General features: G+C 41.1%; 2 protein-coding genes across 7 annotated transcripts; both read right to left on the bottom strand.

Annotated features, from left to right (window-relative positions):
* Window positions 1–279: 279 nt before the first annotated feature.
* FAM151B (family with sequence similarity 151 member B) lies at window positions 280–9,181 on the bottom strand. Its single transcript, XM_039382113.1, has 6 exons — window positions 9,101–9,181; window positions 8,752–8,877; window positions 7,468–7,633; window positions 5,045–5,262; window positions 3,376–3,511; window positions 280–2,405 (listed from the first exon to the last, which is right to left on the bottom strand). The coding sequence occupies exons 1-6, from the start codon at window positions 9,117–9,119 to the stop codon at window positions 2,252–2,254; spliced, it is 819 nt and encodes a 272-aa protein (XP_039238047.1). The 5' UTR covers window positions 9,120–9,181; the 3' UTR covers window positions 280–2,251.
* Window positions 9,182–10,198: 1,017 nt separating this feature from the next.
* Window positions 10,199–35,086, bottom strand: ZFYVE16 (zinc finger FYVE-type containing 16). 6 transcript variants are annotated; one of them, XM_027742715.2, is made up of 18 exons: window positions 35,016–35,086; window positions 29,534–29,642; window positions 27,203–29,361; window positions 23,963–24,059; window positions 22,969–23,142; window positions 22,005–22,156; window positions 19,695–20,073; window positions 18,845–18,967; window positions 18,607–18,762; window positions 17,762–17,986; window positions 16,803–16,885; window positions 14,841–14,945; window positions 14,278–14,428; window positions 14,011–14,091; window positions 13,330–13,492; window positions 12,888–12,993; window positions 12,309–12,473; window positions 10,199–12,062 (listed from the first exon to the last, which is right to left on the bottom strand). In XM_027742715.2, the coding sequence occupies exons 2-18, from the start codon at window positions 29,601–29,603 to the stop codon at window positions 11,901–11,903; spliced, it is 4,551 nt and encodes a 1,516-aa protein (XP_027598516.1). In that variant the 5' UTR covers window positions 29,604–29,642; window positions 35,016–35,086; the 3' UTR covers window positions 10,199–11,900. The 6 variants fall into 6 exon arrangements, with proteins under 6 accessions (XP_027598516.1, XP_027598513.1, XP_039238044.1 ...); XM_027742712.2 differs by having other exon boundaries at window positions 34,897–35,079; XM_039382110.1 differs by having other exon boundaries at window positions 34,975–35,057.
* Between the last annotated feature and the right edge of the window lie 19,899 nt (window positions 35,087–54,985).

Here is a 54,985-nt window from a genome sequence, read left to right on the forward strand (position 1 = left end):
TACAGTGTTATTTTATCTGTTTACTAAGGTCCTTCAAATTCACAGAGAAACAGAAAGCTAAAAGTGCACTTGCAGTAAATTACCAGTGTTTGTATAATACAAGGAACACATCCCTGACAGAAAGTAAAAGAAAAAAAATAAAAAGACAGCTACAGCTAAAACAACACAGACCGGCTCTCCCACCAGAATAAAACCTGGCTTCATCTCACCATCACTGTCTCACTGCAGCCGCACACGTAAATTGTTTTATTTTAGGAGAGCATTTGAATAAACACAGAGTAAGAAATTCAAATGAATTTATTTATGTGCAACTCAGACCAGACTGACATAAACGAGTTCACATGGAACTAGCAGAGACCTATGGGTAAAAAATACATACAGAAATTTAGATATGTAGGAAAATCTATACAATTCACCACATAGCCAAACTCTTCTGTCTTCACAAGAATGCTTCATAGAACTAATTCCTAGCATTTGTTTAATCTAGTTTTACATGTCTTAAATTAATTGCCTACATCAATTTTCCTGGTAATCCAGATCATGTCTTCTTTTAATTTTATCTGAATATCCCTGTTTATTCACATTCACAGATATTACTGAGAGATATATCTTCTTTAAAAATACTTCTAGCAATTGCTGATGGTTTTTATTCAATAGTTTACAAATAGTTTACAAAGTTTAACAAATCCCAGTACTTCAGGTGAGAACTGGTCAATGGGAAAAAGGTTTCTAAATAACAGAACAGTCTGTGTGTGTAGACCCAAAAAGGCCTAAACACTGAGAGATGAAATCCCTTAAGTCAATGAATGCAACTGCCTGCAACAAACTGTGGCTGAAAAATAAGTACTTTCCCCAACCTCATTAAAGGAATCACAGTTGCAAACCTGACCCTTTGGTGGTTATGGCCACTCACTTGGCCTGGTGGAATAAATTAAATTAAGTACTTTGTTTAACTATCCCAAGTACAACCAGATAGTTTCTTCCTTATATGGAAAAATTTTTGCTAATTTTACCCACATATACCTTAGTAGGTAACAAAAATGAGGAAGGCTCTACCCCTCAATAACACAGAACAATTATTAGATGGAGCTGTCAAAGGAGCCATAGGTAACAGCAGGGAGTCTTGGATTTTAGTGACTGTGTGAAATCACCATGTTTCAAAATTTAGGATTAGGAAATGTAACTAATTTTTCTACCACAGCTGTACCAGGGCTATGTAAGAACCAAAAACTGCTGTAATTAACTTCAGCACTAACAGCCTAAAAGGAGTTGTGTTCAACATCCATATCAATCCAATTCCCACAGGAACCATGTGAGAGGAATGGGAACAGGAGGACAAGAAGAAATGGCAATCCCTGCTCAGGGCATCAGCTTTTACCCAGAAATCAAAACCTCCTCTGACACTGTGGTTTTGTTTGTATTGTTTGTAATGTCAGGCAGAGGCAATAACGCACAGCTGGTAGCTCAGTCTGAGTGAATTCTGAAGGCTGTAGAAGCAAAACGGGCAAAACAAATGGTTTAAATGAAGCAGGTCAGGCTCTTCCTGCAGTAGTCAGCAGGGTTTTAGCTTTTCTCAGAGGGAACTTCCACTTGTGAAAATTTGTGAAGTCCTGTCAGTTAAAGGGATGCACAAAAATCAGGACAACGCAGAAAATACCTGTGATCACAGAAATTAGCTGTTTTTGCTGCAATCACTGATCTCCCTGCAGCTCCTTTGCTCTCTGGCTGCCAGAGACATGGCAGGGGAACATCTCACACGCAAGTTCTGAGATTCCAAGCCCTTGAGAGAGGCACCAGCACTGCTCTGTCACAGCTCAGCTCTCTGACTGTGCCCAATGTGCTCCTTGCCAGGACCCCTCCCTGTGCTCCGGGCCAGGTCAGGATCACCCCCGGGGCTGTCCCAGCCCCTTCTGCAGCCCCCTCCCCACTCCCACTCAGCTTTGATGGGGCACAGTGACCACAGGACACAGAACTCCACCAGGGCTAACTCAGTACAAACAGCCCTTCTCCCCTTCTGGGATGTGGAGCCCCCAGGATCCCACATGGGGAGGAGGGAACACTGAAGAAGGCACTGGATTTCTGTTTGAGAAGCCTTTCCCCAGTGTTGTATAAAATCTCCTCCAGTAACCAGAAGTGTGCTCAATATGGCTTCTCTTGCAAGGAAAATGCATTTCTCTGAACAAGAAATCCTCACATTTGAAAGAAATTACAATATAGAGCATTGTAACGTCAGGCATTGCCTGCTTTGCATTTACTGTTCTATTCCAATGGCTTTTTTGAATTCAGAATTTTGCGGCTCGAAAATGTCATAATAAACCCTACTTTTATCAAAATTTTCTCGGATGGAAAGCAAATCCTCTACAGAATATATGTCGTCCTTTCCTGTCCAAACAGTGAGGCTGTACCTACATGCAAAAAAAAGGGAAAACAGTAAAAGAGAAAAAAGCACATAAATCAGAAAGACATTGCACTAATAAGCTCCTAAAAAATATTCACGACGATATCTCAATTTTAGTAATGTAATTAAATACCAAAAATTGCAACCCCTAGAACAATTTATCTGCAATTTATCTGTGTGAGTGTTCTGCCAAAACAAGCAAGTAGTTAAATAAAAAATCTTGGGCAGATATACAGCAAAGAAATTACCAGGCTGAGCATTTAAGCTTTGACAAAGTAATCGATAGTCACAGGCTGAGCTGCAGAACAGGAAATAGGATGCAATCCCAGACGTGGGTGATTGTCATGCTCTGTTCTGTCGCCTCAGTGATGTGCAGTGATGCCACCTGATTAACTGAATTGTCATTAATTGCATGTAACTTTTCAAAAAACCTGAAAATCTCCACAGTATCAACCACAGTTAAAAGCATTACTCTCCACAATCTCCTCATGACATATACTTAATGTTCCCCTTTGTATAATAAAACCGTATTAATTTAAAATATGGGTAAATCAGAATTTAATCGTATGTCAGTAAAACTGGCTCAGGAATTTCTGTCTTCTAATCATGCCACTAAAAAATCATGACTTTTATTCTGAGTTGAAAGAGAAAATCCTAATATTTCAGTGGGAATACTGCTTGTATCCAATGTGGATATATTTGAGACTGGCACAATTCATAAGACATATTCTTAATGCAGTAATATTGTGAAATTAATTCTTACTGTAGGTAATGAAAAAGAAGCTTTTGGAAACTTATTATTTTACAGAAATTAATAGTGACCAATTCTGTCAAATGAAACAAACAATGTGAGAGCTGAAGGAATTAAAGAACTGAAAGGGAAAATATTTCCAATGTCACTGGAGTAAGTGTGTTGTATTTAATTTAACAGCTGTGTTTATAACAGGATAGGTGGGAATGGAGGCTCCCAGACCAACCTGTCTGACTGCTGGATCAGCCATCGGAGAGCAGGGAGGGAGCACGGCACTAGCATGGCCCTGACAGGGAATGTCACGGGCTGGGACAGGGCTTGGCACAGCTGGGACATCTCCTCCACCATCCCCCAGTCGTACCCTGCAGGGAACAACAATGGATTGAAAAAACCCTTCACAAACAACCCCCACCCAACCCAGAGCTTGACAGAGTGATTCAGCTGTGACACAAAATGAGCAAAGTCAGGGACTGGCAAAAATCATGGAATTCTGAAAGGAAATTTCCAGATGGTTCTAAGAAAAAATAATCCCAGAGGAGAAAGGTAATATTAACATGGGAAAATAAACCGCTTATTAAAACCTTCCTCTGCAGTAGCTGCACTGTTATTTCACATACAGCTACAGAATGTGATGGTTTTGAATTCGCTGCCACTGACTCCAGTATGGACTCGTCTGACATTGACAGGGACCCTCTAGAAACAAAAATAGGAAGGAAAAATTAGGGAAAAAATTTGAATGAATCCCATAGGACTGACTTATACACAAACAAAGCACACAAAACATTCTGCGCTTAAAAAATGCAAACATCAAGCAATCTAAAACACTCCAAGTGCCTCTGCTGAGATTTTTACAAGCACTGCAGCTACCTAAAATACGATTTAACTGTTCTTTTGTTTCCACAGGTTATGAAAATCTTACAAACAATAGTTAAAATTTTTTCTCAATTACTCATATGCAATGTGTGACTGGAAAGAATAAAAAAGCACCAAATATTAAAAAAATAGTCTTGCTGGACAAACAGCAACTTTTAGTTGAAATCAGTCAAATGAGCTGTTTTTCCCAAGTCTTCCAGCATACCCTTAATTAGTATTACCATAAACTGAAACCTAGAATGGAGAGAACATTAAATTAATTTTAAAATGTTACTCAGTATTTCCAATGCATATTTCCACCAACTTTTTCCTGCGCTGAAAATATTTGAGAGAAAGCACTGAACAGTTTAATAAAATCACTGTGCATCATACAGCAAAATACTAAATCTTGCTAAAGAGTAATCAGCAATTGGAACAGTGTATAATTTTGCCCTGGTGGCCACAGACAATGCTGGTGGGGACCCTGCTGATCATAATGAGAATTACAAGAAAGAGGAATACTGTGAAAAGGACCCAAAAATAATGAAAACTGGAAAATTCACTGCAAAAATTCAATTATTCAATAGAAATGAAGACAAGGTTAACTAACAATTTGATTTCAATGATCAAAAGAAGCACAGACAGGGTTTTAAATTTCTGGATAGTCTGTTTTTCCTCAGGAAACATGCCAGAATTCCAATTACCAAACCAATCCTTCAAGGATTCAGGGAGAGACCTACCTGAAACAGGGGCTGAGGAGTTTGTCTCCCAAAGCTCCTCAGTGCATGAGAATGAATTGAAGAACAAAAGAGTTTATTTTAACAACAAAAAGATCAGATTTTTACGCAGTCCAGTTGCCAGTCCAACACTGAGGTAATTGCAGGATCACACTGCATCTCACACACCAGCAAAGAAAATCATTCTCATGTCATTCACTACGAGTTTCAAATAGAGGCTGTTGCAGAGCTTGTGTTGAGTCAATTAAGAGACAAATGTGAAGAAAAGCAGCTGTGCAGGGTGAAGGCCTGGCTAGAGCTATGTACCTTGCCCGTGGTGGTGGCCGTGCCAGCCTGTGGTCCAGCCCAGGGACAGGGTGATGTCGGGGAAGGTCGAGGTGACGGTGCTGAGGATGCTCTGAGCATTCAGCGCCGGGCGGCTCCCACCGGGCCCCGCCAGGATGTCCCCGTTGATCCACACAGGTCTCCTCAGCTGCTGCTCCACCTGCCCCAGCAGCTCCAGGGATGGTCCCACGGCGTCCAGGCTGTGGAGGACCACCAGGGGAACCAGGGAAGGCACAGAACGAGTGCGTTACTTAACTGTCCTGCTCAGACACTAAGCGAATGCTGACGACCCTGTGTCAGCAGGGGACCTGTCCTACACCTCTCAGGACGCCATTCTGCCACACCCCTGCTCCCAGAACCTCCTGGTGTCACCTCACAGCCCCCCAGGCTTGTCACCTCTTCGTCTTGAAGGGTGCTTGAGAAGGGTTTTAAAAAAGGAATCTACTGCAGGCTCCAACACTTCTGTTTAATGAGACCTGAAATCCATAGATACTGTAAATATATTTATTTATATATATTCCTGTGGTTTATATCCAAGGGGTGAAAGTAATCTCTTCCAACCTTAACCACACTCAGCATTGCAAAGATTTTATCACTATTTCAGATCCAGACTGAAAGTTACCTTCACACCTTTGCAAGCCAATCCACCCATACTAGGAGAATAAAAAACCCCAAACTGAACATTTTCAGGCAACTAAAAGAGTAAAAGGACACCCATTTCAGCACTTTATGCCTGGTCATGATTTTCCCTACAGTTCCAAAGTGTGGCAGCAGAGAAAATCTGCCTGTCAGACGTCCACCCCACATTTAATGATTAAATTATTAAATATGAGTTGTCATTATTTGAGCAACCAGTGCAGCACACCTTGTAAGCATTTAACAAAATCTAGAGTCATGTATTCTGACTGTTCTTTCAAATCAAAAGAAAAAGCACAGGTAGCTTTTTCTACCTCTATCCCATCAAAACTTTCAAAGCACCAGTACTCTGGAAGAGAAGGAGATGTGGAACAATGGGGAAAAGGAACGAATGCCAAGAAAACCTTTTTTCTCTTACAGCACATGAATTAACACTTTATAAAACGTTCAGGAATTTAAAATCATTATAGTCAGAGCTCTCATATTAGGTCAGCTCTAAAGCCAAAAACTGTCCCCTGAGCTGCTTGCATTGTTTTCTCTGAAAAGTCATTTTGTATATTTTAACTTTTGTATAGTGGCAGGAATTCGACCCAGCGCTTCCAGCTGAGATAAGCTCAAGTCTTACAGGAGAAAAATTAGCGATGGCCTGAGTTAACGTGTGAGCTTCAGCATTTCTTGCACTGTCTGAGGCCAGGACAGTTCACATCTGTCAAGGACAGCGAAGAGCCTTCCTTTGTACTACAAAGTATAAGGTATTGTAGAGAGAAAAAAGCCCAAAGCAGCATCTCTTGAAATAAACAACAACACAGAAAAAAAACCCCAAAGCAAACATCAAATTCTGTTATCACTCATTTGACTCCATCTGCACTGTGTAATGTATTTTTAAATGCTTTTATACAACTAGACTTTTATAATGCAACATACTTTTAAAAGCTTTTTTCAAATCACTGCAAATGGCTATAAATTCCTGGTGGAAAAACAAAAAGTAGGTGGTTTTAAAATTAATTTACACAATAATTAAAATAGAAAGAAAAAATCCCCAAACCCACAAGAAATAAACCCAATGCCTACTTTGCTTTATTCTCTTCTCTGCCCAGATGGACATACACAGATTCTGTAACAATAAACAGATTTAGCCTGCCCACATATTTTGCATTTTCAAGAACTTTTACACAAAACCAGTAACTGTGTTACACAGAACAACAGGCATAAATCACATTTTACAACTATCTACTGGGGTTTTTTGCACTTTTATAGCGTAGTGAGGCATTGATGAAGCTCTTTGTAATTTGCTGCCAAAACAGACTTTGCATATGGAAATTCAGACAAAGCTGAAGTCAGGAGCTGCAGAAGTGAATGTCTGGAAATCACAGCTTACTTCCAAGGCTATCTCATGGGGTTTTCAGGTGTATTTTCCATTCAAGACAATGAAACAGCTAATGGTTAAATTCTGAATGAACCTCTGAAAATCTAGTTAATAAATCAGGCCAAAGATAGGAGCCTTCCAGAGGGATACCATTTCCCTTTTCCCAACAGAAAAAGTCTGCCCGAAGTAACTAAAAAAATATTATTTGCAGTTCAAAACTTACTTTCAAAGCTTTTATTCTTGTGATGCATTTATTAATAAGGATGACGTTTCCTCATTTCTTGCTTAGGAAGGAATGCATCACACAAAATGGCACAATAGGAAAAAGTCTGGTCAAACATCACCTGTAAAATCGTTAACCAGTAAGACTGCAAACAACACAAAAATCTTTTTGTGGAGATACCTCTTAAAATCCAGCTTGATGCCTTTATTGGTGTTGACCATCTGTGTCAGCCACTCCTGCAGTGTGATGTCACTGTCTGTGTCAGGGGGGTGAGCCAGGATCGGGTCTCCCTTCCCTCCCTCCCCACCACGGAGGAGAACATCAGCTTCTACCATGTGCACATTGCCTGGGGGGGATAAAAACTGAAGCTCTATGGTGCAAAACCAACAGTTTCAGTGTCTGCTTCACAGCAACAATTACTCAGCAAGTCTTCCCACACCAGCCTGTGTTCACTTACTCCACACAGGCCATCCCCAGTGGGAACTGCTGTCTGTGACATGAAAGATACATTTCTCTGGTTACTTAACTCACGAACTCTTTAAAGATTTACAGGCATGTGAAAACTGATTTTTGTAGATACATTTGGCTGAGTAATCACATGTTTTTTTTTTTCATCAGAGAAACAGAAAAATGGACATCCAGCATGTGAATCCACTCTTGTTAAATTTCAAATCTTTTCCTCTCAAAACAGGGTTCCAGACAGATACTTTCAGAGTAAAGATGAGCACAGGATTTAACACTGGCAGAGACTGAGCACTCCCCTTGTCTCATTCTCAAACCTGACCCGCCCATCTCTGTCAAAACTTTAAAAACAAGTCAGCCAGCCAGGAAAACGAGAGCTGAAACACAAGACAGGCGAATGGGAGTCTTAGGAATGCTGCAAGCTCTAGAAAACAGCTTTATATAACGAGTCTGGGCAGTGCTACCAGCTTTGCAGAGAATCCAATACATACAGTTCCTTAGACTAGAATACTAATAAAAAAGCTAGTAATGATATTCAAGAGAAGGCACGTTGCATATGGAATTACATAAATATTTCCCAAATATTCATATAAATTCACATAAAATTCCCTGCTGCCCAGACTGGGGCATCACGGATTTTCTCATTCTACAACTCCCTGACAGGAGGGTGGAGCCAGTGGGGATTGGGTTCTGCTCCCAGGGAACAAGGGACAGGACGAGGGGAAATGGCCTCAAAGCTGTACCAGGGAAGGTTTAGTTTAGGCCTTGGAAGGGGCTGTCCAGGGAGGTGGTGGAGTCCCCATCCCTGGAGGTGTACGGAAGGTGTGAAGATGTGGCATTCGGGGACACGGTTTATTGGGTCCGGTGGTGCACGGACGAAGGCTGGACGCGATGGTCCTGGGAGGGCTTTTCCAACAGTAATGACTGAGCAGGGCAGGAAAGGGAACGGAGAAAGGAGAAAGGGGAAAGGGGAAGGGCTGGCAGGGCCAGTCCCGCACTCACTTCGCGCAGCCGCGGCCGCCCGGGCCCTGCTGTTGGCGGCGTGGAACCAGCGCACGGCGGCCCCGTCCCGCGCCGTGATGCACCCGGAGCGGAGGAAATGGTCCACGGGCCACTCGCTCCAAGAGCCTGCGGGGACATGGGGGTCCCTCAGCACCGCCCGCACGGGAGGACACGGCAGGACCCTCAGCACCGCCTGGAACCGCCCCAGCCCCGCCTGGGCTCCTCCACCGCGGGGCCCAGGGCGGTGGAGCTCCCCTGTCTCCGCTCCTCACCGGCGGCTGATGGAGCCCCTCTCCCCTGTCCCCGCTTCCCGAGGGCCGAGCCCGCCCACGCCGCCACCATCGCTCACCCGCGGTCCCGCTCGCCATGGCCCGGCCTATCCCGTCCCGCCCGCGGGGGTTGGGCCGTGCCGGCACCGCCGCCGCCACAGCGGGGCGGGACCGGGGGGGGCGGGGCAGGACAGGTTTAGGAAGGGAAGGTTCGGGAACGGAATGTTTGGGAAGGGAAGGGACAGCACGGCCGGGGCAGTAGCCCTGGGGTCGACAGTGTGCCTGCAAAACGGGGAATATTTCAACGTTACTCTAAATCAGGATGTTCTTTGCTGTTTGGTCTCCACGTACTTTCCTGATCAGCAAGGAAAGAGACCTGGTTAGTGGGACAGGCAGCAGTTGCATCCCTTACAGGAGGACATCCTGGAACTCACCAGCCGTAAGGGCGCAGTAAAGGATGTCCTCAGGGCGAGAGGACACAGTCGTAAGGTGTGCCAGGGAAGGCTGTACATCAGCAGGAACTTCGCTCTGGAAAGGGTGGTCAGGCATTGGAAGGGGCTGCCCAGGGAGGTGGTGGAGTTCCCATCCCTGGAGGTGTCCAAGGAACTACTGGACGTGGCACTCAGTGCTCTGGGCTGGGTGACAAGGTGAGGATCAGCCACAGGCTAGACTCCATGGGCTGGGAGGCCTTTTCCAACTTAATTTGATTCTGTGTGAAATGAAGATGTTGATGTGTGCCTATGTACACGTTGCTAATTGGCAAAATACTCAAGATCTGTGTATCCTGTGGCTGAATTGTGTTCATTATAATACTAAAACCCACACTTACAGGCCAAAAAAGACCCAGCCCAAGTGCAGACCCTTCCCCTGAGCACATGTAGAAGTTGGCTGGCATTGTGTAACCTGTATGGAAAGGACCGATTAATCCTGATAGAGGGGCTGTGCTTGGGAAGTTACTAATTCTGGATTTCTGTGTATGCATGATGGCACAGAAAGTCCAGTTGTTGTGCTGGATTTGTGGAACACACTGCGAACCCGTGGCCTGTGAAATTCTGAAATAAATATTCAGTGTCTCTCAGGTGTGTATTGGCTTGTTGCACACCAGATGACAAATCAGATTTTGTGGACAATATCAGAAGTTCCCAGAAAGCTGCAAAGACAGGACACATCCACCCAAATCATGTCTTTTTTCCTGCTTTATTATAAATAAGAGACAGAGAGTGCAAGCACTGTAGTTAACTTTATTGATCATTACTGAAAAGGGGTTAGTAGAGGGTAAGTGCCAAGAGACAGCTGTCGGTTTGGGTACCTCTGCAGACACCCTGGGGTGCAGGGTGCTGGTCACAGCCACCCCAGCCCCACCACAGCCTGGAAATGCTGCTTGGCCTCGAGGGCCCAGGGGCAGCTTGTTTTCAACAAAGGCATGTTTTGTTCCTGCTGTGCATGGTGTGAGTCCAGCCCTTCTCCAGAAGGGCAGTATCTATCTCGAAGTCAGCACAAAGAAGCTGAAATGCAGCTCAATTTCCTCCAGGGTAAGATCTTGAAGCCTGAACCCTTCTAGCACCAGTGTGTTAAAGCACAGGTAACAGAAGAGCAGATTAGGTTAAAGGTTAATTTACAGATCGTTTTTGATACAAAAACATAAAATATCCCCTATTAGCATCAAGATGGCATCAAAATTTTAATACTTTCATTATAAAATTGTACCAGCATTTCTACTGAAAACAATATAGATGTTGTATATATTTAGTTTTGGTTCTGCTCCTGATAAACAGTCCTGTGGCAGTTACCAAACCTGCATTGTGGTTCCATGAACCTCAGTACAAATCACATGCATCACAAATACATAAATAGATTTAAGTGACCCAGTATCAAAAATACGTACTATGCAAGAACCTCAAGTATACTAAAAATCCCCAAATGGTTGGGGTTGGAAGGAACCTTAAGGACTTCCAACACCCCTGCCATGGGCAGGGACACCTTCCACTAGAATTGATCTGTTCATGAAAATTCACACTTAATACATCTATTCTCCCTGAAAGTAAAGGTGGCTACTAGAAGGTGGCAAAAGCAGCAGACAGGAGCAGAAAAAATACTGCAGAATTCTTGTCTGACTTATTGCTACGTGTAGATTATATCAAGGCTAATCTTTTTTTTATAATCCTTGAAAGGTCAAATTTTATCAGGACTTCTAAACCACAATAAAGGAAAAAAAAGAAAGCACTTTTTATAAAAATAGCATAAATTTAAGTTAGCTAAAACGTTAAAAATACAAGAAAGATATCAGTTATTCTATAAAACATTAATGCAGAGCATATGTTTCTGAAGCACCAGCATCAATCCCCATGTTAAGGAGCTCACCCACAAAGTCTTCAACACACCTGCAGAGTTCGCCCTGCCCTGACACACGGGGCTCACCGTCAGCTACAGAGGGTCTCGTGTCTGCACCTCAGAGGGCAGGGGAACAGTTCTGGGCCAGCTTTGCTTCAGTGTTCAGCTCCTTTGCAGGTGGGAAGCACTTGCTGCAGAGATTACATTTAAACACAGCAACTCGTAGTAACACACTTATCTGAGGTTGAGGCAAGGCAGTATGGCTTGGAGTTACACTAGGTATAGTAAATGCTACAGCTGTGTAAAGATTAACAAAACCTGCCCTCTTCTGCACCTGTATTAAGTGTAAACTTTCAGGACTTTAGGAACATTACAAACTACAATTCCTTTGTGGTAGAGTAACCAGGGAGGATCTGAGGGGGTTAAAAAACAGTTTGAAAAGCTATTAAATGCAACAGGTTTAGAAACTTTAACATTGTTAGTTTTTGTGGCATTATAACTTTGGTGTTCAGATCTAGCAAATCAGTATATTGCCTGTCATCAGCCTTATCAAAACAAGTGTTCTGTAATGAAAAATATTAATTCCATTTTCACTGGTAGTGTGGTAGGATCTGACATTCCACCATGAATCACAGGAATCAGAGCACTGTCCAAGTCATTCAGATAGTTCTGTGGAAGAAGATGACCTCCAGATCCAGCTAAGTATTCAACCTAGGAGAGAAACACATTAATATTGATATTAATTAACACTTTTTATATTAACAAGACAACACTACAAGTGTAGTATCTCACTAAAAGAATATCTCAACTGGTATGAAGTGAGAAACTAGTCACTAAAGCAGCTTCTTCACCTGGAGTATGGCAAAACATTTAAAACATTCAGGGAGAGATCCACGGTCTGTGCAAGGGGATACTTCAGTGGAAATGGGGAGTCTGCAATGAAAGTTGAAAGATTACCATATCTGAGTCAATGGAAACTCTCAGGCCTATCTTATTCATTCCATTACTTTTCAAGGTTTTGAGGTGAGGGCAGAGAGCAGTGCTGCAGGCAGTGGCAATCTCTTTAGCAAACTGGTGAGGAACAGCACTGGAGAGTTCATTGTCCTTCACAAAATAGCAAACCTGAAACCAGAGAAAGGGTAAGAACAGTGAGCCGCCTGGTTACATCCCAAAGTAAGGAAAAAGAGTAATTCAGTGTGCACATAACACAGCACAGAGCAAGCTCTAGTGCCTTATTGACTGGCAAACTACCCAAGTGTTTCAGCTATTCAATCACAACACCTCAGTGCCCATGGGAATGCCTGGGCTATGGATTTACAGAGCTGTCAATGCTAACAGACTTCTAGTCTTTTTCAGGGGAGAAAAATGAAAAGTATGTAAACTCACCGAAGAGCCACAGAGAACATTCTGCCTATCAGCGTGGCTACACATCAAAGCAGCCACATTTTTTAGTAGTATCACTTCGTACGATCCACCTTACCCCTTAACTATTCAAAAAGTACCAAAAAAGGCTCAAGAACAATGTAATTCACTAACTTCAGTGCACTTCATAACTTTTCCCTCTCTTTCGAAGTCTCTGCCTTGTGGTGCTTTTTCACTCTGAGTTCCTCCAATTGATTTTCCATCTACTGGGCTTAAAATTCTATGGAAGACAATAGTATAATTAATAATTAAAACAACATTTTATGGTTTAGATTGAGTCATTTTTATGAAATAATGTTTATCCATCCTTATAACAAAATACAATACAGGGCTTGCATGATGAAAATACAGATGCTACAAAAAGAAATAAATAGGGAACTAAAAGCACTTAATATAAAGCCAATCTTGCAGGTTTAAGAAGCTATAAACCATTTAAGGTATGGACCACTGTTTTTCAATAAAAATACTTTACATTAATTTCAGGAAACCGAAGGCAAAAATCTGAACATTGGAAAGATGAATTCTCTTAGATGTTCTGCTTTGGCAGTACATTTACCCTTTGTTTGTTTTCTCTTCATTTTCTACCCAGCAAATATCCACGTATTCTTTTACATCCCCTGTATCCATTTTTCCACAGGTAATTCTGAAGTCTTTCTTGTCTCTCAATGCCTGACGTAGGCTTTCCATTGTTTCTCGTGTTATTTGTACCATTAGTCCATCTAGAACAAATCCAGTTAAAATCCCAAATTATCTACAGGAAGAGCAGCACAGCTTTTTAGTAGAATCATGGCTTAAATTCTAGTGGGATCAACCCTCCCCTACAGCTGATTAATAAAAGCACAAAAGGACTCCATCCCCCAACTACAGTGTTAAATGTTACATGAAAGAGGAAGAAAACCTTTTTGTCAACAGAACTAAAGTTAAAACATCATTCTTGGACTAATCTTAGAATTTTTTTTTCATTTATGTGCCAATATATCTATTTGAGCAATATGGCAATGAAAATAGGAAAGACTTGAACTGACTAAAGAGAGTTAAAACTTTGTATGTTTTTTAACAAGTATCTGAACTAACATGTATTTTTTTACACAGCATTTTGTTTGCAACAGGTTTTCTATAAAGTAAAAAAACCTTGAAGAGTTTAGCTTACTGAGGCATAAAACCTTACGCAAGACTGCTGCTTTTATTTTTTGTGTAAGTTCTCTTAAGAGGAAAATACACAGGACAAAATTCTTACCTTCAACTATACTGGATTTAGCTAAAAATCCTGAAGATGTTTTTAAGGCTCCATTAAACACCACAAAACTTGCACCTGTAACTAGAAAAAGTAGGAACAAAGTGAGCACCACTTCGTGTCACTCAAGTCAGTCACTACTAACATTCCACTAACACCCCTTTTTAAACACATTTCAGTGTGCCACCAGAGTTGCATTTTCCTTGCAGCCTAACAGTGAACTTACATTTCTGCTCTAGAAATGTGATTTTTCTCTACTAGAGCACTTACCTTTCCTGGGATGTCCCGTGGCACTGACTGCCTGTGTGTGATAGAGGCCATGCTTGTTCTGCACACACACCAGGTGAGAATCTGCTTCGGTATTAAAACTTGCTCCAATGCTAATTACATGTTCATTAGAAGAATTTATGACCTTCATTATCTGTCAATACAAAATTTGTCATTACACTGACAAATTGCACTCACTATTCAAGTAGGTTTTTTTTTTTGGTTTGGGGTTTTTTTTTAGTCTTAAGCAACACACCATCACCAGGAAATCTGTATGAGAGAATCCCTGAAAATACTAAAAGATTTGGAAGAAACTGCTGATTTTTAAGCACTTACCAGTTATCCTAAATCTCAATTCATCATTATTCACCTTCCAGCATATCCAGGAAGGAAGGATGTGTGCTCAGGTAATTTTATGCTCTCCCCCTTACATATTTAGGTCAGTTATAAAGTTCAGCGAGGTTTTTTTAGAGAAGAACTGATGGTAAAGGTGTGACTGGTATTATATGAAAAATAACGATTAAAGCAGCTTGGATTAGAAAGCTAATCGAGATGGGTTTACTCACCTCATTATACTTCTTTAGGGGTATTTTAATACAGCTTCTACCCATTTCCACATGAACAAAAAGGTTGTCTATGGTATGCAAAGTATACTGATAATTTCTAAGGTCCTATAACAGACAAAGTATTTACATTAGGAGACAATTAATTATTGTTTTCTTATCTTTTACAAAAAAATCATCTAGATAAAAGTTCTTTACATACATCTCTAGGACTTCTAAAAAGTAATGACATTAAGAGTGGCTAAAAACTTAGTAATCCCTTTTTTCCTACTGGGATGTATGTGTACCTTAGTGAATGTATTAACAAACTCGTAGGATGACAAGGTCAGTCTATCTATCAGTGGGTTATTTAGATTATGGCTACTTCATACACATTACGATTTTACTCTTTTAGGGAAGGAAAACCTTCAACACCCTCCCTCTCTGACAGAAAAGTGAAGCATGGAAGCCATCATCTAGAGGAGTTTGTTTCCAGGCTCACACCCTGTCCCCTACAGCTCTAACTGGCTGACCTATAAATTGAATACACTGCACCATTTCTAACACCTTTCTCTGACATCGCCCATCATCTCATCCACTTCTGCAAAATTCTGTTTTTTTCCCAGAACAACAACATTAGGTATGAAGTGGTCTCATTTGCCTTCACTAGCTCAGCTGAAAAAAAGGTATAAAAAGGCTCTTTTCACCAGCTGAGCCAGGCAATCAGTACCTTCCTCATTCAGCACAAGTAGGGCATTTACAAACACATCTCAGTGCACTCCAGGTTGCCATGGAACAGGCATAGTTTGAGCAACAGTAAGGATGTAAATCACAGGTGCCCTTTGCCTCCATTAGTTACCATGGCCTCAGTCACTTGTATGGTGAGAGGTTTTGTACGATCTTCAACTGAGGATCTGCATCACAGGTGCCAAGGCACCACCAAGAGATTATTTTGCAGTCATCTAGTGATAAAAACTTGTGCCAAGGAGAACATATTCCCATTGCCTGCTTCAAGCTGACACAGCTGTGAAGGGGAAGGCCAGTAGAATTCCATAGAACCCCCCATCATCATCAGCACAACATTAAGATTCCTCAGAGTCTGAGAATGCAGTTAGACATTGGTACTGTCATGTCACCAATCATGCTGGGAGCTGGCTCATGGAATTACAGTGTAAGATTCCTACACTAACAAGGAACATGCTGGTTTTTAGATGGTGCATATCCTCTGACTGGTTCCTTAAGCAGTGACCTGGACACCAATGTCAGAGAAAAGGCCTCAGTTCCATCTCAGCTCTGATGGCCAGGGGACTCTCGGGAGAGGATGCAGGGATTGCCTAAATAAGGTGTGCAGCTCTTTCCATGGCCTTACCCTTAATGCTGGGATGAAAAGTGCTATGAGCTCTATTGTAAGTATTAGAAGAGGAACACAGACCAGAACATTCCCAGCCAGGAACACAGGCTTACTAGAAGTTTAAATCAAACAGAGGAAAAACTTACACAGGGAATGCCATGAATTCCAGGCTTGACTTAGTCTTATGATTTTACCAAAAACTCCTTCACAAAAGACAGTCAGGCTGGTTAATTGTGGTAAGTAAGTCCTCCTACAGTTAGTCCACAGCATCTGCCTGTCAAGTCTTTCTTTACATTTAATATTGTCAGACTTAAGACCAGAATTCCTGCACCACACTGATGCTTGGAAGAGAAAAATGTACCTGAACAATGATTACTACCAGCTTCAGTGCAAATGTCAACATTTCTCTCAATCATTTAAAGCCATTCCTCACTACCAGAACTGATGTATAACAATGCCAGGTGAAACAAACAGCTTTCCTAACTCACTCACTAAGAAAGTTTCAAGTCAAGTATGAAGAACAAAAACGTTTGCTTTTTAAATTTACCAAAATCCACTGCTTTCAAGGTTCAGAATTTTGAAAATATTTTACATAATTTAAATTATAAGAGGAAAATAATAAAACATTTACTCACAACAAGCAGATTCATAATTGTGTGCCCGATCTCTCCAAAAAGTGGCTTCCGGTGCCTGTAACTCACCACAGGAGTTGGATAGGCTGGGAACAAGGAAGGAAAAAGGGCATGTTTACCTATCAACAACTATAAAACTTCCTAATCCAAGTATTTATACAGTATATTTTCAGCTATAACCTGTGTTTCTTAATCTCATTATCTGACCAGCCAAAGCCAGCAGAGCCCCTCTCTCATTCTCTGTCATGGGCTGTCCTTCAGCCACCTGGTGATTTCCCCATCCATGGTTAAATCCTACAAAACTGATCAAAAAACCAAACCACAACGAGTAGTTTGGTAGGAGAAAGAAGAACAAAGCAGCTACCATCCTCATCACCACACAGACATGGGCCTGGCCAGAAGTGATCCATTGTGGACTCCAGAAATCCTTGAACAAGCCAGTGGTACATACTGATGGACTTGCGGCTAGTAGAATGGTGGGGTCCTGCCTTTTCACAGGCCTAGATGTTTCCGATGTATTAATAAGTTACCCTTGTAGGTAATCAAGGCTGTACTCAGTTTATGAAGCAGTAATATTTTGCCAATATATTTAATTTCAGTAATTTAATTTAAAAAAACCATTCTGTCAGAGTTGTAAACTGGGCTTTTGAATGTCCCTTCAAACGTTCTTCCTACAGCAAAAAAAGTCAGACATTTTTATATCAGAGTTTTTTTAATATCAGTTTTGGCTTCTTAACATTCTCATCAGCTAAGAAAAAACCTAATAAAATTAAGGGAGTCAGTCCAGCGGGACAGTGAACATTCCCAAGTGTCTCAATAGGTGGCTTCCCATATCAGTCTTACCCAGGTGTACCATAAAATACTGCAAAGATGATTTTAAATATTTTACTTGTCTAAAAATCCCTTGTATTTTCCAAAGGGAACTTGACATTTATATAGCTACTGAAAGTGCTAAAACTTACCCCCGTATTCTGCTCCCAGTCTCAACATTAAACGGATTGGAAACACTTTAGCCCAGGGTATTTCCAGCTTATGGATGAGAATGCCACAAAGAAAAGGGTTATCCGGTAGAATCTGATCATCAAGTTTCTGAAAAGTTGGTGAAACAAACAGGAATCCTCCATGCTCTTTGTTGTTGAGAAAGTTTTCAGTAAAAGTAATGTTTTCCATGTTTCTTACAAACCTTCCTGTAGAAAGAGGGACAGAGAGCTTGCACATCTGGGTCAGCCAAACATTAGTGCCAAGAGAACTGTTCTAACCAGTGACCTCTGGCAGACTTGCAGGTCTGTGGTGGATTTCAGACCCTCCTGAAGTCTGTCAGACATCTAAATCCACAGAATAAGTGCTCTGTATTTTGTAACTAAATGAATTTGAATACAAAACTAGTTTTACTTCAAACAAATTCCAGAAATCCTGAAGTGTTCAATGTTCTGGCACACAACAGTTGGTGAACTTCCATCAACAGACCTAAAATATTTACATAAATGAATACTGCAATTCTACAAAGAGCATGCCAGATGCTCTAAACCACAGACCCAAGGGCTTATAGGCAGGATCTCCAACACAATGTAACTAAACAACAAGAAGAGAGCCTGCAAACAGGATGTGTACAGAAGTATAGGAAACAAATAAACTTAAATTCTTTTATTTCTGTTATTTAGAACCCAAGCCTAACACTGCAAGGTCTTTCATCAGAATCATTAGACACTTACAAATACTTCAAGAAAAATTACATATCAACATTTAACTTGAAAGATCTGCAGGAATATGCTATAAAATAAAAAGTTGGACATTAAAAATTACACACCTTTCATTGCATCCTTATAGATGTCAAGAAATAATTTGAACATTTCACTGGGGAAAACATCTTCTTCTGGCAAACGCTGTAACAAAATGACAATTTCTGCCTGACCCAAACCATGCAGTCCATTGGTTGAGAAGCACCAGCACCTTTCTGAGGAACCTTTAAGAAGATAAGACACCACAGTAATGCTGTTTGAAAAACAAAGCTGGATTTAATGGAAAAGAAAATGTGCAATACTTACATGTTATTAGCTTGACATTGACAAGCAAGTTTGCATTTAGGATAAAAGTTAATGGAGTAGGACCTCCTTCCCCAAGCAGCGAGGTGATCTTTTGGTGAGATGGATGTTCCTCCACCACGGGATCTAAATAAATTAACAATTTAGTTCAACACATGAGCCAGGGACCCAAACCAAGCATTAGTTCATAGCATATGACACATTGTCCCACCCTCCTCCCTTAAGAGGGTGGTAGTTATTCCCAAATTTAGAATAGCTGCAGATCAACCATGAACAGCTCTAAGATTCGAGGAACATATAACACTGAAGTAGCAGCTTCTAACAAAAGTGCAAACTGGGGCTACCATTGCTTTGGAAACCACTAACTAACTGTGTGTTCTGGCTCCTCATCCATGCACTGATACTGTCAGGTACCACTGGTGAGCATAGACACCACTGTAATGTATTCAAATGACAAAGCATCCTTCTCATAACACATTAATCCTGTTAATAATGCGTGTTCAATTATCCAAGAATCCAGTACGCAACAAATAAATGACAGTAGAATTGTATTAGAATACAAATTATATGCTCGTGAGTTCATATTTAAAAAACTTGCACTAGGTGATTTAAACTCTTTCCTGTGAGGAGGGAGGGTGGGGAGGCCCTGGCACAGGTTGCCCAGAGAAGCTATAGCAGCCCCATTTCTGGAAGTGTCCAAGGCCAGGTTGGATGGGGCCTGGAGGAACCCAGGATAGTGGAAGGTGTCCCTGCCCATGGCAGAGGGTGGAAACAGATGGGCTTTAATGTCCCTTCCAACCCAAACCATTCTATGATTCCATGACTAAATATTAACAGTTTTCTCAGATTTTACCTTTTCCTTTTTCACCCACAGCCAGCAGAAGTGGTGGCAGGTTATCCCCATCAGGAACAAGGCTGATGTCTCTTCGCACACACTTTTCGACCCCACACAGTGCTCTGTAACTTGAAGGACTAACAGACACATCATGTGCAGCCTGATCCACTGCACTGCAACTGGTCTTCTTGGCCTCTGCAGCAGGAGAACACTCTTCAGTTCCTAGAGTTACAGATTCGTAACTAGGTACCAACTCACTCTGGCCCGAGACACCCTGCTGTGCGTTGTCTGAAGGAACAGAAGGATGTGATTCCTCTGTTCTTGTCATAATATCAATTTTTTCCTTCCATTTTTGATTTACATCAGTTAACATGTCATCTTCCTCTGGGTTTGCAGCCTATGAAGAAGAAATAACAAAAATTCTACACTGTCCCACAACCAGCTAAACTTTCATTATCTGCATTCTAGATGCAAAAAGAGAAAGAAAGCTATCACAAATGCTGAGAATGCATTTCCTCCTAACAAGAAGAAAGCCACCAAATCTCTCCTGGATCTTCTTTTTTTAATGTTTAGGCATTACATAGGTGAAGCTGCATCATTAATTTACTTGTTTGGCAACACAAATAGTTGTTCTAGCACAGACAGTCAGATTTGACACAATCAACATACTAGGTGCCCCTTCAGGAATCTGTCTGCTATTGGTGTTGCCACTCACAGCTACTGAGCATCACTTGGATCAGTAGTTTAGTACTGCAAACATACTTCTACCCTCTATACCAATAGCTGATTTTACATCTGATTAATTTCGAGCTTGGAGTCAAATCTATGCTGCTTCCCCAGTGAGATGGGTGTGACAAGCTGTTATAGGCTATAAATCCCAGGAGTGGAATTTTCCTTCCCCTTCTCCACTGTGGGAAGAATGGAGTTTGAATAGGGAAGGGGGAAGGGAGTCTAACCAGCAAGGCCGCATTCCTAGCTAATGGCCCATCGAAGGCTGGAGTGAGGGGGGAGGAAGGGGGGAGGAAGGAGTTTGGGATTTCGGTAGCTGGCCCGGCTCACGGGGGGTTGCTGGCCGCCCTCACACAGGACAGGTCAGACTGCTGAGCTCTCTCTGTGATGGAGACGGGGGTCTGCGTGGGTGCATTTGGAGAAAAGGCCCAGAGGCCTGTTTTTCTGGCTTCTCGCCCTGGTGAAGCCGGATCACTGGTCTCGGCTGGCTTTGCACACTGCCTCGTGACTCCAGCCAGAGCCTACTGTGTTTTCATCGGAGAGCTCTGTGCCCACTGAGGGAGAGAGAAGAGGAGCCTTGAGACACCGTCATCTGGGAACAACAGTGAGTTCCGTTGGGGGTGGACTGCTTTCCTTTTCCCCTTTTCTTCCATTGGGGGAAGGGTCCCCATTTTCTTTTCGGCCTCTCCCGCGACCCGAGACACCCCCAGAGCCCCTTCCCGCGCGGTGACCGCCAGAGCCCGACAGCGCCCCCTGCAGGGCAATACCGAGCACTGCAGGCTCTGCACCTCCAGCGATCCAACAGTGTCCAGATCCTCCATATAAAAATAATAATGATCTGGTCTGGGTTTTTACCAATGTATTTTAAAAACTCTTGAGTCCTGCGAGAATTATAGAATTTATATTATCACTTGAGACAGCATGTCGGAGCTATGTTTTATCTTAAAAAGGCTTCAGCTGTGGAACCTCTCCAAATCTTTCCACAGCAAACTTAAACCTCTTCTTTGGACTTTTTTTGTAAAGTGCAGCTAGTTCAACACCATGAATGTGATCCATGATAAAAAAAGCCAATCCCCCTCTCAGTTTAGTATTAGTTCACGTTAGAAGCAATACACAGATTTTGCTGCACCCTATAATGGAGTATTCCAGGGCATTACGCAAATTCTGGCTAGTCTAATCCAACTGGAAAACTACAGCAAACCACTGGGGAAAAAATAAAAAACAAAACCAAACACAAACTTCTGCTAGAAGCCTGTTGTTAGTGACAGGTTTAAGAACTGTCATAGAAGTAATTAATCAAAGGCTGTGTACAAAAAAGACCAGTTTTGGAAAACTTTCTGCCATACCATTTTTGAAGTTCACAGACACCCCAAACCAAACAAGGCTTTCCTTTGAAAACCTTCCTTCAGTTTTCCTAGAAATGAAAATTACTACAGAGTTTTTCAATCCAAGGACTTCACAGCCACCTCCAAAAAAATACTCAAATACTGTCCCAGATTCCAAAAGCAGAACTGTTATGGATGTAAGAGGCCCCATCAATAGCAGGCAGAGGTATTTAATAGGTAATTTATGCACATTCACACACTTCCACACTCATACCGTATGAGTCTCTGGCAAGTCAGGGTTCACTGGACTTAAGTCCTGCGACAACCTCTTGGCTCCAGAGGACAGTTTTGTCGTGTCTGCCACTTCACCATTGGGCAAAATACCATCTGCAAACCAGACCCTCCTCTGCTCTCTGGGGCACAGCCCTGGGAGAGGGTAAGAAAACAAAAACTGCATGTTATTGCACTGTTCCAATGCCTGAAAGGGATAAAAAGTAAGTCCCTTCTCCCCACCAAATACATGGAGAATCTGTTTAGTGGAATTCAGCAGAAGTAGAGTTTGACACCAGTCAGGCAAATACATGCAGAAAAATCTCCTACTTGGGAGCTACCGTGTTACAATTAAATCTATTAATCCATATCTAAGGAAGGCTACTTCCTCAATCATCCCACTGTACTAAGGTAAGAATGAAGTGCATATTACAGCTAAAAGATGAAATACATCTAAAAAAGTTAATTTCTCACTTTGTTTAAAAATTTATTTCCATTGAAGAAGGTCAGATGTTTAATAAAAGTGGAACAAAGACACTACTTAATCACTAATCATTTTTATTTTCACAGACAATGAACCTCTACTGTTCCCTTTCAACTTGTCTCTAAACAGCTACTTCTTGTTTTTTACTGTAAGATTGGCTGTCACAACACAAGCCAGAAATCTCCCAAGATACGTAAAAATTATAAAAGTTACACAAAAGATTTATAATAAAAAAGAGAAGGCAATGAAAAAAGCAACATCCACATTTCATAAACAGAGATTTAGGACCAACTTGGACCTGGCACCAAAACTAGGAAGTGAAAGTAACTGTCCAGTGTCCCATTCACAGAGTTTACATTTCCCACAAAAAACACCACCAAAAATGTATAAAAAATATACCAAGTACAAATCCAACATGCAATAAGTGACTCTTTCCAAAGACACCCTGGAAGTGTTAGATCTATACTGTTTATAGCATCTGTACCTTCAATACCAGGTTGTTTAAGGGCTGAGATAGGCAACAATGCAGAAAGCGAAGGGGAGCTGGCACTACCAGGCATCTGGGCTTCCTCTACTGGTGGAACAGCAGAATGTTCAGAGGAGACACTGGAACTGGGAACAAGACCAGTTGGACTCATCATCCTTTCAAATGCCTGTGCTAAAAAAATGTGGTTAGTTTTTCAGATCTCTCAATTGATTAGATTTCATTTGCAGTGTGGTACTTTGGGTGGGGGTTTTTGGCAAAAGCAGTGCACAATTTGTGATCTGCACACTCAGACTATTGCAGGGAAGAAAATTTACATTTGTTTTCTGCCTGCATATTTGCCAGATTGGTTCTCATGACAGAAACCCCCTGTACCTCCTGGTACTGCTGCAGTGACCATATCTTGGTGCAAACACACTGATCACATTTATCAGGTCAAATTCCATTCAGGTGGCATATTAAAAATCTGACATGTTGTTATTTAAATATGAAACAACAGAACATCACTGTTTTCTCCTGATGTTTCCATAAGAACCCATGCTTAGCTTCCAGCTAAGGAAAGGTTATCTGATGGTTCAATTACTGCAGTGCTGTTATGTGACTTGTAAAAACATTAGGACAGGAAGCTACATAAAATGGGCAAATAACATGTGAGAACAAGCAGGGACATGGCCTTTAAACACACAGAAGGCTACTGTGGGGGGAGGATCACTTTTGCTAGAACCCCTGTCACAGATGACCCAACAGTATAGCTTCATATTTAGTCCTACAGAGTTAAAACCTACTTTTTTTCTTCAATAAAAATCACCAATTTGCTACTTGAAGTTTAAAATAAGAACTGAAATCCAACGAGGAGGTACAATTATTCTCTTCATCCCTCCATCTCAGCAACAGGAAAGCATACACCAATTAAAGTAATCAAGCTCCCCCAAAAGGGCAAAGGTTAAAGGGATACTTTACTAGTTACTGTAATTACTCAAAGAAAACTTTTTACCTTTATTAATGTCATTGTAACAGCCAGTACAGACTCTTGCCTCCTTCTCCATGTACTGTAGTTTGCATTTTCGTTTGCAACAGCTACCACAAAAAACCTGAATCAGAAAAGGACTGGATTAAATATTATAGACATATTGTGTGGTCTACAATTGCACAGGAATTAGAAAACTCTTCTGAGAAATACACTTGTTTCATTCTAAACCATCTGCAACCTTATATTCAAGCCAAGAAAAAAAAAAACACAACAAGAACAAAACCCACAATATGTTCACAACAAAAAGCAACAACATGGAGGACCCAAGTGGCATTATATTAAAATTCTTATCTGGGGTGATGAAAAGAATTTCAGGTTGCAACACCTATTCCTAAATTCACTCCTAGTTCCGTAACTATTTTACATTAAACAACAGCAACAAGGACTGAGCCCCAGAACTGGGGTCAGATTTGCTTTACTGCTTTAGAATCATCTCTGCAGCTGCACCAAATCTCTCCATAACACGTGTTACCAGTTTGCTATAAAATTACAAGCTGCGTCTTCCACCTCACGGATAACAACGTAAGCCAGAGCTTTCCGAGCTACTCACCCAGTCTGGCTCAGGTGCCATGTCAGCTAAGTAGGCTCTCCTACTCTCTCAGGAAGAATAAGCATCCTTCTCTTTATGTCACAAGCTCCCTTCAGCAGGGTATTTGAAAAGAAAGCTGCTTTGAAAGAACAGAATGTGCTCTTCTACTCCAAAAGCATATACGTCTTGTCTATTTTTAAGCAGAGATGGGGAAAAAAGTGTGTCTCATTAGCTTGGACAACACCTGCACAATCCCCTTCAAAAAATTATGTCTTTACTAAAGCTGGGTCTTTGCAAGAGTTGACATAAATAACTACAGCTTATGTTCTTTCAAGGGTGATCTGCAAGTTTTCAGAAGGTCACACCATTTTTAGCCATAAGCAGACTCTAGAGTAGCAGCCTTACAAAAAGTCTCCTGAAACCTTGATCTGACAGAACCCTTCTACCACTGACCAGAGTTCAGTAAGTGGAAAGAACATTCAAAGTCTTCTCTACTCCTGATTACTTCCGGGAAAACAAAGTGGATCAATTGGAAAACAAACAAACAAACCAAAAACAGTGGTGACAGAGAAAAAAAATCAAGTTATTACAAGTGAACTCGTTTAAGTAGGAAAGGTCACTATAAAATCAGTAATAATTGATAGATGCAATCTGAGCTGAAAAAAGAAACTATTTCAAGTGCTTCTGCATTAGTGCCCCAAGTAATTTACCTCAACTGAAAACACACATGCTCAGTACAGATATTAACAGAGTAACTGATGAGGATTAATCGCTAATCAGTCACAATCCATTTTAAGGCTTCAAATGCTAAGGCAGCACAATCCTCTGCAATGGGGATTCTCCTCATACCGTTGGTGACACTGGGACCCACAGAGGATTGCAGGAAGATTAATCCTAATGCATCTAAAAGGTGAAGACAAACTAGGGACAGGGGAAAGGAGGTAAAGATGGGGCTGCTGAGCGAAGGAATTGATCCTGGTTGAGCTAGGAAGGATACCACAACAAGAGACAAACACCTCAGTAAAGGAACTGCGAAGCTGTTTGGCCTCACGAGTGCTGCTGTCGGGAGAGAAAGTGTGGCCCACTAACCTCTCACTTCCCTCCAGCACAGAGGCCAGAATCCGTGAGTGTTGCCATGTTCATTGGTAAAAAAAGATGTAGGATAATAGGAATGTATAAAACTGTCTTCTAGAATAGGCCACACAGGACAACTGTGAATTCCTACCAGTTTTTCCTTATGTCCCAAGTGGTTGATAACACAATACCACACAACACCTTCACAAGGAATGTTTGTTTTTTCTAAGACAGTTACTATTAAAAAGACAAAAAGTCTGTCTAAAAGTTAAACTATTGCACATTCAGAAAAGCTATGCCAGAGTTACAACTGCATAGCACTGAATATCTGCAAGGTATAGATAACCTATACTGCCTTCACTTGCTCTCCTAATGAACACAGATTGCGATGCTCCCTCTAACTACATTGTTGTTCTGCCAAAAGCCCCTCAGCTAACACACCTACAGCTGTAAACAGGGTGTGCAGTGAAGGGTCTTCCATCCCCATCTCCAAACAAGGTGCAAGGAACTTCACAGTAAAATGTAAAACAGGAACCTAAAATTGCTCAGTCTCATGACAAAACAAAACCCACTCCAAAGAACTGCATTTTAAACCACCACAGAACATCAACAGCATATTCTGGCAGTAAGTTCAACGAGTTCTAGGTTGGCATAATGAGTTCTTCCTTATCTTGGCACTCAAGATTCAGACCTACATTTTACTTCACACCTACTGCAATTGAAATAAACGAGTACCAAGCTTTGAACACACAGTGCTAGAAGAGAGGTGGGAAAAAAACCTACCAAGCCTCTCCAGATGCTTCTTAGCACCAGGGATGCAAAAAGTTAGTACTGACACTCATCCCTAAATCTTACAGAGCAACACTGAACGATAAGTTCATTAGTATTGGCAGTATTTCCATTTATGCATCACTACAAGTGTAAGCCACAATAGCTCACAACGGAATTCTGAATTAAGGATAAGACGTGGCATCATTTACTCACTGCAGAAGACCATAGGCTGAAAAAAGTTCTACAACTACTTGCTTTCTTGGTGAGTCACATATCTTCCCCTGAGACGACTTTCCTGGAAAATTATACATCTAAACATGCAGGAGGACAGATTTAGGCTATAAATCCTTTACACTTGTACTACCGTTACAGCTCCTGAAAGACTGCAATCCTTTCAGGTTCATGGACAGTGCTTTACAGATAGTATAACCACTTACCTGAATTCTCAGCATCACCTCAATTTTTTAAAACTTAGATACTTTAATTAAAAGCTGAGCAAAAAGCTGATTCACTATGACTACTATGAAGTAGTCCATCATCTCATCTCCCTTGTTCTATGCAAAACACTAGACAAGCCAGCATTGAAAGATAAAGAATATTCTTTGTACTTCCCTTTAATTAGAATTTTCACAAAAAATATGACAAGATACCAGTCTTGTTCAACAGTCTTTAAGTTTCTATGATGGGAAAATGAAAATTATCTTTTGTTAAATAAATACTTTGACCATAGAAAAACTGTGTCAATCTTCTTTCCCTCCTGTGCTTTGGTTGTCCCTAAATCAAGAATCCATTTCCTTTCAGCAGCACAGGATCCCTCTCCCATAACTCACCTTCCCACAAGCTCGGCAGTGGTGTCGTCTCTTTGTGAACGTGAACTTCACTTGGCAGTTCATGCAGTTGGGGGCCTCTGAATCAGGGACCCACAGTGGCTGTTTCCACAGCAGAGCTGCAGGTGTTTTAAGTGACTCTGTGTTTTCAGATGTTTGGTTTCCTCCAGCTTCAGAGATGCCTTCCCCAGGGTCAGAGTTCTTACTAACACTTACACTGCTGCCTGAGAGGGGAACTTCTGGGGTAACAGAACCGTGTTCCTGGTTTTCTCTCTCAAGTACATTTGTTCTGTTCAGTTGTTTCTGACCAGCAGCAGCTTGGGAAAGGCCAAGCAACTGCTTTGGTCTTGCACCTTCAGTAGGAACATCAGAAGCCAGAGCTTCACTACTACTCTCAGTTACGTCCTGACCATGAGATACATTATCTTCTGCTGCAGCTTCCAAATAGCTGGCAGAAAGAGATACTTTAACATTACTATTAATGCTCATTGTCTCCTCCAGTTTTGCTTGCATAAGTTCTTCAGTGACCTCTGTGAAATCCAGGTTGTTCACATCTGTTACATTCCCTTCATCTGCATTATTTTCTATTAAGTTACTATCATTGTCTGAAGACTTCAGCGCCTTGGACTGCAGACTTTGTCCATACAAGAAATCATCAAGCTCACCGTCGCTGACTAGAATATCACTTTTAATAACACTCTCCTCCACAGTAAGGTCAGCCACAACTGGGCTCATACTTTCATCATAGAAGCTGTCCACACCTACATCATATGGCTCAACCTCAAGGTCTAGAAAAGCAGAAGCAAAAGCTTCAATTTCCTGAGAGTCACCACCATCAATTACACTCTGAGCATTGCACTGCACTCCATCCTCACTGTTTTCCACAATACTTTTGCTGATTTCAGCTAAATATTCTTCCTGCTCATGCCAGTCAGTATTTTCACAGGATTCCCTGCCAGAGGGATCAGTTTTAGATGCTCCAGAATGAACAGCTACAGTACCACTGATAACCTCTGCCACTGCATTCTGAGGTAGAGGATTAACCTTTTCTTCTCTTACAACTAATGAGCCGCACATGGACACAGGGAGACATGACGGAGAGGTCTGGACATCCTCAGCTGAAATACGCAAACTGGAAACACTTCTTAGTGTCTCACTGCTGTTAAGTTCTTCATTACATACATTCTCTTCTGTGATTTTCTTTTCCAATTGTACTTCAGCTCCTGTTTGACATGAGAAGCCTGGTGCAACACAAATTCCAGGTAATGTTGCATGGGTTTTGTGCACCTGATGCCTCTTGAGCAGATCTGAAAGCATGGATATAGCATTACTCCCATCTTTTGGGTCTCCCTTTCCTATGGCATTTCCTCCACGCATCTCTTTGCTTACTGCAGAACATGCACTATCATCTTGTGATTCACAAAGCAGTTTTTCACAAGCTTTCTCATCTTTGGGACCATTTGCATTTGAATTCTGTGTTGCTACAAGGACACATTCGATATCAAGGTGAGCAGCTTGTTCAGGCTGATCAAGTACTTCACTGCACTTTACAGGTTCTGTCCTGTGTTGATCATCACATGAATCCGAGATCTCTCCTGTAGTGTAACTGTCTGATTTTAAAGCTAAATGATTCATTTCCTCTGTTGTAAGACACCCTGAATCTTGAAGCATTGAGTCCCCATCACTCTGCTCTGTGCTGGAAGCATCCCTGCAACCAGATGATGACACACAAATAGGAACAGGTATGCAAGACAGGCCAAAGCCAATTGACCCTTGGCTGCACTGGAAATCAGCTGGCTGTGACTTCTGAGAACCTTGGTGAGCATGGATTAAATCAGCAGTGTCATTAACAAGATCACACACAGGTATGCCACACCTTCCCAGGCTGGAAGCCTCCATTTCATTTAAGGAACCACTGTCCACAGTGGACAGAAGATCAGGTCCAGCAACACTCTGCTCCTGCGGTGGTGACTGACTGCACAGCACACCCCTCGTCCCAGCGTGGCTAACGAGAGGGGTCTTCTCTGGGGAAGGGCAGCTGTCAGCATCCTCTGGCATCTCTGGTGCTGGGAATGCATGTTGTAAGCACCCCAGGACTGAGAAGAGGGAACGGTGCTTTGAGTCACATGGGTTTTGAGGTGTTCTGAGGCAGTCATATTCATCTGTGTTAAGGAAGAAGAGATCAAAGCAAAGTTTGTAAGACTCCTCTCCTTCCACATTGTATTCCCTCTAGATCCCATCTATTCATCCATCCATACTTAGTATATGCTATTTTCAAATTCCATGGTAACAGCCATTTGATCGCTTGGAGAACAAGCCAGTGCAGGAACCAACCTGTGTTCTGCTCGAATTCATCGAGCAACTTGTCCAAGTCACACACTGCAGCTTTGAAGTAACTGTCCATTCTAGTCTCAGTTCGAGTGAAGCTTTACCCTTTTTAAACCTACAAAGAACAACAACAGCATCTCATTCACAGTAATATGATGTCTACAAAGCCCAAGTGTTAGTATCAGAAGACAACTTCTGGAAGGTATTTTTTTTTTATTAACATCATCTTCTCTCCTCCATGTAGACAAAACCTAAGTACAAACAGGGCTGCAGCCCCTATGTACTTTGAATATGCTCTACACATAGTGTACCCAGCACACTATGAACAATACACCCAAAAATCCACTTTAAATCACAAAATTGAGGCTTCCTTATAAAAAACAAGTGCATCTGAAAGCATGTACTATGGCATTACAATGTCAGCAAGTTTAAAACCAGAAGGCGTATTAGGATCTTCTAGTTTGTCTCCATATACATTTTATACCACAGTTCACAGGCAAAAAACAAAATAGGCCATTATTACCCTTCAACATGACTGAACTGCATAAATAATAATAAAAATTAAAAACACAGCATGGTAATTCAGCTTATCATTTCTATTCTACTCAAAAAACAAAAACAAATGAAATTCTGAGACCCTAAGAACATAAAACACTTTTTTTAGACTTACCAGTTCATCAGAAAGCTACTTGTTAATCAATCACATTCCACACTGCAAAACACCCTGGTTCATTTGCTTAATGAACCTTTCCAGACACTCAATTTTATGCCTTTTTGGTCACTCTGAATTGCTTCCTAAGTCCACATCTATTTTCATGGCTAAACGCTCACATGGTTCGACTCTGTATAAATAAAATCAATATTTACACTTCCTTTGAGCAAACTGAAGGGACTCAGATCCATTCAGTCTAATGTCTGTAAACTACACCTGTGGAGGTCTCTCTAGTTTTCCTTCTACTTTTATCAGTGCATTCAATCTCTGCACTGGCTGACTTTACCTCCCACCCCAATTCAATGTATTTTGACCATCTAGTACTGCTGCTTCTAAAAGCTTAGAGACCAAACAAATACTCAAATTCACTCACATCACTTATGCCACACTGCAGGTACAGATTCACACTCTATACCTTAACTTCCTTCGTTGAGGTGTAAGGTTTCCCTTCAGTGAATCCTTCAGATCAGGTGCGTTCACTTACATCAATATGGAATTATTCACCACATTAATGTGCATGTGACAAGAACGCTTTTAGGCAATGTGTAGTTCAAACAGATTTGCAAGGCATAAGGAAGGTGAAATAAATAGTATGCAGCAGGGCAGCATTTTGTGCCTGTGCATAAACCAGAAGTGAACAATCTGAATACGCTATTTTTTTGATATCCACTTGCATTCGTTTGTCACAGCAAAGGTGTTCACACTACACCATAACCCAGGTCTCTCACAGCTGTCTAGAGGGCATCAAGCAGCAGAGATATATACTTAATGCCACTTCTCCTCACTCATTTGAATGCAGCCCTTGCCTGAACAATCACCCCATTTCGCAACCTCCTGGTAACTGGAGGCGTTACAACTTGAACTGGAAGTAATTTCAATTAAGAGACTTACAAGATTAACAGCTTTTGATGGTCCACTGAGAGACATCGAAGTACAGATAACAGATACCTTAATGACACCAGAATTTATAAAAAAACCCTTTCATAATTCAAAAAAATACAGAGGAGAGGTAAGTAATTATTGCATCTATCTTTATCTTACACTTTAAAAGACTTAAATTCATTGTTTTGCACTCTTGAGTGGCACAAATTCTGAATTAAGCACAAGTGCATTATCAGATTACAATGCTAAATAGGTAGATTAGGATGCATTTGTGTTGCCCAGCATTGGCCCACTGACCTCTGAAAAAGGAAAGAACTCAAAGAACTGTAGAACTGAAATCATATGCAAATATTTTCATCTACTTAATACAGAGTAAATCACTTCTACACCCAGCTCAGGAAATTATCACATCTCAGTCTACTGACCCAATAATGTAGTTACATTTTATTAAATCTGGTTTTGAAATAGAATAGTTCCATTTGACTTAATAAAGCATTTTGAGTAATTAACCTGACTTTGAATAACTAGCATATTATTCCTGTAATTTCACTACTCTTTCTTGAAGTTTTTGATAGGTTTTCAGCTTTTCTACAACAGACCTACAATAAAAAAAAAATAAAATTGCACAATAAAATCAAAACCTTTCAAAAAAGGGCAGACTAGATCACCATAAAGTATTCTTTTAAGAATCATACTCCTAACAACAGAATTATACTTCTAATTATCAGAAATCAGGAGCACCACCACTATATATGGTTTTAAGCAGACAGAACTACTGTCTTCCAAACACATTTTCTACAGCTCTGAATCCACTCACTAGACAATCTCCAAACTGGTTCACAGATTAACATTTTTTAGAAATAAGCTATTAAAACTTAATGCTTATAACTTTATCTGAGGTATTAAGCCTCAGATAAGCTTATAACATTATCTAAGGCAACAGTGTAGGGAAACATACAAGTTCAGGCTCTCACCAGCTCCGTTTTCTAGACTTTTTTTTTCAAAGTAGAAGTAACTTTTAAACAATATTTAAATAACTTTCTGTTAAAGACTACATGCTTTGAGATTAAGATAAATTAAATATTTATGTGCAAGGAGACTTGAAGTTAAAACATCAGTCCATCACAAAAAGGGAAAATAATAATAAAAGCATAAAATGTACTAAAAAAAAAAAAGCACCCTGGACGTGTCACTTGTGCACGTAAATGTTTCGTGTGTGTCTGAACAGATTCCTCTCAGGTCTCTGACACATGGTCTGAAACACTCCTAACACAGCACTTCAAACTGCACACAACTACCCCACGGAACAGAGGCAATAATTGTGCCACATTAAAACTGTAACAATCTCCAGAGTTCAGAACCAACATTCCACTGGGGATTTCTCAACACACTCTCATTTAAAGGAGAAGATAGCACAAAGCTGCTGGGATACTGAGTGGCCAGGTAACAGAATGGATGTCAGGGGTTTGTTTTTACAGATAAACTCTCTAAATGGAGGTAGTTAGCTGTTTTCAATGCTGATAACTTGTAAACCAGAACAAGTAAGTTAATTATTACCAACTAACCAGTTCAAGGTCTGAAGATAAGCTGCCTTTTGGAAATTAGGAATTCCTGAGAACCACTCTCTGTAGTGTCAGCACACATGGGCATTACCAGATCTTCAGTTTGCCACAGCTGATCTGCCCTGCAGAGGCCAGGCCTGCTTATGCATGGAACTTCTAAAACAACACAGATTTAGAGACAGAGAAACTCACACACAGGGGCACACAGGTCTGCAGAGAGCTCACCACAGGAGCCACCTCAGTTCTGGTCACCAGGGAAGTCTTTCCACTCACTGCTAAGTCACATTACTTCAGCTCCATCACTGTGTTTAATCATTACACTTAGCCTGAGCAGAAAGCTGTATTAATACTGTTATCCTCAGGATTGAAGCGGATTTTTCCAGCAACTACCACAACTAGAACAAAGCCTCTGATATAAATGCAACCACCAAGTTCACAGTGCTCCAGGACGGAGGAGCTCATGGAGCACAGGGGCCTCTTCTCCCACCTTCAGGGTATTTAAAGACTTAATCACCAGCTTTATTCTTCTCAGCCCCTTCCCACACCCCAACACCTCAACCCACCCACAGGCTTGAGGCCCTACAGACAAAACATCTAAGTTACAACTGCCCATGGAGCTCACCAACAACCAACCTGATGGAGAAGTTCAGCACAACTGAACAAACGTTGTGTAGAAAACACAAATAAAAACTAAAATTATTCTTGCTGAGCAAGACAATTTACTATCCATCCCAAAAGCTCCAGCTGCTATTGTCTCAGCAAGACTATGAGCTGAATCAGGGGGTGAAGACAAAAGTTGCAGAAGTTTTCAGACACATAAGGAAAAAAATACGTGGCACACTACAAAAAACTGTCGTGCTCGAAGAGCAACATTCTGTTAGTTCAACACAGACTTCTTAGAAGGACAGAACTCCTTCAGCACCACTGTGACAGCTCTATCCCAACATCACCTTCAGCTCCTGGGGATTCTCTTTCATTCATACACCCAAAGAAATTTGCCCCCTGAACTCAAAACAGCATCACTCACACCACACAGAGAATCACAGATTCCAGAACAGCCAGGTTTGGAAGGGACCTCTGGAGATCACCCAGTCCAACCCCTACGCAGGCAGGGTCATCCAGAGCAGGTGACACAGGAATATGTCCAGGTGGGTCTGGGATGTCTCCAGACAGGGAGACTCCACACTTCCCTGGGCAGCTGTTCCAGGCTCTGTCACCTCCATGGAAAGAAGTTCTGCCTCATGTTGAGGGAGAACTTGTTGTGTTTCATTTTATGGCCATTGCTCCTTGTCCTGTCGCTGGACACCACTAAACAGAGTCTGGGACCATCCTGACATCCCTTGGAGATATTTGTGTGGATTGACAGGATCCCCTCTCAGTTGTCTCCTCTCCAGACTAACCAGGCCCAGCTCACACAGTCTCTGCTCACCAGGGAGATGCTCCAGATCCCTCATCACCTCTGTGGCCTCTGTTGGACCCTCTCTGGCAGGTCCTTGTCTTTCTTATCCTGAGGAGCCCAGATCTGGACACAATGCAGCAGGTTCAGAAAGCAGTTATGGACTGTCAGCAGTCCTTCAGTGCCACCAGCAGTAGCCAGTCCACCAGTGAGGAACCCACGGGCTCAGCTGCGCAGACACAGCCCCCACACACTGCCCAGGGCACCACCCCCACCACCTGCCAGTTATTATCTCATAGTTATTGTGAGCACTTATTACTCAGCCTTAGAAAATGAGCCATGAGAATGGGATTGCACCAGGCCTGGCACATTCCTTCAGCATTCCCATCTCCTGTGATTTACACTGTTAATGAGCAGATGCTCATGAGACAGCCCTGGCACTGAGTGGGATGCTCTGCTGGACCCAGACCCTGCTCCATGGAAATACAGAATGTCTGGTAACCTTTTAATGCCTGGAAGTGCAGGGGTAAGATTGTCCATTACGCTTTATATACCCTATATAATCATCTCTTTCTATTATACTCTATATACTGTATAAATCTACCCTATATATACTCTATATAACCTATATGATACTCTCTCTATATATACATATATTATATTCTATCTACCCTATATATATCCTACATAATACTGTCTGTATATATATCATACTCTATACACCGTATATAACAGCCTCCATATTATTCACTACATACCCTACATAACACTCTCTCTATATATTATATTCTACATATCCTATATACACTCTATATACCTTATATATAAATAATCGGAAGAGCAGTAAGCAAAAACACCACCGATACGCTCAAACCTCCGGGGGCAGTTAACCCACTGAAGCAGCTTCAGATGGCACCGCGCCGTGTCCCTCCTCACCGGCGGCTCAGGGCCGCGTCTCCTCAGGGCCGCGTCTCCTCAGGGCCGCCCCGGCCCGGCCGGCGGCTCCGGCCCTGCTCCGTGAGCGCTGCGCATGCGCGGGTACGAAATGCGTGATGTCACCGTGACCAGCTGTGCCCACCCTGCGCGTGCGCAGCGGCGCCACTTCCCGCCACAGCCACTGGGGCGGAGCCGACGCGAGGGGGCGTGACCGGCGGAGTGACTGACAGCGCGGGGGATGGAGGCTGGGGGAGGGGGCGGGGCCGGCAGTGTGATTGACGGGGCAGCTCACCCCTGCGCGCGCTCCCACCCCCGCCGCCGAGGAGCGGCAGCCCGCGCCGTCGGTGGACGTCACACACCGGCTCCATGCGGCGACACCTCTGCTGTCCGTGAGCACCCCGCCGGTTGTCGTGGCGTTCACACCCCCTCACCTCGCGGTGACGTCACTCCCGCTCCGTCAGCTCCCTGCCGGGTCTCGTGATGTCACACACCCCCCCAACCCGTGGTGACGTGGATGTGTCAGATAGAGTCAGAAACGATTAACAGTTTGTCCAGAGAGTTAGGGGAAATGAGAGGGGGTTGCTGGGTCAGGATCCTGCCTGATTGCTGCAAAACGTGGAATGTGTCAAAAGTTTTGCTAAGAAAGGATGTTCTGTGGTTGATCTATGTAACTTTCAAGCCCAAGAAGCGAGAGAGGCCCTTCTTGCCCTTGTTAAGGTTTAGGACTGGATGTGTCTCAGTGATCTGAGCCCTGGGCTTGGGGGAAGGATTTCCACTGAGAGTGGGCACAGGGAATGCAGTATTTATGGGCCACAAGGACAGAACTCCCAAGATGAAGAAGGAAGTAACAAAGGCAGCTCAGGACCTGGACTGAATCAGCTGCCACTGGATACAGGGTGATTCCAGTAGGGGCAGGGTGTGACCGCTGAACCCAGAAACTCCCCAACCCAAAGGAAGAGAATGACTGAGCATGGGATCAATTAGCATGAGAAGTGATAGAGTCACTAACCAACAGAATATAAAATATAACTATAAGGAAAGAGTGATTGGGCATTGGAATGGGCTGCCCAGAGAGGTGGTGGGGTCACCATCCCTGGAGGTTTTTAAGAAGAGACTGGATGTGGCACTCAGTGCCATAGTCTGTTGACAATGTGGTGTTGGGTCATAGGTTGGACTCGGTGATCTCAGAGGTCTTTTCCAAACTAATTGAGTCTGTAATTAATTCTGTAATTAATAAGAGAACTATGTAACTTGTAGCCCATGGACATTAACACCTTTGTTTGCTGAAGTGTATAAACAGCAAAAGATTTTGACAGTCGGTATGCTGGATTTGTGGAAACATCCACCTTCCACTCTGTGCAGAATAAACAGTATCTCCTTTCTAAACCTGACTCTGTGTGTTTAGACACAATTGGCCGTCTTACTCCATCAGCCCCCCTCATCCTCATGACAGCACATGCCCACCCCACAGTAACACCACTCTTACTCTGTCACCATGTAGGGCTGGGGAAAGGCAGGGGAGAGCTCAGGCAGCCCACAGATGCTCCATCCAGTTTTAAATCACCATTAAATTGACCAACCCTGTCCCTCTCAGCACAGCGATGGTCAATGGGCCCATCACAGCAGTGATGCAATCACAGGGCGGCTTCTGGTGCTTCCACAAAGTGTTTCTTTTTTACAAAATCCACTGTCAGCCCCACTGTCCCCCTGGCACCACCCAAGGGCCAGGACAGTGACTTTTGCAGGGAGTTTTCTGGATTTCTGTGTGTTTCTGCACTGGGAACTGAGGGGACACTGTTCTTGGGAGGGGGGCTGTGGCAGCAAGTGTGAGTGAGGCCTGATAGCCCCTTCCCTTCATCCTGTCCCAAAACATCCTCCTTCGACTCCATGGCATGGGCCAACATGTAGCTGACCTTCCTCTGGTGGGCCAGGGACAACTCCTTGTCATTCACCTCGGGGTTGTTGAACACAGAAAGGAGAGAAAGACATTCATCATCTCACAACAAGGCACTGTTTGTAAACTGACGGCTGCATGTGCTCCCCAAGGGTTTATGATGAACAAAATACTGACCAAATCTATAAACATCTTCAGGATCTTGAGGGGATTGTCCAGTGCCTCAACCATCCTGCAGGCCCCACCCAATGAGAGCAAGCTGGACAGCTTCTGCCCCAGATTGTTCTCATTCCCTTTTAACTTGACACGCTCTAAGGAAAACAAAAGTACATGAACTGTGGAATTCATGGTAATTAGTTTTTGAACAGTAAGTATCCTGAAAAAAACCAAAGATTCTCTGACACAGGCCATTTGTAAGAGTTCTAAAAATATTAAAATATGTTAAAATTTTGGGGCATATGCCCCAGGTTACAGAACTTGAAAGCAATGATGTTGCTATAGCAGAAGTCAGGGGGTTTGCTCTTGTAGTACCACATCCCTAGAGTGCTCAAGGAATCTGGGAGACCCCCAAACTTCTAATCCTGGCAGCTCCAGCTCAATTACCAATACAAATATATCCTGATGTCCCATTCCTAAATTTCTATGATGGACCAGGACATGAGAACTTAACCCTTTTTTTAAAGAATAAAAGGATTATTACAATTTGTCCTATTTTACAGATTCGAATTCTTCCTCTTTTACAGAGGACTTTGTAACTCTGTTACATATGAAGTGTAAGAATAATAATAAAAAGCAAAATGAAAAGCTAGAAATGTTTTTTAAAAAAACTAAACAACAAAACCCCCTATCAACAACAACAACAAAAAAAAAAAACACTAAAAAAATCCCCCAGAAACCTTAAAGTTCATCCAGTCCCACCCCCTTCCACTAGACCAGGCTGCTCAGTGCCCCATCCAGGCCAAAAAATCACAGTATCTATATATTTATATATATTTTATATATTTTTTTTCATTTTTCCTCCTTCCCTAATTCTTTCATAGAGCTCATTTGCAAAGAATAACACCCAGAACGTAAGCTGCTGGTGACATTTAAAATGGTCAGTTCTTGTCTTTTCTCTGCTGTTGTTATAACAAATATCTTTAATATCCAGAATATTATTCTCATCCCATGTAACAGCTTATTTCTTCCAGCATGTTTTCAGTCAGGTAGTAGAGTTCATGCATGTGTAATTTAAAACAGGGTGCTGTAAAGGCCTGGACTGGGTGCTCCAGTGTCCTACAGGACCTGTATATTCCATTTACACACACGCACACTCTGCATTTCACATGTGAAATTCCTCAATTACAAAACACACTATTTAATATTACACTGTGTATTCACAGCTTTGACATAGGTTTTTTGTTTCTTGACTCTTCATAAACCCCAGTCAGCAGCTGAGCCACAGCCACATATTTCACACAGTAAGAAGGTGCTCAAGCCACATGCTCGCTCCTTTTCCAGCCAGCCCCCCCAGACCCTTGACTTGCCCAGATACCAGTGTCCCTCAGACACTTCCAGTTCTCAAATTTAGTTTCCTTCTTCATCTTTATCCCCTCTGTAAGCCTCAGGGCCTAGTCCTTCCTCTGCATCAGCTGCTGCTCAAAGGCAATTCTGAAGGCATCTACCATGAGAAATGCTTCATCCTTACTTGTCTTCAGGAGCCCGGCTGCAGGCGCTGGGGCCCGGCCTCGGGCGGCCCCGGGTGCGGAACGGAGCGAGAAAATGGGAGCTTCGCCTGTGCGGACAGTGCCATTGTGGGAGATGAGAGGGGAGCCCCAGAACACACAGAAGAGAAGGACAACTCTAAACCCAGGCAGATGGAGCTCGTCAGCCCTGTAAGGCCATCCATCTAAGAGAAGGTCACTCTAAACAAACCTACGTCCTGAGGACCTCGCTGCCACCGTCCAAGCTTGCCCGGCCCCGGCAGATGAACCTTAGGATTAAAGGGTGGGCTCAGTTCAGCGCACACTGTGTCTCACCTAAAAAATCCATTGCGCAGGCTCGAAGGCCTTACCCGCGTTTGCAAAGCCCTGTATCACCAGCGTGCTTGTAACGAATGTGGGTGGAGACCTTTCCCAGATCTTCGTTTGCGAAGGCTGGCCATGACATGACTTGTCTTCAGATTTTCAATCTGCTTTTATTCAGGGAAAATTTAAAGTACTTTGAGCAACTTGGAAGCAAAAGCAGATTTAAAATGCATATCAAGACACAGACAGCCTGTAAAATAAATATGATCAAGGAAGTAGTAGGAACCAGATGAAAAGTTTTCCTGACATGTTTAGAAAATATATTTTGACATGTATTAAATCCTTACTGTACATATGCACAAACCACCAGCCATCTACACAGACAGTCATCTCTGTCTATTTGTCTCTGTTCATCTTGGCACATGCAGAAGAGATTGAGGGGGAAAAAGGAGCAAAGAAAAAGGAACCTATGTTGATGAAAAAGGAACCTATGTTGATACAAAAGGAACAGAACAGTCCTTCTTTTCAAAACCAGTAAGTCAACAGGAACTTCTGCAGCAGGACCACAAGAATGGTTTCCACATTTCCAGAGTCAAATACAAATTAAAAGAAAAATTCTAAATTCACAGAATTTAACTAATTTGTTTTTTTTTTTAATTAAGAGCTTGCAAGTCATGTTATTGATTTAAATCTGAGGTAAATACATATTTTCCAGCAAGATCAGCTTCCTGATATAGCTGTGGGTGCTGATGCCAACCCAAGGGAGGAGGGGAATGCCAAGGAAGGAAGAAAGGAAAAGAGTCAGGGGCAGTCCACACACTTAGTATGTACATTTATGGAGTGCATACACTTAGGGTGTGTTTTCCTTTTATAAAAAATACAAAAATAAGGAAAAAGAATGTGAAAGATAATTTTTTGTGTGTTTTTTTTCTTACTAGTAAAGCCGAATAGACATAATTACAATTTTTCTACCAGCAAAAATTAGGGCATTACAAGCTGTGGTGGGCTGACCTTGGCTGGACACCAGGTGCTCACCCAGCCACTCTATCACTCCCCTTCCCAGACGAACAGGGGACAGAGTAAGGTGGAAAAACAACTCATGGGTTGGGATAAGGCAGTTTATTTAAAGCAAAAAGCAAAGGGGAAGCTTATGTGTGCAAAACAAAGTGAAAGATAACATGGTTCATTCTCTACTTCCCATCAGCAGCGATGGCCAGACATTCTGGAGCAGCAGGGCTTCAGCATACGTGACAGTTCTCAGCAGGCAGCCGTTAGACAATGACTGCCTGCATTCCTGCTCCTTGCCTTAGCTTTTATGTCTGAGCTGACATCATATGGTATGGAATATCCCTTTTTGTTAGTTTGGGTCAGTTGGCCCACTTGAATCCCCTCCCAGGATCTTGCCCTCAACTGAGGAAGGAATGTTACAGTGCTGATGCTGTGCTCAGCAGTAGCCAAAATACCAGTGTGTTATCAACACCCTTCTAGCTACCAATGCAAAGTACAGCACTGTGAGGGCTACTATGAGGAAATGAACTGCAGCTCAGGCAGACCCAATACACAAGCATCACAAATTTTACACTATTTGTGCTATCCCTTACGGCTTTAAAACACCCAAGTTTGTGTCAGTGGTGGCTGAGTGTTTCTGGGCTTGTTTGGGTTTGAGCACAAGCACCTGGACCCCTGCTCCCACCCCGCCAAACCTTGTTACCAACACATTTAACCACAGTAAAACCAAAATGGAGGAGTTAACCACCTCTCAACAGAAATGCAGACTAAAAAGCCAAAGATTGTTTGCACTTGAGATTTTCAGGCCCCAAGCTTAGTAAAATAACACCTGCTAAAAAAGTATACTTCCAATATTCTCCAGTTCTTTAAAAAAAACCTTCCCCACCCCCTCAAAAAAAAAACCCCAAAAAACCAAACAAAAAAACGAAAAACCAACAAAACCCCAGAGTATAAACGGCACCTCACACTGTGATTTCCTGCCATAAAATTAAATGAGGGTTCCCACTACCACTCTAATTTCAAGAACCTGGATTCATCCAAGTCTCTGAATATGCAAATATCCTCTTTCTACATTAAAAGGAAATGCAGATTTGGAGAGCGGCACCTTCGGCACCATTATCAACCTCTAGGGCTTCCTGAAGTTATTGCTTTAGTTCTTCATTTGACTCTTCGGTATTAGATTCTGTAGGATTAATAGGATATACTGAATGATGAGATACTATAATATCTGAAGAGAAAAAATGAGAATTTACTTTAATCTGAAAACCAATAAAATGCAGAAGTGAATTTTCATCTTTGTGGTTTTTTTTTTTTTTTTCATCTGGACCTAATAAACAGATTTAAGAAATACATAAATACTAACTTCACACATAAATACTAACTTCACATACAGTGCTCACAGCTGAAGAAGAGAAATGGGGGAAAAAGGTCAGATGTAAAGACAGAAAATAAGGACAAATATTTTATATTTTCCTTTGAAAAAAAATGGAAACAATTCCATCTTGATTTAAAAAATAAATTAATTTTTTAGATTATTTTAAGATTGTAACTTTTCAACAACCAAAGTCAACACAACAGTGGCTAGCACTATTTAAAAGTAGGGGCAATTTTAAGATAGCTCAGCTTATTGTGGCTTGTCTGAGAGAACAGTAAGTGTAATTGGAATTATCACTTGCTCATGTTTTGCTTCGTTTATAAGCCTTGTGTTTCTTTGACACTAAGTTTCTGTGGCTAAATTTGATGAGTCAGAAAAAAGACTTCAATCTCTGTCCCAAAGCTAATTTGCAATTCACAACTTCTTCTCTGCAGTTTGCTGTTGTGAAGAGACTGTCAATCATATGTAAATATAGGATGGTGTAAACTTGGAAAATGAAAATTTTTGCAGGGAGAAGGTGACCATAATGACTCTCTGAAACCTATATTTTAACAATTAATGAATTCTGTGTGTTGTGTTGTCTTGTTTACTCTGCAGGTGAAGTATATATTTGCCACCAATACCATACAATAATGGCTGCAGAGATATCTGGAAGTATCACCAAAGAAGCATGTTTATTTCTCATGGAAGTCACGGGACTACTGGTTCCTGAGACTATATTTGTGCATGCATGGGTGAAAAGCATGGTTGGCCAATCTGCATGACTATGGTGATATTGCAAGAGTTCAAGCTTTCAACAATCTTACCAAACGAAAGAAAGGTGGAAAGTGGGTGTCATTTGTTAAGTGTTCTTGACATACAGGCTTTTTTTAGTCTCTGATATTCTTTCAATGATTTCTGACAATTTGCCTTTTTGATGGAGGACCTAGTTGCCTCACTTCTCAAGGATGGTAGATACTTCCCACTGGACTTCACTGCCTGTGGAGGATGGGGTCCAGCTCTTTAGGTAGTAGATAAAACTCAGTGTCCCCTTTTGAACCAGTGAGCAGTCCCAGTGATATAATTTTGTCTTGGAGGAAGTTTTCTGTTGTTCCCACAAGATCTGTTTTAAGGATAAAGTAGGCTACATAAGCATATTTTGTGGAGAATCTGGGAGGCTTTGAGAAATCTCTGTAATGCCTCTGCTTGTCTTAAGCAAATTGATGTAGTTGTACTTTATTGACATGCAGTAGATGCAGCTGCATATAAGAAGGGTTTTTAAAGCTTTTTTATGATCTGAATGCATGTGAAGATTATCCTTGAGAATTTTATATTTTTCCTAGGCACTTTGCTTATCAAACATATTGTTTCACTAGTCAGAGCTCATAAAAGAACTTGCTGCTTGTGGGAATGTCGTGAGTCAGGAGGTGTTAGGTAAGCAGACTCATCTTCTCTGTGTAGTGGTTTGTTGCTGCCAGTTTGTACTTGAGGGAAGAGGTGACTTAGCTCACTATGTGGCAACAGTGAGGTGACTGATTTTTAAGTTTGGCACTAGGAAATGACATCACAGGCAACATTTCTAGATCCCAGCCAAATATGGAGTTGAATATGTTCAGGTTTGCAATCATGGTCAATAGCAACTTGTAAAAAACCTTCAGTGGGGAAGGAGACTATTTTTGCATATATACTATCTTTGGGAATGTTAAATCTTTGAGGAAATGAACCTTGATTAGTCCTTGAGCTTCTGCTGTTCAGAAAATGCAAGTAAAATTTAATATTTTTGGAAAACCTACGCCAATGTAAAAGTAAGGACCAACATTTTGACTTGAAGACAGCAGAATAATCAAGTAGTTTTATTAAGTAAGTTGCCTAAGGATGTAGGAAAACAAAATCTAATAAAAAGGAAAAAGGCACGAAAAGTAATATTTTATTTGAGATAAATAAAATACACAATGAAGAAAGGCAATGCTGATAATTTAATTTATTGAGGGCCATGATGTAGGTCACTCAAGGTTTAATTTTCACATGCTAATCATAAATTCACTGATGTTACATCTGTGTCTGAAATTATTATGCCATAATGTCTGTTAAATTAATTTCCCATCCTTCTCTATTTAAAAGTTAATTCCCTATCTATAGAAACCATGTTTATATTACACATACACACAATTAATAGCACTTTTTAATCTGTATATAAGCATGTATATTTATAGTAAATAAATATAGTCAAGTACAACTTAAGACCTACAAATCCTAAAATAACTCAAGCTGTTTTACAACATTGCCTTAAACTATTAGAACTGTACACTAAAAATCTTGTTGTCTAATCATGAGCTAACTAATGTACTCTAAAAGACTAATATTGGGAGAGCACATTACCTTCATCTGTAATGCTTTCGTTAAATGCTAACTCGAATAGCAATCTGCATAAAGCCACAGGCAGTACTGTGTCCAGGCAATAGCAGTCATGGCAACTCTGAAACTTCTAATTTATTATTAAATATTTATATTGCAGTGTCATGCTGAGACTCAAACTACAGAAAGATGGTGCCTTTCCAGCTCTTTCTAGATGTTTATCTTTCAAGGGGGCAGAAAGCTCACAAATGCTGTGTGACTATAATGCAAGTATTGAACTGGTTTTAATTGCTGTAAGAGGGAAGATATAAACAAATGGATTAAAATAATACGTATTTTGCAGTAAAGCAGTGTTACTCTGCTGCAAGTATTAAGAAAGTAAGAGAGTAAAGCCTCAAAATCAGGTTTAGCTTATGCAAATTTTCTACATATTTATTCCAGAAAGAATTATAATCACTTGGTTGTGTCCAAATTAAGCCTGATACAGTAAAGCACAGCTCTGGAAACCTCAGATTTGTAGCTCTGAATGTCTGCTTACATCTGTGGTGAATTTGTTCTGTTGCTCTTATATTAGCAAATGACAACTGTCAAATACTGAGAACTTATCATTTTACCAGTAGTTCTTCATGGGATCACCCATATGTGTCATAACACAGAAATATTCACAAAACTGCTGCTTGTCATAATAACTTAAAATTGCCGTGTTTGCTTCTTCTTTATTGCCATAACATTTATTTATTTTTTCATCTGTCCTCTTTCCATGAACAAAGACACTAATAATCTCTTTATTTCCTCCTTCCCTTTATCTTTCCTCTATATTGGATTTTTTTATAAAACAAACCCCACAGATATCTGTGGGATAATTCTTTCATTAATGGAAGTGAATTTAACAGATTACTTTAAAAAAGAACATTTCAAAACTTTCCATCTGCAAACAAAATTCAAAACTGAGTTTTGTGAACTCCCCCATAACATTCAACAGATATCCTTCTCTGAGTTCATATTTCTCTGATGAACACCTCCGTGTTTCTCTAGCAGAAAGAAAGATCTGTCTCCTCTAGAACTGGACAACACCTTGGACTTTTGGTGGCCTGCTTTTTTCTCCCCTATGCAAATAAGAAAAAAGTCACTGGAAAAGGTATAGAGAGCTTTTCCTGATGTGTGTCCTCTCATAATTTCTGTTGGCTTTAATTGGATAGGAACTTGACCAAAGGTAAAGAATGAAGCTGACAAGCAGCACAGGATCAGAATGACAAGATTCTTTATCCTGCAACCCTCTGAATGTACATTGTTATCAGCAGCGAATCATTGCAAACACTGAAGTTAATGGTGGGTTGGATTCATATCCAGCCTTGGCACCTCACGACACTTCCTGCCCCTCTGTTTTTCCGCTACTTAGTGCACTTCATGAGATACATTCTCCAGTATGTGAGGGAATTAGTGAAACTGACATCTCTGTTATGTTTAAGCTCCTGAATTTTCTGCGTTCAGTCAAGTGACATTATGTTTGGACTTTTTATCTTTCTCTCATACACTCTTTTCACTGCTGTCCATGTCCCAGTGGGAGTCAGATGGGCTACCTTGTACCTCTCCACAGCAGGTCTGCATTGAGGCGAGGAGAGTGTTTTTGCCTACCCAGACCTCTGCTGTTGCATGCACACAGCACAACATCTGTGCCAATTGCCAAACTCATCTTTCTGTTGAAATCTAGAAATGAGCACATGATGAAGGTTGGTTCAGAGCGGGTATTTGTGGATGGTTCTGCATTTGATAACTGTTATATGTGGTGTGTAGCTGTGAGGAAATTGAATTTGATCACTCAGGCAGAGTCCTTTTCAGTATTAAAATCTAGCTGGGAAAGTACTTTACCTTGGGTTTCTCTTTACACCCAGGGCCCATAATTGGATACATCTGGTACATACTAATGTTTGTCTTTTTAGGTCAGCATACAGCCATGCTGTACATTCAGAATTTGAATCACACTTCTGTATAAAAATCAGTTCCTATGGATCTGACTGCAGAACAAGTGGCAAAGACTGTAAATGCTAAGGAAAAGGGAGCCATCTTGTCTCAGTTCTGTCATATACCTATATAAATCTATATCGCTAATGTTAGGGAGGGAGCTGAAACTCCCAAATAACCTGAGAAGCAATGGAATTCCTAGAAGAAACCTTCTTGTTACGCATTTGTATTTTTCTAAAGAAAAGGTAACAGCTGACAGCAATTTTGTGCAATTTCATTCACAATTAGTTATTCTTAAGCAACACTCTTTTTGTGGTTAAACTTTTAAGAGCACCTTTTTCAGTGGAAAAACATCACTCAATCTTTTGCCTGTTCTTGTAAATGTAGTTGTTATTTTGCATGTGAGATCTCAGTTATAATTCAAGGAGAATATGATGACACTATTTCTCCTAGTTTTCATTTCCATGTTTCGTGTTATATATGAACTACACTTCTTGCTTAGCACATAAGTATCGGGTTTGGTCAACCAAAGAGGAGTTGTAGCTGAGTTTTAGTAAGAGACCTCTGAACTGGCATGTTAAGCAGCTGTGCTTTCCGAGATACCACTGGGAAGTCAAAAAGCATTGAAAGAGAGAGATTAAAATAAGGTGTACTATTACAGTCTAAACGGCTTCCTCACTGGAGATGAGTGACCTGTTTCTGTTTCGCTTAACTAGTTCACCGTAAAAATGAAGGCAGTATTTGCAGAGAGATTTACTGTAGCTCTTTAAAATCTTATGACTGCCCATGCAGTCCTTGTTAAGCATTCCCAAGATTAACATATCAGCCATGGGGATGTTCTTGGCATTTTGTAGTCTGATCTTTTGACTGCAATAATTGTGTAAGAAAAAAGAAAAATTGTAATAACTAGCATACTGGCATGTTTTGCCTAACTGTTGCTTCCATTTTTCTTCATTTTTAATTCTAGTGGAAGCTTAAATGTGAAACGGACTGCTCAGGGGATATTCCTAGCAGTCAGTCATACCGTGGCCTTTGGCTTTTCGATTACCGTAGAGTGTGGAGCTTTCCGCCAATAATTTGCTGATTTGACTTACACTGAATACAGAGAAACAAAACAACATTTGTGGAGGCCTGACCACTAACTCATTCAAATATCTTACACTAATACTATTCATGGTAACCATGAGTCCCTGATTTATGAGGCGTTACAATTTCTCATTTCAAAGCCCATGGCTTCACATTAAAGTATATAATTTTTTATTTCATGCTCATACATAACAAGTCCCAAAGTTCCTGTAGTGTGGTAGAACTCAAAATGTGCCACTATTTACCTTAGTCCATGTGTTGATTATAGCCACCAGATAGCTCTTACTCTGCATGTTTATTAAAGCACATTTATCTTGGCTATAACTCTGCTCTGTTTCTTGAAAGCAATTGATGTTTCCAACAATCTTCTGTCTTTATTTTGTTGTGCAGACTGAAATTAACAGACTGAAAATAGAATTACAAGTTCCAAAAAAAGAAAAATACCAAAGCAGTAACCACTCATTCATCAAGGTTATACTTTCCTTTTTTCCTATAAGTCCACCTACTTAGCTTTGTAGATAAAATTACTTTTCCCAGCAAAGAGGAAGACCAAGCATCCTATCTTTTTCCCCAGTTTGCAGAGATGTTAACAGAGTGCAAACTGTGGAGTCTTCCTTATAAATAGTGACGTAAGAACACAGCTTAGGTAGCAGAATGAGCTTACAGGGCTAGCAGTGTAAGAAACACTCCACAACCACAAACAAACAAACACCCATCTGAAACAGAAACCAAAGTAAAAACTGAATGGCAGTGAGATTTTCTGAGACACTTGTCACCTCGGACAAATATAACTGCAAGATATTCAGTGACTGTACAAAATTACAGTGTGTCAAAGGCAAAGACAATAACTTGCCAGATTTTCTTGGCAGAGAAGAAAGAGGAGAGACTATATATAACGCAAGGGCTATTTAGCCAGCAATACAATGAAGCTCATTCAAAAAATTAGTAAGAGTATTCCCAACAGTTGCAGTGGATGTCTGCTATCAAAGCTCATATCTAGACAATGGAGAGTTATATTTCCAAAAGAAGTGTTCACAGCCAGATCTTTAAATTCATTCTAGTACAGAGGTGGCCTGGTATTCAATAAGAGTGAAATTCCCAACATTTCGCTGACCTATGTTCTACATAGGTCTACAAACACTGTCCTTATTTTAGAGAAACATGCTATTTTTCTTTGTAGATCCTCCTTTCTTACTTCAAATCTCTTCAGAGCTCTTTTTAATTCAGACCATCAGTAAACCAAACCCTTTGCCTTTTCCCTGTTGCAATGCTCTGCCAACATATCAGTACTTGGTTATTCAAACTCTGTCTGCCTCTATGAATCGTTCCCAGCTTGGTTTCAAGAATGAAAGGGCAGTTGTGACCAGGATCGGAAGATAAGGAGCTCAGGGAACACAGGCTAAAGAAGTGTGAACAGTGTTGTGCAGCAACGCTGCATTCATTCTCCTGCCAGTTTTGTCCACTGAGTACTAGTCAACTATGTAAGACTCTTCATGAGACCATCAACAAAGGTGGCACACCAGAGTTTCAGTTCCTCCTTTAGAATGCCCAGTCTCTTTTCTTTAAAAAGTAATGTCGTACATTCCCCAAGCCACTTTTACATAGCTTTTATAGAGGCTTTTTTATAAAAAGCATTCAAACAAAAGGAGTTCAGTGGGAAGCAAGAATACACTTGCTAAATATTTGTGCAATTAATGTAAAATCAGGGCACGCACATTTGCTGATAAGATAATTTAGCAGGTTAAATGGATATGGAGAGACACCTCATATCCTGTGTAAATCAGAACAGAAGTATCCATTTGGCTGGATATGAGACAGTGGATATTAGACCTCCCAGCTTTGGTCTGTAGAGCAGTTGCCTCCAAATTGGGGTTCCTGCACCCCAGGGGGTACTCAAGACAGTCCACTGGGGTGCAGGAAGTATATTTCTACTAATAAATAATAAAATAAAATAAAAAATATTGTTTATGTCATACTTTAAAAATTTCTATTTTGTATATATTTTATTAGTGTACCTAACATTAGTATAGTATTCCATGTATGTAATTTATAAATAAGCATACTTATACTGGAGTGCATATTGAAGAATTTTTCACTGATGGGGATGCACAATGAAAAACATGTTCAGAGACCTCTGCTCTAGACCATATAGCTCACCTTGAGCACTATGAAGGTGTTACATCTATAATGAAAAAAATACATGTATAATCCTCTACTTAGGCCAGTCTTTGTGGCATGAATGAGCAATCCATCCTATTAGCCATGATAAAAGCAAATATCTTCTTTACCCTACAAAACCAAACTAAATCAACTTCCAGCTGTGCCTGGTTTTGCAGTTCTTGCTCATCCTTTACAATTAAGACACAGTGGAAGGTGAGGGCATGATATTTTGACTCCTGCTGTCTGATAATGGTTTCATGTCACAAAACACACATAGGGCCTATTTAGTTGGTTTTGGTATTCAGCCTGTAAACGGCTGAACCTGTAATCTGGGCTTACAAAAGGAAGGAAGCCCTGAATGCACAAGGACAGTCTGCCATCCTTTCTCTGTGTAAGCTGGAAGAGTTAGGGATGTGTTACTTGGCAACCTCAATCAATTTGAGCACTGAAAATTGTTATTTCCAACTCAATATACGATATTCTTGCAGGTTATTTTTTTTTCCCCAATACTTTTATTTTTTTAAATTATTTTTCTTCTGAAGGTGGCATATTCAGCATACACAAGCAAAATGCCATTCACAGAGCAACATTAGACAGCAATATGCAAAGAGAAAAGATGAATAACTGACAGTGAAGTTTTGAATGGCAATGGAAGTTTTGTCCATACAAGTATTGCAGCAGCTCATCTGTAAAACCAGGGACATCCTTATATGCCTGTTTTGGTCTGTTTTCCTCTTATTCTCAGACTGTGGACTGGGTAGGGCAAGGACTGTTATTTCTCTGTCTGTACACTGTCAATAATTACTTCTAGGCCACAAAATCATGCTCTTCATCCTAAACAAGAACCATACTAAAACTAATAATCAAAGCTATTGCAACAGCAGTACTTAGGGTTGTCAAATGCAGAAGGTCTAATTCTCTACTGATAAACCACTGGAAACTGTCTGGGAGCAACCAAACGAGGAGGACTGACGCAGATGTGGGAGTAAAGTATTTGATGAGTGTGAGCAGAGACCTTGGGGTAATGAATACACTGTTTCCAGTAGAATTTAAATTATGATTTTCATTAGCAGTAGAAACAGAAATAGAGCAGGTACAGAAAAGAGCAAACCTTTCAGTTCTCCTGTTTACTTAGTCATCATCAATGCTAAGAGCTTCACCACTTCTTTTGAAGGGAAACACACATGAGGCTGCCCAGACAAGCTTCTGCCTCCAAAGACCTGCCAGGCTCTAGCTCTGCGTAAACAAGTTTGGCATAAACAAGCATTGCCATCTGATGACAGAGCCTTGGTACTGCAGAGTGACTCTCTGCCTGGAGAAAGCTGACACTAGAGCAGGTGACTTTTTCACAAATGAAATGTCTATGGCTAAACATCTGATTTTAGTTTTTTTTCTGAAACAATTTTACAGTGATTTTCTCATTATGAGAATCCTGTTTTCCTGAACTAAGCAGGATTTAAGAAGCATGAAGGAGATCACTTTAATACTTCTACACTAAAAACCGTAACTCCACAATGATAACATGTCTGTGTTCTGAGGCAATGGGCTAGCAACCCCTTTTGGTCTCTCCTGTCCATGCTGAGAATGCCACAGGCAGCAATGAGCAGTCTTGAATACCACTTCCACTACAAAATTTCTGTTCAGTGCTATGGACTCTAAAAGCCTCACTCCATCATTACTTCAGATGCTAGCTTTGACATTTTACTACGTGTTGTAAGCTGTTTCTAGGGGCAGAAGAAATGGTGGAGGCCTCATCTGGAGTAGTGTGTCCAGTTCTGTACTCCTCTGTACTCCTCCTGTACAGAATCCAGCAGAGGGCAACAAAGATGATTAAGGGACTGTCCTATGAGGAAAGGCTGAGGAAGCTGGACCTGTTCAGCCTCAAGAATAGATGACTGAGAGGGGACCTCATCAATGCCTATAAGTATCTGAAAGGAAGGTGCCAAGATGATGGAGCCAGTCTCTTCTAGGTGGTGCCAAGCAATAGGGCAAGAGATAACTGGCAGAAACTGATGCACAGTTCCACCTGAACATGAGCAAGAACTTCTTTGCTGTGTGGTGACCGAGCACTGAACAGATTGCTTAGAGAGGTTGTGGAGTCTCTCTCACTGGAGATATTCAGGAACCATTTGGTCACTATCCTATGCAATGTGCTTCTGCTTGAGCAGGAAGGTTGGACCACATGACCAACTGTGGTCCTTTCCAAACTCACCCATTTTGTGATTCTGTGATCTCCTCAGAGTCACACTAAAGAAGTGCTTCTCCAGCCATGTCCTTGGTATCCTTGCCAACTTCTCTGTGTGTTCACGCTGCTTTTCTCAGATTCCCAGAAACCTACCTAACAATAATATCAGGCTCCTAGGGTGGCAGGACCATGCTTTGCAATGCACCAGTGTTTGGGTTATGGTTTCCTGTTAGGTTATTGATCAGAAAAATACCTGGACAGTGAACAGTAAAGCAACAGACAGGGATGCACCTTCTAGCACCCCTAGTCCAGTTACGTATGAACGGAGTAGGAGGGTAAAGGATACAGGCCAGGCTCAGACACTCTTCTAAGCTGCTAATGCAGGAGGTGGACCCTGGGCTAGATATGCCCCTCAGTTCTGAAATCAACTGGGAACCAGTACTCCTGGATACAGGAGGGTAAGCAAACAGAAATATTTTTTCCAGTGATCAAAAACCTGATTCTGGCATTGACATCTAGACTGGTTCCTCCCTGTCTTAACACATACTGTGTTTTGGGTATCAGCTCTATGTTGTATGATGAACTGGCACTGGGACCTGTTCTAGCACATTCAAAAGGCAAGGGCTGGGGTTTAGCCTACAGAACCCTTTCACACTTGCCTGAGTCATGAAATTAAATTCTCAAGCAGTCTTAAAAATTATCCTTTTCTCGTGGACTCATGTGCGGGTGAATTTACTTTTACAATAGATTTTTTAATCAGAACAAAAGCATATAATGTTAAGATAAAGTTGCTCAGCATGCATCTGAAGCAAGACTGAATGACTGCCTTTTCTGTATTGCACTATGGCCTACAAGGTTCGGTTGTGGACTAGATCCCTCACATACTAGAGACTGTACAAAGAAAGCACTAAATGGCCATGCATGTGTGATACTGTCATTACCAAAGGAAATGTTTTTGCTATTACTGCCATCAGTAAGGAAAGTCTACTTGCAGCAATGATAGGAAGTTTTAAGATGAAATGTGACTTTAGAACTGGATTTTTTAGTTATCTCAAAAACCAGTTAATGGAAGAGGATTTTGAGCTATTATCTATTAATCCTACCACAATCAAATGGACTCTATAGCTATCTAAAGTATAGATTTATTTCTACTCACCTCTCATTCCTGTTTTTAAAGTCATACCATCTTGCAGTGGTGTTCTAGCTGTATGTGTTAAACTTTCTTTTCAGTTCTCCAGAGCTTACCCAGTATGTACTTGGTATGCCCCTTTTCCACTTCTGTACTGTCCACACCAAAGAAATACCAAACTAGTATAGCAAAAGAAAATACATGTAAATGCAATTCTTATTGCATTTACATGTTTATTTGTGTTAAATGCTTAATTTCCTATTTTCTTTCTCAAACTGTGTTAATTCCCAAAGTAATCAGTCAGCTTTTCATGCTGGCACAAATTTCCTCTGTGGCCCAGGATGAAGTTTTTTTGTTTGATTTTGTTTACTTGCCTGCCTACATCACAAACAATTATAATGATTAGCTAATGCTTATTCAGAAAGCAGAAGCTGTGACAAACTATGCAAACTATGGATAAAATGAATTTTAAAAATGTGATATTATCAGCAATTTTAAATAGGTTTATTGCCTGTACTTCTGACATGGAACAGAATACTCAAGGTAAAGATCAACAGGGAACGACCATATAAATAGTCACTCAGACTGATTTATTGGCCGTATTTTTCAGAGGCTTATACAAAAAGAGTCTTTTGTGAATATTATGTTGCATTTCTACAGCATGCTATAGTATGTATCTCACTATCGGGAAAGTTCAGATCTTCACACTGTCAATACAGCTGGAAAATCAAACCACTCTTTCTTCTGTAACTTGTTGCCTAAAGATCGGGAGCAGAAAAAACTCCAAGCAAATTGAATATAGGGATAAGATAAGAGAGCAGGTCTTTAATGAAGGCCTTCTGGCCACAGGAGTACAGAAAAAGGTGTGCACCCCCATGTCCAGGGGTTCCACAGTATATAGTATTATCCATCCAATCCCAGAACTAACCACTCCTCAGATCCTCTCCCTCACATGTCTCTTTGGAATTGAGTCGGGAGGTCCTAAGACCCCTTTCTTCCTCATCTTCCTCTTCTTCATGGCATGTACTGTCTTTGGAGCTTCTCCAAGGTTCCGGGCTTGAAGGTTGCTTTGACTATGATGGTATTTTGTTGTTCAGGCCTGGGGTAAAAATGTTCTTAAACAGAATGAAGGCCTGCCTTGAAAGGAGTCTTAACAAACTTAAAGAATTTAGAAAATTCAATATGAAATGGGGGTATAGGGTTTGGTAAGTGTATAACTACTGTTCTAAAGTGTGACAGACTATGCAGCTATACTAAAAATCTATATTTACTACACAGCTACTTTAAAATCTACAAAAAGCTAAAAATCATAACAATTCAAAGGCATCAAACCTTATGGAAGAAGATACTTTTAATTGTACTGATAAACATTTGAGATTATCTAGAAATTCTGAATTGGATCATATACAGTTGAAATTGACATAGCTGAAAAATGCTGAGTTGGATCTTCACAGCTGAACCTCTGTGGCACTGTCCATGTAACTCAACCTGAAGAAAAGTCTGGACAGACTGTACTTGGAATTATAGCAATATAAACAGGTATTTGAGCCAGCAAATAAATCTGCAAGGACGTTAATGGAAGACCTGTCCTGGCAATCCAACCTATGATCAAGGTTTGAGAATGGAGTTTGACTGTTTATACCAACCATTCTTCCTCTGTCAATCTTGAATTTTGCAGGTTCCCAGTTTAAATGCAAAAAAACAATCTTTTTTTTTTTTCTTTACTTGGTTGTTACACTGACAAATTGTATCATGTAATCATGACATGTCACTCAGTGTTGACAGAGGTTATTTATTTCTGCAAAATGAACTGTTAAATATTTTAACTACATCTTGCTTACCTTCTTAACCTAGTATTGAGTGCACTGAAATCTCTATGTTTTTAACAGTAATTTCGCATTTTGTTTCTGTTTGTTGTTTATTTGTTTTTTTTAATTTTTTTGACACAAACTTGGAGTGATTACTTAAAAAACTTTTAACTTATGCATTTTACAAGATGAGAAGTGGTAGCAAATGCAATATTGAGGTAGCATACTCTTTGCTCTGCTTGCCAGAATCTTGTGGATAAGTAGAAAATACAAAGATTTTAAAATTATGGTTCAATATTTATATTTGTATTTCAGAGGCATGTAGACTTCTTTTCCGAGATCTACGGTTTGCACATTAGGTGCTTTGTCACCCTACAGAAAACTGCAAAGGTACACTCCCAGAGCTGGTCTCACAAAGGAATGCTGTCAGTGTTCCCACTCCCACAAGAGGGCACCAGGCGAACACGGCAGGGGAAAATCCCTTCACGTTAGTTAAATTCAACCTTGTAGTTTAATTCTACTTATTACTCAGTCAGAGTCATATAGTGCATAGTATCAAATAAAGCCCATTTTACATCTGCTACATGGAGAAATTATTTTTTAGCCAATTTGTACTCATAATTACCGGAATTTAGACATCGGTTTATGGCATCTGGTATCTTTCACTCGTGTTCAGAGATGTGGAGTGATTTGCTATCATAGTCATAAATAAATGTTCTATTCTATCTCCTATGTGTGCATACTGTCCCAGAAATTCACACAGATGAAAGGAAACACTTTCTGAAGCAATGAAGACAAAATATTGATTGTTCATCTAGAAATCAGGCTGATAATTTCCTCCTCATACAGGTATTGCAGCAGGCAGGATGCACTGTTCCAGCCCTAATCATCATAGCATTGGAAGATAGAGAGTATCTGGTGAAGTGACATGGCCTTGCAAATGATTTCAGTGTGACTTGCTGGATCTTACCCTCTTCTCCACCCAGGCAGCACACAACTTCTGCTGTTTTGGGACCTTTGCAA

Source organism: Pipra filicauda, unplaced genomic scaffold (genome assembly GCF_003945595.2).
Source record: "Pipra filicauda isolate LSUMZ 115617 unplaced genomic scaffold, ASM394559v2 scaffold256_size1097316_pilon, whole genome shotgun sequence".
Lineage (NCBI taxonomy): Eukaryota > Metazoa > Chordata > Aves > Passeriformes > Pipridae > Pipra > Pipra filicauda.

Excerpts from the sequence above, each read along its gene's own strand:
- FAM151B (XM_039382113.1), bottom strand. Across the intron at positions 7,634-8,751 it reads GGCGGCCGCGGCTGCGCGAA|GCAATGTGCACATGGTAGAA; the intron begins GTGAGTGCGGGA and ends TATCCCCCCCAG. Across the intron at positions 3,512-5,044 it reads CGGCCACCACCACGGGCAAG|GGTACGACTGGGGGATGGTG; the intron begins GTACATAGCTCT and ends TGTTCCCTGCAG.
- ZFYVE16 (XM_027742715.2), bottom strand. The coding sequence starts at position 29,603 with ATGGACAGTTACTTCAAAGCTGCAGTGTGTGACTTGGACAAGTTGCTC. Across the intron at positions 16,886-17,761 it reads ACTGGGAGCAGAATACGGGG|CCTATCCAACTCCTGTGGTG; the intron begins GTAAGTTTTAGC and ends CCTTGTTCCCAG. Across the intron at positions 13,493-14,010 it reads TAAATCCAGTATAGTTGAAG|ATGGACTAATGGTACAAATA; the intron begins GTAAGAATTTTG and ends GATTTGTTCTAG.